Raw genomic sequence first — 72,089 nt, 5'->3', positions numbered from 1 at the left:
GATTTTTGGATTTTGTGGGAAGCCCCCCCTCATGGGCAGATAAGCTGCCGACTCAAACAGAATAGTATTCCCTTTTTTAAAGCAGAATGATGTGTCTTAACAATGTATACCAATGAGCAATGAACACAGTTATTTAATAAGTGGGCTTTATACCATTAAGGCTATTAGCTTTGAAGGTTCTAGGAAGGGCAGATTGTTAATAGGAATAGCATGGGGGATTGTGTAGGAGTAGGGTTTGAATCACAAAGGAAGTGAGGTTGGGATATGGGAGGAGATTAGTAGGAAAATAGGAGGAGGAGGCCTCTTTACCTGCTGGAGGCCGAGGAGCATTGTCCTGCTTGCCCTCCCCTTGAGTGCAATAGGTGAAAGTAGGTGGGATGGGGGAATGGTTATTTTGTCACAGATTGCGGAGGAAAGCTTGTTAGTTGGGGGGGGCTAGGTCCCAGTGTTTAGCACATGGGTTTTAAAGATGGATGGTAATCTCTAGGACATGGGTCCCAGGAGGTTGGTGTATAAGGGCCCTGACAGATGAAGAGGTTTGTTGTCCCGCAGGCTGTGGCTCCTATTTTTGGATAATCACAATGCTGAGTGGAGTTGGAGTGGGGGTTGGTCTGTGGGGAATTTTATTTGTGTATTGAACATTTATATGTCTGTTTTTATTGGCTTTGAAGAAACAATGTCAGCAATAAAAGATTCAAACACTTGTAAAGCTTGTGTGCCCTGGTTAACGCTGCTGAGAATTAAAACAACTGGGTGTTGGTTACAGGAATGCAGGTAATTTAAGAGACTTCAACATAATGCTGTGCATCTCAGTGCAGAAAGTTCCTTCATACTGTAAAAAAAATCATGGAGGCTCCAATGACAAGAAATGGAAATTCATAAAATAGATATACATTTTAAACTGAGACTTTTTTTTTATTATAATGCATGCATTTGATATAATATGAAGTGAAAAGATATTTGCATGAAATCAGCACAATAGGTATCTTTCAAAAGAGATGAATGACTGCAAGATAGTAGAAAAAGGAAAGTAGGAAAGCCAGGGGTTGTAACTACTTAGGAAGCAGACCACGCAGTCTTGGTGGGGGACACAACAATATTACTTACAGAATAGTGTCTTTACACATACACTACTTAACTGAGCTTTTTTAATTGTAATCAATGCAAACGTGACATGTAAGTGTGATTATGTTTTATACAATAGGCATGTTTAGGCATTAATATATGAACAACTCTCTATCTCATCAGGGCTAACTAAAGTCACTGTAATACAGGCTAAGTTTTTCATTTAACACACACCTAAGTACAGTTTGTACTGTTGTAATTGTAAGTTGTTCCAGGTTAATTGATTGATTATGCATTAAGTAGCATTATGCTGAGAAATTCTAAAAACCTTGCCTATTTGCAGATCTCAAGCACTGAACTTAGGCAGTTACTAATGCAGGAGGTTAATGAGGGCCACAGTATGCATAAAATACCATTGTAATCACAGAAAAGAGGACCTCTGCATAACCTTATTAAAAATAAAAATTAAAACTGAGGGTGGTGCACAGAGACCCAGATGCAGCGTGCAAAATGCAAAAATGGTCAGTTATAGTCCTTATACATGTAATTGTAACAGCATGTGTTCATATTTGATAAATGATAAATGATCAATGAATATCATTTATAGAAATCTATGGAGTCCATGAGCATACTTGGGTTCCTATATATTCCTTGTAGGGCCACATCCAGCCAGTTGGGCAGCTCTGTTAATAGTATTAAGGAATGTGCACACAAAAGATGGCTGATAACATTCCGAGGAAAAATTATCATAGAGTTAAATAAGAGTTTCAACATAAGAAATTATCCTGTAAGTTGAGTTACGTACAATTTCTTCTTTGATGTAATTTATGTCCTTGGAACTAGGGGCAGAATTCCGTTTACTCTGACCCTAGCTTTGACTGGCCACATGTATTCCCCAAAGGAATTTGATTGTTTTGGTAAAATTAGAGTTTATCATAGCGCTGCTCTCTATTCATTTCTATGGAATTTTTACAGCCATATTTATTAAATGGTGAGCTGTCACTTTTATCCATTGATATGTAAAATCCTTTAAAAATCCAGTAGAAATGAACACTGTAGAATTTTATGCTGGCAGAATCTGGGTAGCTCCAATTTTACTATTTAATATATATGGCACAAAGCAAAGGAAGATAGAAGGTAACATGGAGATTAGAGGACATAACACAGTAGGGATGGAATTATTGTTGAACCTAAATGTTTGCACTTAATTGCTTTCAAGTCATGTTTACGTTATTCCTTTTTTGACTATAGAATGGTCAGTCGGTTGTCATGAGTTAGGGCAATTCTATTATTTGGGGATATTTATGAATAATGGTACAATATACTTATACATATATACTGTTCTATTAGTGCAGACATAGGGCCATATCTATAAAAAAGTTTCTTACATTAGCTAATTTTATTTGGGGGGTTATTTATGAAAGTTCGAATTTATCTCAATATTTTCTGCTACAAACTACGATCAAATCCGCTCTGGTTTTTTACGCTTATTTATTACATTTTCCAGAAAATTTGCTTTGCGGGAAAAAAAATCTGATTTTCACAAATTTTTCGGACTTTTTCATCCGATTTTCACGATTTTTTCGTAATTTTCACCTGAAAATTCGGGGTATTGCCCGAAACCCAGTTCATATCAAAAAATCATTGGGACTTCTCCCATTGACTTATATGCAACCTCGACAGGTCTGAGAAGCCGGATTTCCAGATTCTGACTTTTCCATCCTCTGGGTTTCATAAATTCTGAAAAATTCATGATTTTTTAAAAGTCAGATTTTAAAAAAAATCACAAAATTTTTTAATTTTTGGATTCGGAGTTTATTAAATAACCCCCTTGGTGTTGGAGTTAGAATTTGCCTATTGCAAAAAAAAAAACCCAAATCTACAGTGTAATCAAAATAGTAAAATTATATCAATATTAATTGCATCAATTGTTACAGCGCAGTTGCACCAAAAGAATCAGGTGCACACCTCACTCTCACCTGAATGGCAGAAATGGCACCAACCAGACTTAAAAAATCTTCAGCACAATATAGTCTCATGTACATCAAAGTGTAAGAGCCACAGTGTCAATTTCGATGCAGTGATGTCAATGCAAAATGTTACATTTTAAGTAGAAAAACATGGCAAAAATTGCACTTTGGACACTACAGTGCAGTATGTAAATGACCCCATACATTGTTCTTAGCAGGAAAAGCCATTTTTTCAAAATCACAGTACAATATCCTTATGTTATGCCTCAAGTAGAAACAGAGTGTGGAGGATAGCAGAATGAACAAGCTAGAAAAGAGAATGCAGAAACTGTTACAAGTTGTTGTTGTGGAGAGAAGAAGTGTGCATAAACAAGTGTGAGATCTACTTTGAGTGGAGTTATTATTGCAAGGAAGGCTGGTGCATAAGATTATGGCACAGGGGGATGCCCCAAGCAGATTTTCCACTGGTATACCAGTGTAGCACTATATTAAATTGAGTGCACCTTACTCTACTATAAGCTTCACTCACAATAAATGTGCTCCGGATGAGACCTTAAAATCTTATGGAGTAAGCCCTCGCAGCAGTGTGGAGGCAGGGTGTAGCTGTATTCAGGGTGCAAATATTTGGACACCAGTGGTTCTAACTTAACCACTGAACAGATTTATTGGACATATACAATCCTCAGTGAAGTGCAGGACCATACATCAACATTGGATAGGCAATACTCACAGCACCTTTGGTCAGTATAAGCACAGTGCTACGCAATATGTTGGCGCTATAAATACATGTTAATAATAATAAGTTCCCTCGTGAACGAGAACAATGTATGCAGCCTTGAGGAGGTACACCCAACTTTCAGCCTTTTCCCTAAGTGGAACCTGAGGGGAAACTCTACCCTAGATCTGTACACTTAGTCCCTACTTCTGGGCAATTAGTACCCGGGATCTTAATCCCACTCACAATCCTCAGAGGAGCCTCAGCTAAATAACCTGTCTATTTGTCACTCCTAGAGTGATCTATGAAGGTGAGTAGTAGGGATGGGCGAATTTGACCTGTTTCGTTTTGCCAAAAATTTGCTGCCGGCGAAATGTCGCAGATGCCCATTAAAGTCTATGGGCGTCAAAATAATTTTGTTGTGCGTCTTTTTTTTTTTTGACGCATGGCGCCATACAAGTCTATGGGCGTAATTTTTTCAGCGAAACGAGGTGAAAAAATTCGCCTATCCTTAGTGAGTAGCCTATCCTTGCTAGAATTGACCTGTCTAGGTTCCATCAAGCTCTGCCTGCCTGCTCAGACTAGAGCCAGGTTGCCTGTGTTTGCCTATGACACAAAAGTATTCAGAACTATTGATCTATACTGAACATTATACTATTATTTCAGGTGTATCTGGCGGACTGTTGACTTGGCAGATAAGTTCAATGTGAATAAATATAAGTTTATGTATTTATTTTTGGGCTACTTACTTACTGTTAATAGAACTAATACAACAATGCTAGTCAGCAGCAGCAAGCGTCAGCAAGATACTGTCCCTTTTTATATGGGGTATAGATTCATGGAAAGCCATGTCTAGAATATGCGGTGCTGTTTTGATCTCCAGTGCACAAAAAGGACACTACTAAAATAGAAAAAATCCAGAGAAGAGTCACTAAATTGATAAAGGACATGAAAGATCTCAGTAATGTACAATGGCTGGCCCAGTTGCAATTATTTGGAGACCAGAGAAGAGGCACTATTATTATTATTATTATTATTATTATATAACATCATTATCTTCTGCAGCAGGAGATACAAATACATGACATAACAGCTGATCCAAACAGACAGGCAATGTAAGAACATACAGACAAAAATCATTTCACAGGAGTAGATGTGCTGTTATAATTGCATATTGCATACATTGCAAATTAGATTAAAAAAGATCTCTTACAGGGAGCTGGGAGTTTACTGAATTCTTGAATAAACTTGTACTGGGAGATACATTACAAAGTTTCAGGAAAGGTGCATACCCTTTAAGTGAGTGTGGAACTCTAACCCTAACCCTAATATTGAAGTGTCTAAAGGTTTTAGTAGTGTCTAATAATAGAAGATCTTTGATTTTTTTATTATACCTAAAATGCTCTTTTGTATATTATAATTAAACCCAGTTATTCTGCAGTGAAGAATATCCATGGGTGCAAACCACTTGGGGAACCCTGAAATTATTGCCAGGCTGTTGTTAATTGCTTGCTCGACTCTCTATGCAATTTGCTATGAACATGAATGGGTGCAAGTACCTTTGTGAATAGCATCAATATGCATTAACTTTACCTCCACTCTAGCACTTTGCACTTGTGCTTGTCTTCGTAAATGAGCCCTCAGATTTTTAAATCAGATTTTTAAATTAGATTTTTTAAATCAGAATGCATTTATGGGTGGCTCACCTTTTCATTAACTTTTAGGACATTCTAGAATGGTCATTTCTTAGCAACTTATCAATTTGTCTTAATTGTGTATTTTTCATATTTCTTGACTTATTTGTCTCCTTCTTTCGATTCTTTCCAGCTTTCAAATGGGGTCATTGACTACATCTAAAAAACAAATGCTCTGTAAGGATACAAATATATAGTTGTTGCTACATTTTATTACTCATCTTTACTTATTCATTTAGGTCCTCTCCTATTCATAATCCAGTCACTTATTCAAATCAGTGCATGGTTGCTAGGGTAATTTGGACCCCTAGCACCAAGTAGTGCAAGCTGGAGAGCTGCTGAACAAAACCCCCCACAAAAAATTTAAAACAAAAAACCATTTGCAAATTGTCTCGCTCTACATTATACTAAAAGTTAACGCAGGGTTAACAACCACTTTAAGCAGCAATAGAGACAGGTTTTTCTACCTCATCATCAAAAACATTTATGCCAAAGTGTGCTCTGATGTGTCTACATCAACACCCCATGTTTTGTCAAAACTGAATCTTCCACAAAAATGTTTATATACTGTAAATACTAAGAAAATTCTAACTGCCATTTTGAAATTCTGAAAAAAACAAAAAAAAAAATGACAAGGGAACTGTGAACAACAAATTGTTGCATTCCGTTTAGTAGAACTTTAAAGTGAGTCAATTACAGGAGTAATTTTCAGTTGTGTTGAATACTAAGGATATAGCTGAATCTAAAATATAGAAAAGGTGTTTACAATTGACCAAATCCTGAAATCAATCATGGGTTAGGAACATATACTGTACTAATAAGGGTCTTAAGAGTTATTATAATAGTTTTTGCTTGCTGCAAGCTTGCTTCAATTACAGATTTGAGGATTGCAGGCCCAAAGTTTAACTTGAGATCTTCACTCTTAAAACCTCTAATCAACAAACCCATATTAGAGACCACAATGACAATGACCACAATGACCACAATATGTTTAAATGTGTTGGGTGTAATTTGTGCTAATCACCATTAGTCTAATCTAATTTTAAGTGTAGTTTTTACTCAGACCACCAGGCCACTGTGGGACACAGAGATGTATAAAAGGAGATGCACCTCCCAAGTGAAGCCACATGATAGGAGAGCGTGGCCGGAATAACATCTCCTGGCGGGGTAAGTGAGGACCCAATGGCTTGGACAAGGAAAAGTTAGAACAGGAAAGTGAGCAAGCACTAGGTGCACGAGGCAGTGAGGGTATTTAGTAAGGGCAGTTGTGGTAGGACAACAAGGCTTCAGGCCAGGATTTGGATAAAAAGGACCTGGAAGAGTGAAGGGGTATCATCCTGAAGGTATCGGACCACTATTGGAGAGTGGAGGGAAACGGGTGCATATACCGGACCACTAGGCAGTTAGGTGGGATCCAAAGTCCTAAAGAAAAGTAAAAGAAGGTGTGTCTACCCAAGGAAAAAGTGGTTCTATGGAATTGATGTGCATTTGTTATGTTAAAGAAAAAGAACGATTATGTGTATAATGTGGAAAGCCTCTGGTGATCGGAGAAATAAAGCTGTGGTTAAATTTGTAATTGTGTCCCATGTGGTGAGTACCAATGTGAGGCCCTGTGTAGTCTGACAGGGGGTTGTGGACCCAGGAGACTATCCATTTAAGTCCTCCTACAAGTGTGCCATGCTTTTACATAAAGCATGCCATGCCTTTTTATTTCATATTCTTTTAAAACTAACTTGCGCAACATTTGACAAATAACAGGGTATTCTTTTAAAAAAAAACTTGAGCAACATTTGACAAATAACAGGGTTTGATAACTTTTCATGTTTTGATTTTCCTGATTTGAGTGGAATATGGAATCCAGTAAATAGTTTTAAAGAGTTTCCACTTTGTGGCAGATGCAGAACTAGCATGAAAGATTTTCCAAACTGGTTCTTGTTTGAACTACTGAAGGAGCACTGACTGAGTGCTTGTTTCGTTATATATTTGCTTTTAAGTTGAGAAAGAATATGTCAACCCCCTTACTCCAAATATATTCATACATTTGAATATATAAATGATACTGTTACCTACCTTGAGTATGTTTCTTCCTGACAGGTTTACGGAGAAAACATCTTCCCGTAGAAATGAAATGTTGATATAAATATCTAAGGGAAAATAGTAATCAGAGCATACATTGAGCAGACTTACTGATCTTGTATACCTGGAAACGGATTTTCAAACAGACTCTGTCAGTTCAGTCTTGGCATTTCATGTCAAACAAAAGCACGCCTAAAGACACATTTCAAAAGCAGACAATGCAGCACTTGCTAACCTGCAGAAAATCGAAAAGGATCAGGGAGACCAAGAACAAACAGAATAGGTAAGCATTAAGAAATGGAACACAGTTCTAAAGAGATGTTTCAGAGAGCCAAATATGTTTAAAGAAGCCAGCATAAATAATTAAACATGAGTAAGTAAAATTGAGTATACTTCTTTTTTGCTTGCATTGTCTTAAGATTTGTAATGTAGAAATGGAATAATTGATTGGATATCAGCATGAAGTGAGACCACGTTGAAATCTTATTGTCAAAAAAAGATGCGGCTTGGCCTAAAATCTGAACTTTTGTTCACGGAAAGTGCACACTTTCCTCTGTATTTGCCTGTTTCAGTCATATGAAAATTTGGGTCAGGTAGCCGTTATCTGAATTGACAGCAACTATCTCACAAAAAGATGTTTTCTTATAATGTGACCTTTTCTATCTGCTGTGTCACATTCACGCCACTCATGTTGCTTATATTGTGTCATATTGTACAGTGATTTGATGCTACATAACACAACATGACATGAGCCATCGAAGACTGCTATCCACATCACTTTCAGTTCTGTTTCTTCCACTGATTTCATTTTGCAGTTTCTTTACTTAGGAAAGTTATATAGTATACATTTTCACTTTTAAGGCAATAACATGAAACCCAAAGCTTATAAAATGCATATTTCATAATGCACAAAACAATACCTTGACATTTGCGGCCACTAAAGACCACTGATTGGCCCTAATTTTGAGACATTTACAGTTCCCTCTTGGATCTTTGCCGAAGGCGAAAGCCTTTAGAGAGAACGTCTTTATAGGTAGGATGTTTGAACATATTGTCAAAGTAGAAATAATAACAAAAAAAAAATAGAGAATGTTTGATGGATTGCTGAGTCCCCCCATCTCAATGACAACAAAGAAGTCTTCAAAATCATTGAAATCGAACTGAAAACTTAATTTCTTTTTCTACTTCACCATTCTAGTATTTCAGAACTTTGTTTTTATATAGATTTTCATCTTAAAGGGATACTGTCATGATTTTTATGGTGTAGTTTTTAATTTACATTGTTTACGTAACAAATAATTCACTCTACCATATAAAACTTTATTCCGGAACCAACAAGTGTATTTTTATTACTTCTAATATTGGTGTATAGGCAGTCATCTCGGGTAATTTTTCTTGATCCTGTGCTTTCATAAAGAGTCAAAACTTCATGGAACTCCTTTGAGGCAGGATATTGTTTCTCCTACTCAGTGTAACTGGAGGAGTCTCAGCGGGACATGGATTTTTACTATTGAGTGCTATTCTCATATCCACCAAGGAGCTGTAAATTTCATGACGTGTGGATTATAAAAGATTATTCCCCCTGGTACCCCAATATTGCCGTTTGAATTTATAAAGTAAGGGAACTCTTTAGTGATTAATGATATCCTTATATTGTGCAATACATGTACATTATTCTCTCTCACTATGGGGCAGCTTTACTTTGCGAAACTACATCAGACTTTATTTCATGATGACTATGTGTATTCATCAAAATGGAAATTACCACTTTTTATGAAAAATGGCCAAGGAAAAAAAAACTAGAGAAATAGGCCATGAGCCCACCCTAAAACAAATGTGGCATGAGCTTCATATGTTAAAAAAAGTATGAGATATTTTAAACAGTTACAGCTTGTAAACATAATAACACCTTATAAAAAATAAAAAAATGCCAGTGGTTTGTCTTTTTTATTACTTTTTGTGGAATACAAGATATGATGTCACTGACATAATGTTCAGGATGAAACTTCAGCTTATTAATATACCAGTCACAACCTGGCAAAATAAACTTTGGCGAAAAGGGTAACAAAGAGAAACATTGATAAATAAGCAGATAGTTCACCTGGCAAAATGGCAGAAAAGTTCTTTAGCTCTGAGGTATTTCATTTGCGACATGTCTTACACGATTTTTTGTAAAATGGACATGTCGCTGAGATTTGTCTTTTTGGTGATTTTTTGCCAAAATATGTATATAAAGGTTGTGTCTGCATTAAATGTAAACATTTAGGGGCTGATTTATCAAGGGTCGAATTTTGAATAAAAAAACTGCAGAAATTCAAATTAAAAAAGAACAACCAAAATTTATTTAAAAAAAAAAAATCAAAGTTTTTTTTTGAGGGGAATAGTCCATATTCATTCGAATTTCAATCATACGAATTGAAGTAATAGCGCATTCGATCGAATTCAAATAGATGTTTTCTCCAAAAAATCCTTCGATTTTTTCAAAGTCCAACAATTGACTCCAAATAGGTTCTAGGAGGTCCCCCATAGGCTAAAACGGCAATTCGGCAGGTATTAGATGGATTTTACACCAAAAAAGTACACTGACTCCATAGCAGCCTCTTGAGCACTGCATAACTTTTGATAATCCCAGTTCCGCTGATGTCGGCTTTAGGTCTTAATGTTTTGCAGGCACTGATTGTAATGGAAATCCCCCTGATATTTTGGACAGGCATATTTCAGTGTAAATACCTAAATTTCTACTCAAAAGGAAACCACCACATATGCCGTGAGCTTTATAATCTATAATCGAGCCTTAAAATCTATAATCATTAATTAAAAAGCACCCCCATATACCATAGTTTATGTCAGTAACAGTACATTTCATACCTAGTCTATAAGAATAATAGATATATACATTATACTTCCATAGAAGCTCTAGGTCAGATCCAGCTCATTTCTATAAAACCCTATCGTGCTTTTTAGCCTGGAAATTATATTCCCCCTTCATTTAATATTCACTTTGTTTTTCTATATCCTTCCTTTGTGGTTCTTAATTGCTTAGTGCCTGTTCTGCCCTTCCTCCCTCTGTTTGTGTGTGTGTGTGTGAATTTAAACGTTGTTCAATAAGGAGACATGGGACTAGATTGACTACTACATTCTAAAAAGAAATTAGAGGAATAATTTTGTGGATTTAATAAAAAGATGTTTTAACTTATTATTTCATTACTACTCTTGTTTCACCCTGCAAATAAAAATGATATTGTTGTGCAGGTTTTACTGGGATTATTTGACATTGTGGATTAGTGCGCACTGGGAATTTTATACTGTGCTTCTAATTAGTAAAAGTCAAAATCCAGAAACTTTAGTGAGTCACTTTTTCTTGACTACAATGAGAAGCCCAGTGAGTATCCCAAATCCTATTGTTATTGTTTGAACTTGCACTAACGTGCCTGATGATTCTCAATAATTGGATCACTGCTACTAAGTAGTGGTAATCAAAATCCCCCCCATGTGCCATAAGCTTAAAATTAAACCACACTGACTAAAAAAAGCATAATTTTTGTGTTACTTTGGACATCATTGACTGCAAATTGTAGAGCTGTTTCCCCAATGAATATCAAAAAATCTATAAAAAATACTAGCATGCTGGAACAAATGGAAAGTCATCATTAATCTGACTTAGCCATAAGCTCTCTTCCTATGCTCGAACTGCATTATAAACAGTAGTCTTACAAATCCCTACATTATTTGTTGGGTTACAGATTAAGGAGACTCACAGAAAAAGATGCTCCCTGGTGCAGTGCAACCCACTGGGCTGAAATAAATAAGTCGAGCTAAATGGGGAACTGAAGATCAGTGCGGTAACTGAAGAAGAGTTCTATATACAGCAGGTTACACTCTGGTGGGCAAGTTCTGTAGACCGGAGTCTAATTTACTTATAAACCTGAATAATGCTGACAATAAAGATGGCTATAGAATACAGTATGTGCATAAAATTAATGGTGCTAAATGCTGATTAGGAGGGTGTAAAGTAATGAGAAACATCAGTGGGCAAATAGGTCATGAGAGAGCAGACCCTCACTGATGCAAATTAATGTGGGGGTGGTCATGATTGCTTCCAGTGTGAATAAGGAAATGTGAAATCGGAATTTTTTTTAATGAGCTTTAACTGTCATAAAAATACCGAACATGTTAAATCTTGTATAAATATAATCACATTTTATTACAATGAAAGGTGGTAGATATTGGATGATCATGTATCTTTAAAGAAAAAGGATAAAAGAATACCCCATTCCTAAAGCTATGTTTATCTGTATTACTGTATTGTTGCTTTAAAATTTTATTTACATGAGAAGCATACTGGGACTTTTAATACATAAAGCATTACTATATATTAGCATGTGTGCTGTAAAAAGCCAGATGTCACTAATGGCAAAACTGATGACTTTCCAGGAAGACGTTTACATTCATAAGGTGCATTTGCTTGTGTCTAATTAGTTTGTCTTTACTGGTTGGTAGCTCGACAGTCAGGAGAAGATTGACTCTGCAGGGTTTACACTGAGAGGCATAATCTGTGTTATTATCATCTTCTCATCTAACCTTGTTAAAACCAGAAAACAAAGCGAAATTTACAATTTTAACTCAGAGGATAAAACATCAAGGCCTTGAGAGGCAACCACCCCTGTTGCTTTTGGAGTCAGAGTGTGTATTATATCACACTTATCTCATGTGATATAAGTGTGGGATCTGTTATCCAGAATGCTCAGGACCTGGGTTTGTCCAGATAAGGGTTCTTTCCATAATTTGCATCTCCATACTTTGTCTACTATAAAATAATTCAAATATTAAATAAACCCAACAGGATTGTTTTGCCTCCCATACGGAGTAATCAAATCTTACTTGGGATCAAGTACAAGGTGAAGTTTTATCATTACAGTGAAAAAGGAAATTATATTTAAACGTGAATTATTTTTGCATCAATGGGAGAAAATCTTCCCATAATTTGGAGCATTCTGGATAACATGTTTCTGGATAATGGATCCTAGTGTTAATTGAGAATTAATTGAGAATTTCAATTTCAATTGGATTCCTTTCCTTGCTATATATATGGATTTCTATATGTCTACATCTATGTATTCCTATATGGTATAGTGTACGTTTTTTGTTTTTCATGCCTCTTGCTTACTTCAAATGTACTCACTTCTAATTATATCATCATACAAATGCTTATAGACAAGGTGAGCCCCTTGAGATAAAGACTTTTGAAAATATTACTACAATACTGTATACTTACTACAATATATGTTATATATTACTAAATATGCATCCAAAGGAAATAACTGTAAGCTGTCCAACTGGAATGCATTTTTCCTTTAGAAATAACAAAAGGGAAGCATTTCTTGGAAGAAGAAGGTTTGGGTTGGCAAGATAGAATCAGATGCTGTGCTAGTGCTTCAAGAAGCAGGGTTTGAGAATAGTTTTGAAAGAGATTGAAGGAAGAATTCAGGGATGGAATTCCAGAAGTATGGAGCAGCAACAGAGAAAGGTTTATGATGGCAGATGGCAGTTGATGTGGGTGGTGGCTCTAAAAAGAAATGGAGAAGACTATTGGAAGATCAGGAGAAACAAGTGAAGAGATGAAGTGGAATGCAGAGGGATAAATAGTTTTTTTTATAACCAATCCGATCTCATAAAGATTATAGCAACTGAGGAGTGGTTTCTCTTTGAGGTGAGAGAAGGAAGATTCTGTAGCAGCAGGCAGTGATGTAACTAAAGAGAAAGCAACCTCCCACAACTGCCCAAATCTGCTCCCACTGTAGAGAGGCCTGCAGGTGACCTATGATGCGAATGTGAAATCCCAGATTATGGGTGATCCATCATCTCTTTGCATTGTGGGTACCACATAAATACAAATGAAGACCAGTAGCACACTGTTATTTAGGCTATACCTGTTGGCATCATATTGGATGTTAATTTAAAAATAAACTATCCTTTCAAATGGATCATATACTATATTGTCTGTGACACACCATTGTCATCATCATCATCATTTATTTATATAGTTTGCAAAAGTTAAGCAGCAATTTACAATAATTTCTCTATTACAATACTTTAACAAATAACAGTTACAGAATGAAGGACAACTTTGGAAGGCCCTACTAAAAAGAGCTACTATTGTGGAGGTGCCCATTTCTTTCTATTCAATAGAATGGCAATAGCTGTTGGCAGGTAAATGCATTTTGATCACTGTGGTGATGTTCATGTCGACTAAATAATGTGAGTGCTATTGATCTTTAGCAAGCAATGCAAAACCTTCCTACTTAACAAACAACAGATATTTAGTGGAAAGTGTACCCCCTACTTTAATTTATATAGAAATTACAAGCTGACAAGGACTTACATGACTATATGAAAGCACAAGGCCATACCAGCACTCCAGCATGCCATACCAGTAGGCAAAATCTACTAAAAGCTTTCTCCCTAACAAGGAGTGGTACAAATGTGTCATAGATAATTATTTCCCTTGTTTAGTGATGATTGCTTATATTAGGCTTTTAAAATAGTGTCAGTCAGTGTCCAATGGAGAGATTTCTAGAAGGTATAGTTATTAAGAGCGGTGTATTGTTTTCAATGTAGCAGTTTAGAGGCATACTGCTAGGAGCTAGAGAGTGATAGAGACTGGTCCCAATAACAGGTGAGATGTACTGTTCCACCAAAGTTTGAAGGGCTCCTAGACGTATGTGTGCAGAAACAACAACATTTGAAACTCCCAATGCATTAGAAATATTTCCAAAGACTAAAGACAAATAGCAGGGGACCTTTTTACCTATAAAGTGGATCACCGTACCAGAGGCCACTCCTTTAGACTAGAAGAAAAGAACTTTCATTTGAAGCAACGTAGGGGGTTCTTCACAGTCAGGACAGTGAGGTTGTGGAATGCACTGCCGGGTGATGTTGTGATGGCTGATTCAGTTAATGCCTTTAAGAATGGCTTGGATGATTTTTTGGACAGACATAATATCAAAGGCTATTGTGATACTAAGCTCTATAGTTAGTATAGGTATGGGTATATAGAATTTAATTAAAAGTAGGGAGGGGTGTGTGTATGGATGCTGGGTTTTCATTTGGAGGGGTTGAACTTGATGGACTTTGTCTTTTTTCAACCCAATTTAACTATGTAACTATGTAAAGAGTAAATGGTAAGTCCCATTATCACATACCTGCAATACTCAAAAATGTAACTGGAAGTGTTATGAATGCAATACAATGTTGCACACAAGGCACACTGAAAAGAATAAACAGCAAAATAAGCACTGGAATTTTTATTTGACTGTAGGCAAAAATATTTAAAGAAAACCTTTAAGTATTTATACAATATACTATTACTATACATACTATAATTATACTATTAATTGGTAAATGGAAAGAGCCTTGTACACCTAACACTGAGCAGTAAGTAGAGGATTCCCATTGTGCATTGCAGCTGTGCTCTTCTTTGTTTTCTTAAAATTGCATACAACAAAGGAGCTAGAACATAGAGTATACATGACACCCAAAATAGGGCAAGTACAACTTGTGTTCCATTTACAAACAGTGATTCTGGGAAAACATAGGATTGTGGTTTAAAAACTTGGTAAATTGAGCCCATTTTTTTGCTTTTAGACCTTGCCCCATTAATAAATGAGGCCTAAGGTATCATGTGAGAGTTTTACTCTGATATTCTGCTAATCCATCAGTTTCCAAAGTGGGAAAGTTATGCTACCATGGATAAGTATAGTGCAATTCTTTTCCTGGCACTATTTAGAACTCATTTGTTTGCATGCAGTGCTGCTGTAAATCAATATAATTTACTTTTTTTTTTTTATTTGATAAACCACATTTACATTGTGATTGTAGTTTCTGCTGGTGTTTCCTGAATGATGTAGCTTAATGCGTCATTTATGATGCCTGGAACTTTAACTGAATGCTATTTCAGTCTAGGAATTGTACAGCATTGACATGTTGTCAGAATGTCATCTCTATGCTTTTACCTTAACTTGTTTTTCTTCCACTGCTTGGCATATGGTGCTTCTATCTGAAGTGTTAGGATAAAATTATACATAAAGCATTAATTAGAAATACAAAAAAATTCAACCTTCCAAAGGAGTGTTATGCAACGTGTGTAATAGATATGTGCATGTAAAACAGAAGAGGTCAACATTTTAATTGTCAGCGTTAGCAATTAATTTGGAGCCTTTTGAATTGAAAAAAAAAGAGCAAAAGCCCCAGGTATAAAACTAAAAGGCTAAGTATTTTTACTGTGAGTGACAGGCAATGTCTTCTAGTTCTGCCTTTTCCCACAGCTCTGTAAATGTCACTGTTCCCTGAGCTTTTAAGGCCACTTTTTCTCCAAGTCCAAATTAATAAAATGAAGTGTGCTCACTCAGTGCATTTAGCTTGGCAGCACGGCAGGTAACCTAGGAAAAAATGCTTTCGAAAATATTATGCTAACAGTGGGTGTCTACAGACAGATTTAAGGAAAGAAAATTACCTTTCTAATCATCTAGTTACAGTACAATATGCCTGTTAAACCAGACTTTATTGTTTGACATTAAATCATACAGTTCATGTTTTAATTTCCTTTTCAAATTTTTTTTTTAAATAAACTGTTTATAAGATACAGATCTCAGTGGCACACAACGGGTTATCAACGGGTTATCAACGGGTTTCACTAGCACCCAGACAATAAGGGGGTTATTTATTAAAATCCAGATTTTTCAGATTTTTAAATAAAGAAAGTCAGACCAAACTAGAATCCATAATTTGACCTTATTTATTATTAAAAAGCTCAATTTAATGGGTTTTGGTAAAAACTCAATAAAATCTAGCAATTTCCTGAATCCCCAAATTGTTTGGAATTTTTCCTGAAAAGGTCAGATTTTCAGGTTAATTCCAGCGCAGACCACAGAAACATCAAAATAGGATAGGGACCTCTGCCATTGACTTATAACCAACCTCGGTAGGTCTGAGATGGCGGATTTGTGGATTCAGGCTTTTTGCTGAATTGAGTTTTAATAAATCTTTAAAAATTCAAGTTTAAAAAAAAAAAAAAAATTCAAGTTTTGTCCCAAAAAGCCTGATAGGAGTTTAGTAAATAGCCCCCTAAAAGTAATAGGTATTTTACACTGTAATTCTTCAGGGAGTTTAAATTGGATAGCCTGGTGTACAAAGTCATTCACATTACAAATGCTCAACTGATTGTTATTGAGCTTAGTCAGTTGATCTCAATATAAATAAGCAGAAGTTTAACTACAAGTTATGGACAAATTATTATTTCTTTATGATCTCCATATATAGTGGACTAAAGGGGGTAATTTACAAACGACCTAGCAAAATGTTTGGGCTCAAAAAAATGGACACAATAGAGAGTACATAATGACACAATTCATTATTACACATTTTTGGACCTCTGTATGCTTGCCAAAGTGTCCATTCTGTCTCTTTTGATGAATATAGCAGCACAAATGCACCTACTGATACTTGGGAACCCTGTTGCTACTGCTACCCTGGATCTGGCCAGTAGCCTCAGTGTAGAGTACTGCAGTGGGTCGGGTGCTCTTGGGTACCTGCAGAATACCTGCAAATCAGTCAGGATTTGGGAGGGGGGTTGGCAATGCCCACAGGTACCCACCTGGGAGGTTGCGAGCAGTTTAAAAACTTAATAAAATAAAAAAAAAACTCCCATGTTTCCTTACCTTTTTGTGATGTCACTTCCAGCCACGAGGCATTCCTGTTCTGAAATACTGACATAACTTCAGGTTTCCTGGTGGGTTACAATATTCTTCCTGCACTTGTAACATTTACCTTTTTTTATACATTTCCCCTTTATTTGAAAAAGTTGTATTGCTTTATGCATTGAGATGTGTATTTCTTGCTCCGGTTGCATGACTTGAACATTACTCTACTTATTTCCTCTCAAAACACTATAGTTCTGTCATGCTTTATCACTGGGAGTCTAGCTATTTCTATAGCAAAGTATGACAAGATTAATCACAAGATCAATAAACCTCTGTCTTAAAGATTCACTGGCTGCAGTAAAGCATGGAAACAAGCAAAGAAAGAAAACTTTCCTGCAATGGCACAGGCAACCAATGCCATTTTTTAAAAAGTGTTAACTAACTAAATAAATAAATTAATACATAAATAAATGTATTTAATAAAAACTGATACTAATTAAATGGATTTCTTTAAAAACATTGTATTGCATACATTTTCTTATAGATAAACTATACCCCAGAATGAATACTGTTTTGGGTTATTGTTTTCCTATAAGAGTGATGATCCCCCCCCCCATATGTACTGTAATACTAGGCACTAAATTTACCCAGTAGCAGTAGCCTATAGGAACCAATAAGATGTTTGCTTTTAAACAGGTGATCAGTAAATTCTGCCTCTCTCTCTCTTCCTTCCAGCAACAACCATTTTTCAAATTTGTATAGTATCATAGTTTGATGAAATCAATGGCCACTCTGCTTACAATCTTTTGGTAGATAGGATGGAATGTTTTAATATGGTCTAGTTTTAATGTACAGCCCAACTAAACAGCACAATCTCTGAATGCAAGTTTCTTCATTTTTTTTTAAAGTTGCTTTAAAATGAATGATATTTTGCTAAAATCTAGGGGACAACTTATTAAACTGTGACTTTATCTTGCCAAAAATTCAAAAAAGTTGTAGGAAAAAAAGCATGACTTTTCTGAGATTTATTATGAAACAAAACTGCAACAATTCAGAATCCAAAAATACTCCAGCTAAATCCAGCTAAATCCTGTTGAAATCTTATAGAAGTCGATGGCAGATGGTCCCTTTTACAACTGGAATATCTTTATTTGATCATTAAATAACTTTTAAGACATTCGTGGTGTTAGAGAAACTGATCAAAAAGTCGGCAATAGTCGGCACTTCAGGAAGGGATTTTATTACAGCAGGCTGCAGGTATGTAACACCTAACGCGTTTCGGGGGGAACTCCCTTAATCATAGGCTTGCCACAAATTAGACACAGTTGTTCTTTTATACATGTGATTCTAGCTGGGCACTCCATCAAATACAAAATGTATTGGATACTTTTAAAAACATTGTTGGCTAAAAAAAGTTACTTTAAAAACATTGTTTCTTCTAGGAAAAAGCTAATCAGACCGGCATTTCTTTCGTTTTGATTTAAAGCTTAATAAGGTAATAAGTCATAAAATTTTAATCCCATTTGTTTCTTTATCCCTTTTAAATTTGAAAATAACTTTAGTTTTTTGATTTTTAAATTTATTGATTTTTAAACCTTCTGTCTTTCAAATATATTATATTATATTTCATACAATGCCAAGGACTTCTAGGTGGAAAAAGTTGAGTGGAATAATTACAGGGGAAAAAGCAGAGGGCGGAACAATCCCTATCAATATAGATAACTAATTTCATGTCTAGAATTTAGACCATTTGGTATCCTCGTCCCAGAATGCTTCTCTAAGGTGGATCACATCACTCCCTCTAATCGGAACCTTAACCTGTTCTATTACCTTGACCCTTAAATCTTTAATGCCATTTGGGGGACACATTGTAAAGTGTTTACCCACTAGATTTGCTTCATTTTTACTTGTGATTGTCCTAATGTGTTATTATTATTATTATTATTATTAACATGTATTTATATAGCGCCAACATATTGCGTAGCACTGTAAAGTAACTGTGATTATACAACTACATCACATGAATTACATACATAGAATATATGGAGTAACAAACATCACAATCAATACAGGTACAAAGAGGTGAGGAAGGCCCTATGCATAGGCATACAGTCTAAAGGGAAGGGAGTAATACACAAGGTGTGGGAGTGGGCAAGATCGAAGTAAGTGGGTGAGAAATGTGGTGTTGTATGTGGTGTTGCGTTTGGTAGTTAAGCAGAGTGAGGGTAGGCTTCTCGAAAGAAGTGCGTTTTCAGAGATTTTTTGAAAGCAGAAAGGTTGGGAGAAAGTCGGACAGATCGTGGGAGAGCGTTCCAGAGGAGGGGTGCAGCCCTTCCAAAGTCTTGAATGCGAGCATGTGAGGAGGTAATGAGAGAAGAGTTGAGTAGCAGGTCAGTAGAGGAGCGTAGTAAGCGAGTGGGTGAGTATATAGAGATGAGTTCAGAGATGTAGGGTGGAGCAGAGTTGTGAAGTGCTTTGAAAGTCAGTGTCATTAATTTGAATTTGATTCTGAAAGGTAACGGAAGCCAGTGCAGGGATTGACAGAATGGCGAGGCAGAGGAGGAGCGGTTGCTGAGGTGTATGAGCCTGGCAGCAGTGTTCATTATGGACTGGAGAGGTGACAGTCTCTGGAGGGGGAGGCCAATTAAAAGAGAGTTACAGTAGTCTAGACGCGATATGATGAGAGAGTGAATAAGAATTTTGTTCTCTCACTCTATCTTCAGGCTTTGGATTGTATGACCCACATATTGTTTGCTACAGTGTCCACACTCCAATAGTGATGGGCGAATTTATTCTTTTTCAGAAACACCTTTCACATCAATTCGGGACAAAACCTCTACCATTTTAGAGCCATTGTTTAGAAGCGGTAAGTATTTTCTTATTATATTGCAGATCTGATTATACTCCTCACTATATTCAGTTGCAAAAAAAACCTTTTTGTTTTTCCTTTTCAGTATTGCCCATTTTCTTTGTCAATTCAAACCTCTTTCCTGTCTGATGTGAGAGCCCTACTTGCCTTCTCATATGAAGTCAGAGCCTTTGAGTAACCCCTACTGTATAATCTAAGTCCTAACCGATTGGACTGTTCCTTGTACGTCTTTTCCAGATTACAATTCCTCCGATATCTCACTAACTGACCATATGGGATACTTTGTATAATGTTTTTCGGATGACAACTGTTGGATCTGAGTATTGTGTTGCCTGCTGTGGGTTTTCTAAAAAAAATCTGTGTCTATCTTTCCCGCGTGGTTGTTCCCTTTCAATCTGAGATCTAACAAATTAATTTCTTCCTTGTGATACTCCAATGAAAATTGGAGATTATGGTGATTATTATTCAAATATCTGTGAAATTCCCTTATTAATTCAGATGTGCCATCCCATATAAACAAAAGGTCATCTATATAGTGACCGTACCATATAATGTGCTCATGATAAGGGTTATCACATCCATAGACGCGGCACTGCTCCCACCAACCCATGTACAGGTTGGCATAGGAAGGGGCGAAGGACGCTCCCATGGCAGTGCCCTGTCTCTGAAGGTAAAACTCTCCATTGAATTGAAAAAAATGATGTGTTAATAAAAACTCCAAAACCAATAAATTGTAATGAATGAAATCATCTGTGTATTTTTGTAACTCCTTCAGTGTGTCTGCTATAGCTTGTACACCCATATTATGTGGTATCATGGAATATAGAGATTTTACATCCATTCACATTCGAGTTTAGCAAGTTTGCAAGTTTTTTCCATCTTAAATAAAAATTCACAAACTGAAATTCTGATAAATAGGCCTCCCATGTTCAAGGCTAGAAGAGCTGGTAAATCTGTATATCTTGGCAGGAGATTTTGAAATAATCTAGTAGACATCCCCCATTTTACGTAGAACCTTAGAGCAATCTAGTCTTTCCTCTCTAGGGAAAGGAGCAGCAACATCTTTATCCAATATTTTGGTTAAAGTGGATTTCTGGATTCTGTTAACACTTTCATGTTTCTCAAAGCACAAACCAAATGAAAATGCTTTTCTGAAGGAAAGTACTATTCTACTCAGGATTTACAGGATTTTTTAGTATTAACTTAATGTTCATTTTTCTGTTTTAGTCTTTCCTGTTTGCAGTGCTTGCTGCTATTGTTTGCAATTTCTTACTTTTGGCTTTAAAAAAAATAGTACATTCTGTTGTTTCTACATGTGGAATGCTCCAAATGCCAACTTATTCAGCTTTATTGGATTAATTTTACCTCGAATAATTGCTCTTAAGAGGTAATTACTTGGATCAGAATTTAAGTTAAAAAAAATCACAGAGGCTAATTGAAATGTTTTTAAATGTTTGCCCATCGTTAGCGTGGCTTTAAAAAAAATTTTCACAAAGCTTTTCGTGCCCTAGCCTAGGTTTTTTTCCCCCTTGGTGAAAGCACATAGAAGGTTCCTGAAGCTTGTCAATATGATTGCATATTTATGAAATAAAATATGTAAAATAAATCTGTATTAAATTATTTTGATGTGTTTCTGATGCATTTTAGATATGAGGTTACCAAGTAGAAAGTGTATGGTCTATTTCATCTATATGCAATTATTTCCTCTCGTTAAAAGTACTTTTGTTCTTGTCATAGTGTCTTACACACTAGAAGACCATGAACTATGGAGATAAATATAATCAAGGCTCTAGAATAAGTATGAAGATCAAAAAATGACATTTTAATATTACAAATTAGGACATTAGATTGTTACACAGGGGCAGTTTTTTACACCACTATTAACGGGGACAGTTCTCCATTGAAGAAAAGATCTACACTGGAAACACAGAATAAAATTTGGACTTTTATGACTCGCAGTTCTGCCCACTAAGTTTTAGGTGGCTAAAAATGTATGCATCAATTGACACCACCATATATATATTTAGGTAACAGAGAACATGACAATCATAATTAAAATAAGTAAAATGCATACCATTAGTTTTCAAAACTCTAATTTTCCATTTCCATTTTCCATTATCTGCAAAGCTGTTATCCAGAAAGTTCAGAATTATGGGAAGGTCATCTTCCATAGACTCCATTTTAATCAAGTAATTAATGATTTCCTTTTTCTCTATAATAATAAAAGTATACTTTGTACTTGATCTCTACTATGAATCATTATTTGAGGTAAAACAATTCTATGGGGTTTAATTGGCCAGTAAAGTTGCTGGTTCTAAACCAGGGAGTCCCTGACAAATTTTATGGGAATGCATTTTTTGAATTAGCTGTTATTCTAAAAATCATAACTGCAAAACTGCATCTGTGTTTACCAACATTGAGCTTCTACAGTATATGTGCAGGCTGCTGCAGCAAATCACAAAAGTAATGAAAATGTTGCAACCACCACAAGTTGCTTGATGGCTGGTTTCATTGTTTTTACCTATGTTATAGATTGTAACTGTTCAAGGCTATTGCCATTTAAATGAGTGCACCATAACTGATTGTGTAGAGCTTGACTTTATGGGAGCTTACAGCAATGCAAATAAAAGCAGTTTGGAACATACTATACTTTGAAATAGCTTGTCTTGCTTCTAGAAAAGTACTGTAAATTTAAATATTACCCAAGGCATCAAATTAGATCAAATGAGTTCCCTGTATTTTAAAATATTACAGTTAACTCAACATAACTCAAAGCCAAGTTAGACTTATAAATGAATTATAACACTTTTAGTGACTTGCCTAAGGTAAAATAAGGAGTAGATTATGATTCTTCCAGTACACATGCTACTGCCTCAATAAATAGTATTGTTTAGTAGTGATGTGTGAAACTCATTGAAGTCAATGGGCATCAAAAAGAAAAATTTTTATATATATTTTTTTCCTCCAAATTTAAAGTCAATGGGCATTTTTTTTAGGGATGCACCGAATCCACTATTTTTCGCGAAAGATTCGGCCGAATACCAAACTGAATCATAATTTGCATATGCAAATTAGGGGTGGGAAGGGAAAACATTATATACTTCCTTGTTTTGTGACAAAAAGTTACGAGATTGCCCTCCCTTTGGATTTGGTTCAGCCGGCTAGAAGGATTCGGCCAAATCCAAATCCTGCTGAAAAAGGGGCGACTCCTAGCTGAATACCGAACCGAATCATGGATTTGGTGCATCCCTAGTTTTTTTCTTGCTGATTTTTTTTGTTGCATCGATTTTTAAGTTGCAAAATTTTGTCACAGTTTTTTAAAAAAAATTCGCCCCTCACTAGTGTTTAGTCATTTTATTTGTTATTCTATTGCTTCATTACAGGGACTAGCTAGCAAAAGCTAGTACGTTGCAGGTAAAACTTTGTAAAATGTATAATGAAGCAATAGAATTCTTAAAGTGGACCTGTCACCCAGACACAAAAATCTGTATAATGAAAGTCCTTTTCAAACTAAACATGAAATCCAATTTCTATTTTTTATTAAAGCATTCATAACTGTTATAAGCTCATTTAAAAATCTCAGCTGTCAATCAAATATTGTCTGCCACTCCTCTATGCCAGTGGCATAGAGGCGGGGCAGACAATTACTTTCACTTCCCATTCAGCACTTCCTAGATGTCACTGCTCTCCCCACATTCCCCCATTCTCTTTACCATTTAATTGTATAACCAGGGCATCGGGATGGACATCGGGTCCCCTATTCTGGTGCACAAACAAGATTTTGAGATGATACAAGGCTTGTCTTATTAACAGTGTCCACAAAATGGCTCCTGCCTGCTTGTTATAATTTTGAAATCCCAGACTGAAGGAAGCAAGATTCAAATAATTTATATAGTGTAATTAAAGTTCATTTTGCTTGATGTGATGTGATAAAATAGGATTTTGAATATTTTTTTTGGGTGACGGGTCCCCTTTAATGAATCAGATGAAAATTGAGCGTAGGACTGGCCAGATATGGGATGACTTTGACGTAGTTGGCCAGCTTAAATATATTGCAATATATGGACAAACAATCCCTGTTTTGTTTAAAGGGTAAGGCATTTTTCAGTAGCAGTATGCACAAAATGTCTCTGTCTTAAATAGATTGATAATGGGTTGAGTGCAGAGGACTCTTGTATTTGTCTATATGGATTTTGTGGTCACAGCCTCATTGTACCCCCGCCTAATGGTTTTAAAAATTAGTGGTGAGCACAACTTTTCCTTGTTTGTTATATATATATATGTGGGGTAGATTGTAATGCTCCAATAAAAGCTTTTTGTCACAATACCCGTGAGTTCTCTTAACTACTCTATATGCTCTTTTCTGAAGAAGCACCCTGGATATGACTAGTTAATGGTGAGTGCCAGTCCAACAAAATGACTATATATATATATATATATATATATATATTGGAGCATAACTTCATAAAATGCCTTTTTTTTGTTCACAAAATTCACAAAAGAGAAGGAGTATATTAATATTAAGCCTGGGAGTAAGAATGCATACAGTATATTTCAAAATTTTCTGAAGACAATATCTTGCAAAAGTTACCCGACTACAAAAAGAAATAGGGATGTAGCATTTAATATGTACATATTATTTAATATCCACGAGTTCCATGTGTATGTTTTATCTTGACTGTGTTTATGCCAGAATATAATATGGTCAAATGTTGGCTCAGTAATACATTATGTATTAAGTACTGAGAGGCTATATTTAATTCATGGTTCACTGGAGAGCGAGCACCTATGGTAATCACATTTTTAAATATATGTAAGGGGACAGCAGAACCAGTAATATATAGCCAATTAGAGTACCAGAACATTAAAATTAAACGAATGAGTTGGCAATCTTCCATCTGGCACTCCTACGTAATGCCTATATGTTGAGATTCCCCTTAGCATAGATAATTATGTTTACGTTTAAGCTCTCTAAGTTTTTAACAGGTCCTGTGCAGTTTTTCCTAACCATAGAAGAGGTTGACAAATCGAACAATTCTTTAAAAGAAATAAATATACATTTTAATAGTATCAGGGAAAAAACAGCCATTTTTAAAACAACTATATTATTGATTTTATTGCCTTCTTGCCTATGCCCTTTAAGGTTCTTTTAAATCAAGATATTGTGTAGTGGACTCTTCCTATCAGATGTAGGCAAAATGCACATCTTTGTATAATTTTGTTTGTTGATTTACCTAGAAGTCTCATTTCATGTAGCCCGGTACCTTTGACCACGTCTATGAAGAAAGCAGGGAAAAAGAATGTTCAGACAGAAAAATATTTATTTTAGGCTTACAAAAGCCAACATTTTTAAAAATCTTACTGACTTACCATCAGGATATGTATTGTACCCAATTAAAACTGAAAATGTAAGCGCTAGAGCACATTCTTGCCCTTTATTGCTCATTCATCAATCACTTGTGTCCAAGTCTTCGGTGCACTTTGCACCCTGCACCAGAGGAGAACAGGGCGTCTTTGAACTATGTGCCTCCAGTGCTCCTTAACTTGCGAGTTTGAATAACGCATACAAGGGGGCAGTTAAGGGATTGGAGTGGGGAAGCCTTAGTGATCCTTCCTGCACACCCCTTATAAATTTAGTGCTGCTAAATGGGGGCATCACTGAATTTATGTGGAAAGCACAGGTTCTTAAGTTTCATTGTGGAGGACAAAGACCTGCAACCAGAGGTGCTAGCCATGGTGCAGGAAGAAAAAAAAACATTTTAGCTTACACCAGTTATTTTGTTCTTTGCACAATGGATAGGGCATAGGCAGATGTAGAAGTATGAGGAGCTTCCATTCACTTTGTCCCATAACCACGTGTTTGGTGAACCACCTTTACTACTGCCTGCAAAGTTGATCAATATACCATTTGAGGAGCTAAAAATTATTTTAGTACAGATTAATTTTTTTTTTAAGTTCCATTATATGACCAAAGTATGTTTTGCTGGATGGACACTTCTTAGTACTGTATAATATACTGACACCAACCAACTGAATTTACAAACAAAACATTTAAAAAATTCTAATTTCATTTTGAATCGAAAACCAATGCCAAACACCCCAAAACTCCCAAAATTTATAAAGATGTTAAAAACATCTTTAAATATTTAAAGGGACAGCACTAACAACATGCCTGGAAAATGACAACTGGTTAGGTGACTGGTTTGAAAAGTGTACATTTCAACCACTTTCTCCATAAATGTATTCACAGGACCAACAACCTGCAACTGTCCCTGATTGTTCAATATTTAAAAATCATATATAATAAATCATATATTAATTACTTAGGGTAAGGTATTGTAATATATCAGTGTTTGCAGATGACACAGAACTATGCAACCCTATTAATTCCATCCAGGATGAGGCATTCTTGCAGCAGGATCTGGACAAACTGGCAATCTGGACAGTTAAACGGCAGATGAAATTCTTTTCTAGAAAATTCAAGTTTTTTTTCTCTTATAATTAGAATAGTATTTTCACTTTAAAAACATGAGTTTTGATAAATAACCCCGTAAATGTCCAGTTTGTCCTGCCGGCTGGAACATATTGGGTTGTCAAACTTTTTTCTAAAAATATCACAATTAACTAACAAAATTGAAAGAATGTATTTATTAGAATTGAAAAATGTAGCCAGTTATTGGCTAAGAGCTAACTCTATTATCTATTTATTTTTATTAATTTGTTTTAAAGCAATTTGTGTTTTGGCTATAGATTCTCTTTTTAACTGATATAAATGAAAACCTCCCAGACTGAAAATAACAAAAGCTTAAATGTTGTTCCACCAAAAGCTGGTATCAGTCTGGATTAGTGGAACGCAGGGCTAGGAACCAATTTCGGAAGGCAGTTTTCATTTGAAGGCATCAAATTAAACATGTTACAGGCTTTGCATTGTGAAACCACTGTTGTTTATTCATTGTGGCCCTTTGGGATTCCTTTTTCAAAGGAAGACGAGTGATTTACTGAGCTTCCTTTCCATCCCGGCATGTGTTTATTGATTTTCTATAAAAAGTGGACATCAAGAATCTTATTTAGAGTTACTTTAGGATTCAAGAAACTGATAACAAACACTTTGTTCTACTTTCAGTTTGTAGTTCAGTGTCTGTGTTTAATTAGTAATTGGTTTCAAATTATTCATTATGAGTATTAGTCACTTTAAGCCTTGAATTAAATGCACATGCTTAGCAACCCATTATGACACTTATACATTTATACTGCATTATAGCTCAGCAAAGTAACGGAAATGGCATTTCAACTGTAGACTTTTTGCAATGAGCATTCCTTTCATAATAATGAAAACATATTGCTTGTCTACAGCTATAATGAGGCAATAAAGATTTATTTTTCAAACTGCTATTCTGCAAAATAAGATTGTAATTTTTACGTGTCATGTTAAAAACAGACATGATAAAATAATTATGGGAACATTTTCAAGCCATCTGATGAATTTCAGCATGGGTCTCTCTTGGGATGCATTCCCAGAAGATCTACTATGGTTGTAAGTTATCAAAGGATTTCTCTGATTTGAGAAAACCACATGTATTGATTTCTTTTTTTTTTATAATCTGAACTTTACACTGACTTAACTACTGAGCAACAACTGTAGCCATGGTGGGCAGGGGGCTACTTTAAAGTACATCTCAATATAGAATTTGAATTTACAGAACACTCCTTGCTGATGCAATCACTCCATTCCTTAGAAAACACACTGTTTCGAGAAAACACAGCCTCTTTCATCTTTTTTTTTTTAATATAAATAAGGAACAGATAAAAACTAAAAGAGGAAATAGTACATCATTTCTTAAAACTATACCATACATCTGCTATTTCTGTTTATTTTTATATTTTTGTTCTTCTGTGGGAAGGCAGCCAAAACTTTCATGTGATTCTAACACCCTCAATCTGACCCTATAATGATGGCCTTGTAGCTTTAAGAATTTGGTGATTTCTAAATTTCACCGAGAGAAGGGGTATACAAATTCTTGAAAATTCATTCCTTTTTCTTTGTAGTAATAAAGCATTATTTTTTATTTGCTCCAAACTAAGATATAATGAATCCGTATTGGAAGCAAAAGCAGCCTATTGGGTTTATTTAATGTTTACATGATTTTCTAGTTAATATCTATCTATCTATCTATCTATCTATCTATCTATCTATCTATCTACCTATGGAGATCAAAACAACCATTTTACCATTTATTATAAGGGGATCTTTTGGAAAAATCAGTAGCTTAACTTTTCACAAGTTCCATGTCCCATAATTTGCAATTAATTTGATATTTGTCAAAAAATAGTACATGTGCATTCATTTTTTTTTCCCATCAATACACCATTTATGAAAAAATATGTATAAATAAATAAAAGATTAGATAATATATGGGCCTCCTCATACAAACCAGAGAACTGTACATGTAGGAGGATTCTAAATGAGTCATCATGTTATCCAGTCACCAGGTGCCCAGTTGAATAAACAGTACTGAGCATTAAGTTATTTTAAGGAAAATAATATCTGATTCTTCCAAAGCAGCAATTCAGTCATACATTATATGTGAACTGTAGAGTATCTTCATAACAGAGCATTTTAAAACCACAATTGTCAGAGGGCCTTTAAAAAAAATGAGTGCACTTTTTTTAGCACTTAAAAATAACTTTTTAATTTATTATTAATGACATTTGTTTAGGCATTGGTGCAGGTCTCTACTGCCATATACAAGTCAACATCCCCAAGCACACAACCTATATTATATATATTTCAACATAAAATATTCAAATGTTCAGTTATAAACACAATTCTAGCGTAGATAAAAGTCATTGCACTATAATGAGATGAGATAACTATAACCAAAAAAACTGGGTTATAAAATGTAACAGTGTAGTTAGCCATTTTTAGATATTTTATCCAAATACGATATCATGGGTTAACTTTCACCTACCTCCAACAGCCATGTGGATTTCCTTTCACCCACTGCTGCTAAAACCAAATCGGATTTTCTCCTAAGTGGAATGTACATTTCCAGGTATATTAGCTTTTGGAGACTAACCCAGAATTTTGAATTCAGATTTTGGCCAGACTGATTCAGCAAAGTAGATCACTTGTTGCCAAATGCAACTGTACATAAGTCAGTGCTTTTTTGCTTATAAGGAAATTTGACAAAGCCCAGGAGTAGGGTGTAAGAAAAGAGCCGCCCCCCTTGGGATAAAGTTTAACTTTTTAAAGAAGTGTTAAGGATTTTGAATAGATCACACGCATTACTGTTACAATTACACATTACAAATTATACAAACATCTCAAGTTTAATTTGTGGATAAATATTGTACATTCATTGGCATAGTAACATTGTTACAGCATTAAAAAGTTTTTACTATTGAGGAAAAGCTAAAGTTTTGATATCATATTTTTATATCTAAAAAGCCTTAAAGAGCATTACATTGTTAGAGTTTGGAAAAATTTGTGTGTTTTCAGATCACCTCTTGAAAAATCACACAAAAATGATTGCCTTTTTACATGGCAACATCACAGGAAACATGTTGTAGAGGCAGGAAAAAAAAGACCAAATTTCAAATGTTAGTATTTAGGCCCCTCAGTGTTTTATCGACATTATCAAAACTGGTTTATAGAACTGCATGTCCCTCTTATAAAGTAAAAAGCCTGATGGAGCTTACGTTTGTGGGAATGTCTTGTATAATCTTTTTTTCAGTCTTGAACAATACACTGAGCATTGCTAATAGCTTGTTAGATCCTATTCTGGACACTGTTAACATGATTTCAAATATTCAGCTTGAATGAAGGAACTTAGCGCAAGTTAAAAAAGATGAGGAACTAGCAAGGTCCATGAAAAAGCATCTGCTCCATCCTCACTAATGATGGGCGAATCTGTGCCGTTTTGATTCGCTGAAATATTAATGAATTTGCGGTAAAATTTTTAAGCGCGCAACAATTTTGACGCGCATCAATTTCTTTTTGACTTTTTGCCAGTGAACTGTTGACACACTTTCACAAATTAATTCACTTACGGCAAACCGCGGAAATTCGCCACCAATTTGTGTCTGCCGAATTTATTCTCCCATCACTAGTCCTCACTGCTGCTTTATATTAGTTTTCACATTTGTAACGAAGATTAAGAAAATCCTCTGTTGCCCAGTCTGATGAAAAAGTCTGAATATAACTTTAGCTGGGGATTTTGATTGTTAAACCACCACATCTTATATAATTAAGAAAATAAAACTTTGTCCTTCTTTTATTCATATTTCTTTCTTTCAGTTTCCCCACAGATGATTTTTAGTACAATGACTGAATTGTAAACTGTTTTCTTTCCCAGCATTTAATAAGGTATCAGACTAAGGATTTAGGTTATTAGTGATTGCCTTTTGTGTTCACCTTCTCAAATATTGATTGAGCCTGTGATACCATCCTTGTCTTATTAAAACATTTCTAAAGTCTCTCTGTGCAGAATGGAATAACATTAAGAAAACATATTCTATCATACAGGGTCCCCTATGGAGATTTCCTATAGGGATAATGAAGAGGGTTTGGGAAACTGTACAATTAGGGGCATATTTATTATGTGGTGTAAAAAATGGCAGAATAATTCATCAGGCATCGATGTGTAAAAAAACGGCATAAAAATAGTGTAATTTTTTTACACACTTTTTGTTCAAGCAATTTCCACCGGAACTTTACTTACTTATGACAAATGCTGAAATGGAGTGATATTTGCCAGTCATATGGCTGGCTCATCAGGTCCATATGTTCTATTTATATACAATTTATATAACTTAATCTTGTTACTGGTACAGTAGACAATCTCCTATTACTGTTTACTTTCCTCCTATTCAGACCCCTCACATATTTCATTTAATGGAATGCTGTCTATACTAATTTCTTCAAAGATAGGACTCTACCGAAACTTAAGGGCTACTCATTCAATACACAGGGGTATTTGAAACATTATTTATAACTTGCTACTTTTCAGAGTCTCTCCTTTCTCTCTCTCTATATAAGACACATATGGGGGAATGTAATAAAATTCAGTAATGTAAAAAATATTCGCAATGCGAAATGTTATGTCTCTTTGCGAACAAATTTTCCAAATTTTGCGCGAATTCAATATATTTTGCGAACCCGGAAACTGTTTAGCGACCACTTCTGACAGTGGAAGAAGATTTGTGAATTGTATAGTTTGCTCCAGTGGGCAGTGAATGTAATAAAACTTCTTACTGAAAAAGTTTTTATGTTTGCTCCATAAGATTACGACACCTTGAAGCACTTCTTAAAAGTGGGCAATGCGCAATGAAAATTCGCAATGTAATAACAGTTTAAAGAAGAGTATTACTTTTTAATTCATATTTGTGCAAATTGTTTTGCTCTATGCAACTTTTATTACATTCCCCCAATAGAATTTAGCTGCCTAAAACTCAGGGTGATCCATGGGGTTTCTTATCATCTCATCTTGTTTCCCTCTGCCCATAATTTTTACTTAGTAGACCACTGGTACTCAAATCATCATACCCTAAATCAGAGTTAAATAAAAAGATATTACCCTGTGGTGCACAGTATTCCAAATGAGCATTTTGTTAATCTTTTCTGATTGTAAAATTGATCCAAAAAAGAGCAAAAGATACAACTTTTGCTTTGTTTCACTTTCAATTGCTCCAAATTGTTTTGCACTACTGTTATTTACTATATCTTCCTGAGACACTACGAGCTTGATTGATTTAGTGCCACACATGGTGATCCATGGTGATGTGTTTTCCCCCAACAATTTCCATTGGCCTCTCTAAGAGGCATATAAAAGTGCAAACATGAGCTTTTAAGGAAATTCTCATTGTATCTTTGGTGGGTGAAATATTGTAATGTTCCTCATATGTTTCTATTCAGGTGATAATATTCCACCCACAGTTTGCACTTGATTAACAGATTGCCTTAAATTAAAGGTTCCAAAACAATGAATAATTCAACTACGTGAACTAGACTGGAGGTAGAATAATTTGATTTGACATCAATGTCTTGTTAACGTCACATTGGAACGTTAACGTAGCATGTGAAAGAATTCTTGTTGGTGCATATCTGAACCTGTTTGAAAAAGAAAATTTTTTCCATCTTCCATTTTTCCTGTTGATTGACAGCTTATCAAACTTTCAGATAAACAAGTTGGGGGGGGAGGTAGAAAGTGGACCTGCCACTACACAAAATAAATATTTTTGCCACGTGGCAGGAGTTGTGAAGTAAATATGTCCCGCTGCTCTGATCTTACATCCTGTCACATTAATGTTTCAGAGCACTCAATATAAATATTAAAACTAATAGCTTCACTCTTCAGCTATTACTCCATCATTCCCTGAAATCATCATAAAACATTCAAAGCCTTTTTAGAACATTTACACACTTGAATCTGATGGCAGAGAAAGGAGACAGTGTGCGGCTCACAAGCTTAAATAATAGTGGAAAGCTGTTTATGGAGTATGCTTTATTTATTCATCATTTGAAGTAAGTTTGCATTTTGATTGAGGGGAAAAAAATCAAAGTATAGTCGTCAAGGGAGAAGTCCAAAGTATTGCTTTTCTAAACCAAAGACTCGCTAGTTAAATCAAAAACAAGTCCATGAGAATCTCTGTCCAAGGTCAATCAATCGGAGGACTCTGGGTACGTAAACAGCTAATGGATTGTAAAGACACATACTGATGTTATAAATTTTTAAAGAGCAACTCTTCTGCACTGGCCCCTATAAATCAATGATGACTTATTAGATGGATCAATTATGCAAACTTGAAAAACATTTAATGACAGGTAATGAACAGGCCTCTGGAGCACATCACTCAACTATTCTGTAGATACAAATAACTCAAGATAAAACACATGCAAAAAGACATTTCACAGATGTAATTAACAACTTCATTTTTCAGTGGGAGAGAAAAAAAATGTGCTAACTGTGTGTTTGAAATCAGCATTGATAAGTCTGGAAATTGTTACCCTGTTTATTGTGTTCAAATCTCATTTCCAAACTGTGTTTATGGGATTTTGCTACTTGTATATCACATAATACAATAGAAATGAATCTACTTTCGCAGCTAAGCTGTCTTTGAATCCATGTACTTGCATGTTAGCTAAATTCAGTAAAAGCTTCTAAACAACTTAATACAATTTATAACGAAATATGCCAATTTATTTAGCTTTAACTGGAATTTAGAACAACGTACAAGGCAAATATTACAATATAAACCAAAGCATACAAAAGCCTTATTGCAGGGGTACATTAACTCATATGCCTTTCTAAGTACTGTAACTCTCTCTAGTTTAATAATGAAATAACTAATGACAAGAATACACAACATATTTTGTATATCAACAGTAATACAAGAGCAATTGATATGTCTATATCTAATGTAGACACTTCCTTCACAGGTCTTTTTTATAGTAACATTATTTGATTAAAGAGAGTAACCATACCCTATTCATTACATATCATAGGTTTGCTTCTGTGGAAGGAGAACTATTCAGTCTGAGGCAGGTCTGGACTGAGAATTAAAATAGGCCTGGCATTTCAGGTACACAGAGGCCCAATCAGCCCACAAAGAGGCCCAAACAGACCCCACCAGCCCACTAAATATTGACTTTCTATGACACTTTATAGGCTCAGCTGTTTATTTACAATTCATTTTAACTAATGGATCACACACCTGCTTCATACATTACATTCAGTTTATCTGGTTTCACTATATGAAATGTTTCTAGTATGGTATCAGGCTTTAGGTTTTCTCAGCACTGTCACCTGAATAAATTACAAATACTTTAAAGGAAAACTATACCCCCCAAATAATATAGGTCTCTATAAAAAGATATTGCATAAAACAGCTCATATGTAAAATCCTGCTTCATGTAAACAAACCATTTTCATAATACTATACTTTTCTAGTAGTATGTGCCATTGGGTAATCATAAATAGAAAATTGCCATTTTAAAAAATAAGGGCCGCCCCCTGGGATCGTAGGATTCACTGTACTCACAAACAAACCATACGTTAGGTCACATGAGCCAATTAACAGACAGAGTTGTGTCTTTTGCTTCCTCACTTCTTCCTGTTACAGTTAGAATTGAAGTATTTCTGGTCAGGTGATCTCTGAGACAGCAGAGATAGAGTCAAGGAGTGGTTAACCTTTAGGGTGTTAGTTGCTCAGCGAGAAATCTCCTCTTCTTCAGGTGACTAATCTCCCAGAAATGCCTTCCCACCGGCGATTCACATTCTACCCAGCGCAAAGGCATTTCAGGTAGATTAGTCGCCCAAAGAAGAGGAGATTTGTCGCTGGGCGACAGACTGACCCCATCTTAAAAACAAATGCTCTGTAAAACTACACATTTATTGTTATTGCTACTTTTTATTACTCACCTTTTTATTCAGACCCTCTCCTATTCATATTCCAGTCTCTTATTAAAAGCAATGTATGGTTGCTAGAGCTCAGTAAGTGACAGCAGCACAGAGCATGTGCAGTGAATCAGCAGAAAAGAAGAGCTACTGGGGCATCTTTGGAGACACAGATCTTTACTGCTAAAGGGTTGTGGTTCCTTGGGCTAGCACAGAAGCCCAAAACATAATGTACATAATTTCATGCCTACTTCTTTAGTTAAGCTTAAATTCTCCTTTAAAGGTAAAACAACCCTTTTAAGAAGAATAGGAACTAGTGAGTGTGTTTCTTGCCCAAATGCATTGGAGTCAATTCATGTTTTTTCCCACTTTTTTATGCTCCAAATGCTTTGGAATCAATGCATAAAACAAAATGCATCGCAATATTCTAGAACATATTCCCAAAAATATGCAGAGATTATGGGGTTGATTTATCAAAAGTCCAGTTTTATTTTTTTTCATGATTCGAGAAAAAAATAGCAGTGAAACAAAGTGAGTACAAATAGACTCAAGAATATTATTTGGAACCCCAAATAGTTGCCATTTGTTAAAGAATACAACCATGAAAAGTTGCCAGAAAAAAAGTAAAAGCTGGCGAGGTTCAAAAGAAGTTAATGGGAATTGTCTCTAACAGCTTTAATTATATATTTATTTTCCCAGTTCATTAAAACATTTGAGTTTTTTGCCTCAATGAAAGTTAATGGAACTGAACTCCAATAAATCGACTGCATTTTCTTTGAACAATCCCAATACACCTGCCTGGGCCACAATACATAATTTACGATGGGCTAAGTATAGAACAACCTACTGAGGTGTACGAATCACAAGGAACCCACAAAAGTTAATCTCCTTCCCCAAAATGTTATATCCCCTCCAAACTCTAACAATCACATACTAATGCTGGATACAATTTTCAGGACATTAGAAAATATAACCTGGCTGCACTAATGAGGATTCTGATGGACTGGCTACAGGATTCTTCTCTTTCCCCAGCTACAAATTTCAGATATTCTTAAGTGTTGCAATATGCAAACAAATGTCTCCCAATGCTGACATATAGAGAAATGCACAAACATATTTCTTCTAGACCTTATTTCTCTCCAAAGTGCCAGTTTTTGGTCATGCCCCCATATCAAAAATTTCTGGGTAGCACTTACCCGATATGTAATAGAAAATGTACTTAATGTAATGTACTCTTATCCCCCAAATGGGAAATTTCACATGGATTGGTTGGAGGACTCACTTCAAAAAGAAAGACACACAAAGGGATTTTTTGAGGTATGGGAGAGCTTTATCATTATTAGACCAGGATAAACGACAATCCATTTTGAAATGCTTTCAATATACCACATATTTCACAACTAGGGCATTGTCAAATGACCATCAAGTATGGCTTTAGCAAGGGCCTCCTCTACACCACCAACAAATATAATAATATACCCTTGTGTTAAATATTTCTATAGTATGATTGTGTTCACCTTTTTCCTTTTTAACTGAATGCATAAAAGTGCATACTGTACCTACAATCTGAATATCTGTATTGCTTCCTTTGCTGTATACATCTACAGGTATGGGACCTGTTATCCAAACTTTGGATCTTCATACATCAGTCTACTAGAAAATCATGTAAACATTAAATAAACCCAATAGGCTGGTTTTGCTTCTAATTAATTAATTAATTAATTAATTAATTAATTAATTAATTATATATTTGGATCAAATACAAGGTATTGTTTAAATATTACAGAGAAAATTTTGGATTATTTGGATAAATTTGGAGTCTATGGGAGATGAGCTTTCTGTAATTCGGAGCTTTCTGGATAATGGGTTTCCGGATAATGGATCCTATACCTGTACTTGATTCACTATATATGTAACCTCATTGCCAACTGTTACTTGGGTTGTAATGTTTCAAGCATAAATAAAAAAAAATTAATGGAACAATGTGATTCTTGCTGGTGTGCGACTTTTTTATGAGAAAAAAAATGCATGAGAATATTCTGTTGCCTCTTAAATAAGCTAGCATTTGAGTCGCACAAAAATGAGTAAATAGGCCTCGATGACATTGTGTACTTGGGGGGCTTCAGGGTTCGAGAAAGCAGTTGTAGGAACTGCACATGGTTTCCTAAACTCTCTTTCATTTTTTAATGACTTACTTAAACTGCTCTACATTTTCATTGGACAAATATAAAACAAAACTATAAACCAAAAGTTAACTATGTTAAATTAAGTTTATTAACAGCAATAATTGATAGTATCATGCATGTGTTACCAAGTTATGCAGTTCATCACATACAGGGAAATTTCATGACCTCACCAAGACCAGAAGTAGAATAAATGTGGGGAAAGACCAAAGGTGGCCATGCTCAAAGATCCCAGGGTATGTGAGTATAGTTTATCTGTAACAACCTACTGATATTTCATGCACAGTATCTGTTACACAACCAACCCTTTGTCTTTTTGCAATGGAAATGATCCATGCACCTAGAATATACTGAATATGCCTAGATGTTCTAAAGTGCACTATTCTTTAAGCATGAGATTAATTTTGCCTGAGTTTCTTACTAACCTGTGTTTTGCGGAAAAGCAGGGGGGTTTTTTGCCATGATACACAACTAGGTAATGGCAATAATTGGCTTCAAATCACTTGAGCCAGGGCAATCAAGTGACTAAACTTGATACAGATGTTGTTTTTTGCCTTCAGGTTGCCTTTTGCCTTTATCTGCTCACTGTTCTGATTCTCACAAATATGATTAATACAAGATTTGCATTTATTTAATTGCACTGGATGTATATTTCTAAACAATTTGCAAACACAACACATGGAAGGGATTTTAAAAGCTCAATATGATGGTACAAATGAGCTGGCAACAAGATTTAATATCACAACAAAACATCTCGCAATAATCTAATAAGCATGTGGAATATGAACATATTTTGCATTTTTGGATTTGTCAGCTGCATTTCTAAAGTGAAAACAGCAACAAAAGTAACAGTTTCTGCAGGGCAACACTACATTATATTGTCATTCCTTTAAAATGCTTTTATTTTTTGGTGTTACTGTTCCTTGAAGGGCAGGAGAAGAGAAAAAGGGAAGTAATAACAATAAAATGATAATACAAGGATTCTTGAAAAAACTATACATATATGGTCTCCTGGAGTCAAAATCAACTTGACTGCACTTCATAATGATGATAATAATGGTAATAATAATAATAATAATGCCACTTGAGGCATGATTAATGAAACATTAAGGTCAACAAAACCAGCTGCTAAAATATATATTGGGAATTATATTTGCATGTGTCTCCTGTGGCCATATTCTCCATCCAGGCAGTGGTAACTAACAATCAAACCATGCATAATAACCCTCCCCTCCATATAAGTATTATTGAGAATATATTCTGTACTGAGCAACATTGACCAAAACATTTTTTTTTCATTTTGTTCACCTGAAATGTTTTTTCAAGAACAAAATCTGTTTGTAGACAAAATGTCCCCAATTTAAGATTTTATTATTACATTTTTTACAGTCAGAGTTCTAAATCATCTATTCATCTCAAACAGTTTTCTTTGTGGGCTGATGTCATTTTGTTTTTTTTTGTTTCAATCAAAATAATAACCAAAACTATTTTCTGAGAATCACTTCCTGTTTCATAAATTAATCAATACGTTATTTTTTAATTTATTCATCTGCAAAAAAATCAGAAATTGATAATAAAATAAAATCATTTAAACATTAAACAAACCCAATAGAATTGTTTTGCAGATTAATTATATCTTAGTTCGGACCTAGTACAAGGTATTATTATTAACAAAGAGAAAAGGGATATAAAGAATTGACATTTTTGATTCAAATGGAGTCTATGGGAGATGGCATTCCCATAATTCAGAGCTTCCTGGATAATGGGTTTCCAGATACAAATACCAAGAGGGCACCATAATATGAAACAACATGCCTGATAGATGTTAGTTTACTTATCATTTACAGGATTTATTTTTCATAGTAACTGTAGCGCTATAGTAAATTGAGTGCACCTTACTCTACTATAAGCTCCACTCCCAATAAATGTGCTCTGGCTGAGACCTTAAAATCTTAGGGAGTAAGCCCTCGCAACAGTGTGAAGGCAGGGTGTAGTGCAACTGTAACTTGGTTCAGGGTGCAAATATTTGGGTGCCAGTGGTTCTTATAACTTAACCATTGAACAGATTTATTGGACACATACAATCCTCAGTGGAGTGTACACAAAGGATAGCATGCATTATACATTGGATAGGCATTACTCACAACACCTTTGGTGTGCATGCAGCCTTGAGGAGGTACACCCAGCTTTCAGCCTTTTCCCTAAGTGGAACCTGAGGGGAAACTCTACCCTAGGTCTGTACACTTAGTCCCTACTTCTGGGCAATTAGTACCCGTGATCCTAATCCCACTCACAATCCTTGGAGGAGTCTCAAGCTACTCAGCTAAATATCCTGACTGTCTGTCACTCCTAGAGTGACCTATGTAGGTGAGTAACCTATCCTTGCTAGACTTGACCTATCTAGGTTCCACTCGATCTCTGCCTGCCTGCTCAGGCTAGAGCCAGATGGACACTGAAAGCATGGCTTCAAAGGGTTTTATACTTTAGCACAGTGCCATCTACTGGTCATTGTGAGAAACAACAAGGATCATAGCTTAAAGCAGGAATAGGAAACAGTTACCCCTCCTAACTGTATTTTAGGACCCAGTTAGGTGTCTATAACACTAGGGAACTGCCTGCTAAATACAGTAATACTGGGGAACTAATGTACCAGTCCCCTACATAACATTTTAAGTTAATTTGAAAAAAGACACACATACAGCAAGTTCAGCTTAATGTGTCTGTATAAAACCTGCCTAATTGCTTGTTGATACAAAGGGGAAGGCAAAAAAAAAACCTTTTGAAGTCTCTCACATTTGCCTTCCTGACTCCAGGACAGCAATCGGACCAGTCTATTTTGAATAACCCTGTATTTCCTCACCTGCTAAAAATCCATCAAACACCTTCTTGAAGCTATCTAATGTATCTGCAAGTACGCTAATGCAGGGAGAGAATTCCACAACTTCACCATTTTTCAAATCTTTAGATGGAACCTCCTTTCTTTAGTTTGGAATGGATGTCCGGGTATCTGCTGGTAGGAGCTACTGACAGATAAAGAATTGGAAAGATTATTGTATGCTACCCTAATACATTTATATATAGTTATCATATCTCCCCTTAAGCGATTCTTCACCAGTGTAAATGACTCAAACTTGGAGGGCTTTCTTCATAAAGTAGACTTTCCATACCCTTTACAAGCTTAGTTTCTTCAGCTCTCTCTAATCCCAAAATAACCTGTTTGAGCACTGAAGACCAACATGGCACGGTATATTTTAGATGGGGTTTTACCAGTGCTATGTAAGAAGAATAACCCCCTCCTACACGTAACCTATGTCCGTTTAATACAACGCAACCCCTGTTTGCTCTTGCAGTTGCTGACTACAGCCAAGTTGTTACCTACAAGGACTCCATGGTACTTCTTTATTATGGATTTGCCTAGTGCAGTAAAGGTATAAGTGAATTGCCTTTTTAAAGGTACATGACCTTACATTTTTTGACATTGAATCTCATCTGCCACTTAGCCGCCCAGATTGCCAGTTTGTCAAGATCCTGCTGCAAGGATGCCACATCCTGAATGGAATTAATTGAGCTGCATAGTTTTGTTGTCTGCTAATACTGATATATTACTTACAATGTCCTAACCTAAATCAGTAATGTAAAATAAAAATTTACCCAATATAAAACTCTGTAGGACCTCACTAAGAACTTTATTCTAAGTAAAGTATGCTCCTTTAGGGCAGAGACGGGAGAGTTTCGGGAGATTTAGTCGCCTCTTATTCGGACGACTAATCTCCCCGAAAAGCCTTTCTGCCGGCTAGAATCTAAATTGCCGGTGGGAAGGCACTCGGAGCGCTTTGTTTTCTGAAGTCACCCGAACTCTTGCTCATTTACACTGTACAAATTCTTCCTCAAAAAGTCACCCTTATAATCCTAGTTAATTACCAGCTGCCCTGGTGTTTCCTGCTTATCTGTGTCATTGCATTTGGCTTTTGTTTTTTCCCTGACCACATCACAGAGTTTTAATGAACTCTTTCCTATTTTTCTTACTGCTGGGAATAAATGAAAAGCCAAGCATAACCTGGAAAAATTACTAAAGAGTTAATGCTATTTGCTCCAGAACAGTCAAAAGACCCTCTGGTAAAAGTCCCGGGACACCAGCAGACCAGTTCTGGAGGCTGCAAGGTATTTGGCAGCAGCAAATAGTTCCTATTAAAATCAGACAGTCCAATTTAGATTTGCCTGAGAAGAATGTTGTGAGAACCATGCTGCCATACAGGGACTGCTTTCCTTGGTTGAACAGGACTGGGAGCCCATAATATTACAGTGTAATGCATTATATAGGATGTACAAGCTGCTTGCAGTTTTGTACTTTCTGTGCAATGTTGCAACTTTTCAGCAGGTCAGCTCATATCTCAATTTTGTCTTTGCGCCATCCCTCCTCGCTGTCTCCAGATTAGATTCTAGATGTCATAGTAGAGCACTGCTTTACAATATGTAGATGGTAAGCATGAGATTACAGGTCGAGCAAACATACATCCTAATTAGCTAATTAGCAGGAGAGTGAAAGTTTAATTTAGTATAACCAACAATAATACTTAACAAAGCCATACTAAGAACATAAATAGCAGGACACCATGCACGTTTTACTGTAATTTGTACTTAAAATATCACAGCTGTGAAATCTTACTTTAAAGATAGATATGAAATCAGCTATTTCCAATCTATTTCAACATTAATTTGTTGTTTACTTTGAAATCCCAATAACAGTTCCAACTCTCTTAAATTAACCACCACAATTTTAACAACACCTCTTCAAATGGAAAGCAACACATGTCTACTTCTTGGATTTTTCTTGTGATCCAGCATACTGAAAGAATTACACCCTCCAAATTTATACTTGTACCTGCTTTGTCACACAGATCATAGGGCAGCTGGGATACCTTAAGATGGATACAACAATAGGGTCTTCAGGGTCTGTAGCCAAATGTGTCACAAATGACTTTTGCACAATATCACTTTTTCCACCATAGGGGTCTGTGTCCATGTGGCCTCTGCCCCAGTACAGCTATACAAATGTCTTATAAGAAACACAGCTGTTTTGGTTCTAAGGTTCTGAAAAACAGAAACTCTCAAGAGCTGACATTAAAGTGATACCTTCTTTAGAAATTACCTGTACTGTGTTTTATTGCCATACATTTTAAACATTGAAAAAAACTTCTAGGTGCAAACTGAGTACCTGAAAAGTTCAGGGTTAAATGGTGGGTACCAGGGGAATGCTTCTCTGAAAATGGCACTATAAATTATGCATTGCAAAGATTATCTGCCCAGAGGTGCTATGCCATCTGTTAAGCAAACCCTGCCACAATTAGGCTATATTGCTAAAGGTATTTTCTATTTCAGCATAAAGTTTTAGAAATAGAAAACAAATGGAAATTCACTCAAAAGACAGTTCTACGCCACAACTGAACAATATCAGTCTATAGGATTCAATCTCAAATGTCTCTTTATTATTCTATAACGTTTTATAAGTTTTGCTAGTTGGGTAATTAGATAAATGAAATATATGTACACAATATACACAATCTACAGGGAAGATTTGACTGCAGAAGTGAATCCCCTATAATTTGCTTTGAAACTTGACAGCTGAGTTATGAGATAGGAGAAAGGAATTGCAAAGTCCACAGCAGTACTATTTGGAACAACAATTGTGGACATTTTTTTGTTGTTTCCAAGTAGCTAAATAGATTTCAACTGAATTATGCGGTTGAGTGCAGATCTCCCTATAATATTGTATGTCCATATTAAGCTTCTCTGGTAGCTATTCAGACATTTTTATAATAAGTATTTGGGTCAAAGGACTTTGATTTAATTAATTAATTCAGAGAATTCCAAAATTTGGGGCTCAGGTTTCTGAGATATGCAATAGGCTCAATTTGCATTCTAGAAGAAGACTGTCCCCTTTCAAGTTGGAGGAAGTTTCTTCTCACTCTACCAGAATATCAGCTGTATGTTCATTAAACAACACCTTTACAACTGCAGTACAGACTTGGCAGTATAAACTGCCACTTTTTCCACCAGAATGCAATATCTTTCTCCAAAATGTCAGCATCATTGGAAATTAGAGATATTTAAAGAGTAAAAAAATGTAACAGCAATAAACCCCTAATACGTATCTAATGGAAAATGTAGCTTTCGGACAAAGTGATGAGTAAAGGGAATAAAGTAGCACATCTTTGCCAGTAATGATTTATAATAAAGTACCTGTCTATCAAAAAAAATAGGAAATATATGAATGTCTTACTTTTGTCACACTTATTTGTGATACCATTTCCCATTACATCACTTATTAGCAGATAAAAATCTTGCCTTGGACACAAGCATAGGCAAACCCATTGGCACACCTCAAATTGGCAGGTTCCCTAAGAAGGGAGTAAAAATGGATGGAAGCTCATTATCCAGAATATATATATATAACATTGTGTATATATCAAAACAAAGTGATGACACAGAAATTTGTACAATCATATGAAGCAAAAATAATGAGATTTTTTAGCCTCATATCGTTATTTTTGCTTGATATTGCACTAGCACAAAGGTATCATAGTATGCTGGTAGTTTGTAATCAGTAATGTAGAACTAATACTCTGGGAGGCTAGAATGTTACATAGTTACATAGTTAAATCGGGTGGAAAAAAGACAAAGTCCATCAAGTTCAACCCCTCCAAATTGAAACCCAGCATCCATACACACACCCCTCCATACTTTCACATAAACTATATATATATAGCCATATCTATACTAACTATAGAGCTTAGTATCAGAATAGCCTTTGATATTATGTCTGTCCAAAAAATCATCCAAGCCATTCTTAAAGGCATTAACTGAATCAGCCATCACAACATCACCCGGCAGTGCATTCCACAACCTCACTGTCCTGACTGTGAAGAACCACCTACGTTGCTTCAAATGAAAGTTCTTTTCTTCTAGTCTGAAGGGGTGGCCTCTGGTACGGTGATCCTCTTTATGGGTAAAAAAAGGTCCCCTGCTATTTTTCTATAATGTACTCTAATGTACTTGAAAAGTGTAATAGTGTCCCCCCCCCTTTTTTCCAGAGAAAACAACCCCAACCTTGACAGTCTACCCTCATAATTTAAGATTTCCATCCCACTAAACAGTTTAGTTGCACATCTCTGCACTTTCTCCAGCTCATTTGTATGTATAATGTATGCATAACTTTATTTGTAAAGCACTGTTAAGGAGCCGCAGCGCTGTACAGTGCATAAAAGTACAGTATATATAAAAGTGTTGTATGGTAAGAGACATAGTGGGAAGGAGGTCCCTGCCCCGTTGAGCTTACAGTCTAAGTGGATGGGAGGCTAACATACAGGTGCAAATTGGAGATGAAAAAGAGCACAAGGTAAGGTATAGTCAGTAGGGACAGTACTAGGCTAATGTTCTAGTGGTCCAAAAGGTAGGCTCTTAGTTTTTTCTTGAAGAAATTAAGAGAGGATTCCTTACGGAGGAATTCAGGTATGGAATTCCATAGGTAAGGAGCAGCAAGATAGAAGGGTTTGAGACGAGAGGTGGCAGTGGATATATATATCCCTCTTAAGGACTGGAGTCCAAAACTGCACTGCATACTCCAGATGTGGCCTTACCAGGGACCTATAAAGAGGCATAATTATGTTTTCATCCCTTGAGTTAATGCCCTTTTTTATGCAAGACAGAACTTTATTTGCTTTAGTAGCCACAGAATGACACTGCCCAGAATTCTCGAAGTGTTAATTTTACACTTTATTACCTACCTTTCTATTCTGACCCTTACTTATTCATCTTCTAGCCTCTCATTCAAACCAATGCCTGGTTGCTAGGGTCAGCAAATACTTGCACCAATGCATTATACTTTATTAAATGAAACTATTTTCATATAATTGCTGGTGCAGTCTCTGTGAGTGCTCAGAGCTGGATATATTTCACTTCTTATAATGGTTTCCCCCCGCCCCATAATAACTGAGGTACAGAGAATTCTCTTTTCACAAGGAGGAACAGAAGAAAGAATGTAGGAAAATGCAGGGTTGCTACTATTACCTTTCCTATAAATAAAAAAGTAACTGTCAATACAATCATACTGAAGTGCAGTCATCAGATTTTAATTTTTAGTTATACCAAACCATGACTTATGGCAATAAAAAAAGTTAATTGCATCAAATGAATTCTTTCACCTTGCCCTTGTGTATTCCATACATGTGTGCAGATGACAAACAGGCAGTGCAGGTAGTTAAAGTACCTCTGTAAAAATGTATTGGACTCTGCAGAATGTCTGCATGATGTGAGACGTGGGATGATTTCCAGGTAAGGCTTCACGATGCAGTCAGCACAGATAAGGCAGATGACCCAGACTAGGGCCAAACTGTTTACCAGCAGATGTGTTTTTGAAAATCTTTCTTAACTGGTCATGGCAGCGTAAAATACCCTGCTGTTAAACGCATCTGCACGCCACTGCTCTCCCATTCCACCTACATAAATCCTGACCTATAAAGAAATTACGGAGTAGCTGGTGATTTTGTTTTTTCCATAGTGCTGAAGCTCTCTTTCTCATTTTTAGGCTTCAAGGCAATAGCAGCCCTTTGCTCCTTATTTCTCATCACTTTAAAGTCTTGTTCTGGTCACTATGAACCCTTCAGCACTCCTCTGTGTGCAATCACTCGAGTCAAGATCTGTGAATTGTGATTTGCAAATGACATGTACATTTCTGGGCTGATGGCTGTTAAGGCAGTTTGGGAACCTAAGGCGATAAACTACAGGGATGCAGTGAGTCACTTCTGTTGCCAGAACATTATCATGCAAATGAACAACATATTTTCTGTTGTTTTGAATACTGTCAAAATCACTTGATTTATTTCTAACATGAAAAGCAGAGAATCTAGTTTGGGTTTGTTTTCTCACATAATTGTCACACTCCTCTGTTTTGATTGGATAGACACATTCCATGCAGGATACCTGAAATCATTCAACAAGCAAGTGACTTCAGCCAACACATTTTGAATGGCATAAATCACGTTACAAATATAATACACAATACTGCTATTCTACTGTTTATTAACCAGATATATACACCTGTTTTTTTTTTGTACCAGGCTTAATACTAATTTCCAAACAAATTGAGTGGAATTAAAATATAGTTATCATTTTCAACATTAAAATAACAATTTCTAGAGCAATTTATTAAGGAGATGCACACCCTGATAATGAGGATTTTCAGCATACGTTTTTATGCATGATGAACACCTAGCATTCAACAATGTAAACATAAGTAGCCTCAGTTGATTGCAGTTCAACAATTTCAAGAGGGTCTCGAGTTACCAATGCCTGCAATGATAGTTGTACATATAGTTACTCTCAAGAAGTTCTTTTACCACTATTCCCATCATCCTTTTACTAAGCTGGAATTCAGCAATATCTGGAAGCCCTCCAAGTATGAGGCATTGTTGTACATGGTAATTAGTTTTATTGTGCACAGGTATACTAAAAACTTATAATGCCCAATATGTTTTTTTTTTTTAAAGGGCAAGTCAAACCAAAATAATCTTCCCCTAGCACAAGATATCCCACAGTGTATGTTACTCCTTGCCACTTTCCCTGCGTCTGAGCTCAACCACTCCTGTTCCTGTCTGGTGGCTTGTTTACCGCAAGGGTACAGACCCCAACTACTCTGCTTGTTGGAGCCAGAAAGCTGTTCACTAGCTGAACTGCCACTAACTTACACTCCTAGAGAGACTATTACAAAAACTTCTACCACTAGCTAAAACTGTCCCTAACCAAGGCCTGTATTGACTCAGACCCAGACCTATAGAAGTCCAGGAAGAGAGCCACACTCTCCCTTTTATACAAAAACTATACTGCCACCTACTGGGCAAACAATGAACCAGATCAAATTACTTTTAACCCCAGGAAAGGGAAATAGCTGTCTGTGTGAATCAAAGGACCACTTAGGTGCCAGGGTCTCTACATTTATAAAAACAATTGCTTATGAAATCAGCATTTGCTTACCTCCTGGTTGTTACTTTTTAAACAATGTTGCAAAAGTCTTAGTTATCCAGAAAAGTCAGGTCTGTTAATCAGCTGCCTTGTCCTACATTTTTTCAAAAAGTCTGAGCCATCAGGGCAAAAATTGTAAGGGACAAACACTGCTTTCAATAGCAATACAAATACAAACAAGTTAAAAACTGTAGAAAATGTGTAATGAATGTATATTGCAAAGTTGCAAAAACATTTTCTGATTTGACATTCCATTTTAAGTCCGCCAAATTACACTGAAATTTTTTTTTTCTAATTTATGGTCCCTGCACTTTACCCACACTCAGCTGCAGTGGTGTAACTAGATGTTACTGGACCCCACAGCAAATTAATTTTAGGGCCCCCAACATATCCGAGGTTGATCTGTTTTACCAATATTTATTGAAATTGCTCTTTCTTTGGGCCTCATGGAGCTTTATAGCTCCTAGGTCCTCGTGCAGCTGCAGGGTCTGCTTCCGCTGTAGTTACACCTCTGGCTGTGCATAAACCACTTCTATTAAAGGTAATTAGAGCAAAAAGCACTTCTTGCACTTCTTGGGACCACTCAGTCCCTTCTGCTTTCTGTTCCGGACTGAATGCTGCTTCACCTATTGATGCAAGGGAACCCTGTAGCTACTGCCACTTCCTGACCAGGTAGTATTTTCAGGGTCCCCTTCCCAGTAGGTGCAGCACAATTGTGCCAACTACTTCGCCCCCCCCTTGCAACCACAATCCAGCTGTAATTCTGGGGAAAAGTGCAGCATTGTGGCAAAAAAAAAAAACAGAAATCATAGAGATTTTGTACTGCATGACTGCTTTGTAGTCTCTGCTTGTAGAAACAGGAATCAATAGGCTTTCTAAACCAATTAGTAACACTATATAGATATGTGATATAGTTGTTTTGCCATTATTAAGCATATACAGTTGTAAGGGAGAATTACCTGCCTCCACGCCGACGCTGCCCTGCTGTTCAAGATGGCGGCACCCAGTCCTTCCACGAGGTTCTTCCCAGGCGTGGCACTGTGACGCCAGCGTGTTTTCGCCGGCGTCAGAATGGACGCCAGCGTCGGAATGCCTGCGCAATTACGCCAGCGCAGTGACATCATCATGTCCATCTTTTGGCGCCAAAGGAGGCCTATTTAAGGAGCCTAAAGGTCTGCAAACATTGCCCAATTATAGGTTCTACTTCGTGTGTTCCTGGGTGTGTTAGTGTATATTGATTCCTGTTCTTGATCTTGACCCATTGCCTGTTTATCGTTATTGAACTCTTGCCGCCTGAACTGACCTATTTGCCTGGACTTTGACCATTCTTTTGCCTAATCCTATTGTACCGCGAACTGTGCTGAACTTCAGCTTCCTCTTTGGTCCGCTACTCCAGTTTGAGCCTTCGGGCCCTTACAACAGTATAATATTGGTAAGGCCTGATTTTGAGTATTTTTTTAAAGAGTATACTGTACTGAGAAACGTTTGCAAGGCATTTCTTAGAACAAAGCAGATATAGTGAGTTATATCCAGGCTCCATCTATCTGTGTGAATATGTTCCCCTGTGGTGGACTGGTCAGAGTCAGTAACAATATCTGAAGTTTTAGTACGGTTGGGTTTTTCTTCAATAGAAACCTCAGACGGAGCGGGGGGCAACTCTTGTGATACATCCTTGTAGGGTGGGGGTGGATTGGTCGTATTGACCATACAGTGAAAAGGGGGTTCTCTATGGTACAAATATTTGATATTCCCATCTGATTGAATGACTCTTTGTTCTGACCACCCCTCTTTCTGCAAACCCTTTGCAACCCTGAACCACGCCTGTGCACTGGGTAGAAGACCCTTGTCCTGGAGAACACCCTTTTGTTCTTTCACTACGTTATACCAGGAGTCCGGCTGTAGCCGGGGTCCCTTAAAGTTAAAGCCACATAATTTAGCCAATTTAATGTAATCATTGACCGGTTGTTTCCCCTCCCGACGTTTGACTATTTCAAACGCCGAGATCCCCTTTTGGTCCCCTTCCCCTAATTTTGATTGTTCACTGCCCATTATTTAGGCAGCAGGCTTTCACAGAATGTGTTAGCACTTGCTAGTAGTCGCTTGGCTTTACAGGCTCGTATACGTATCAGGTCTAATATCTCAGATTCTAAGTAATCGGTAGCTGGATGATAATCGCAGACTGAGGGACTGCGACCGTGGTCAAAAAGATTTCCTTATTTCGAATAGACCTTGTCCCCAATTGTCGTCTAAGTCAACAGGGAAATGAACATTAAGTCGATATACGTGGCTTTCAGAAAAATCAAGAGGACTACTTGGGCCAGGTGTAGGACCGATGGACTGTCTGCCTAATCTTTCAAATGGGAAACCCCGAGTTGCAACGGCAGTTAAGCGATAACCCCTTTCCCCTATGGCAAATACAAGACCACACACACACTCTGGACAGGACATGAGGTCTCTTTCAGCAATAGTTAGGATTTATTATGATGAACAGTAGGCGGTGGATCTAAAGAAATTACAAAAGGTCCATCAGCCTTTGAACTGCTTCAGCTTCGGACTGGTCCAAACCGCTTTCTGAGTGACTGTCACACACCTCTGGGTATGGACCAGTGTAAGCGAAGTGTACTCTTATCTCGAGTAAACTATCTCCAAGGTTACTGGGATTCACAGGAAAATGGACATTGAGGCGATACAGTAAAAGGTCTGAAAACCCGGGGAAGATTGGTCCTAAACCTAGGTCACTAGCAGGGTAACCCACTGGCTGTATTTTTGCTAGTCTCCACCCCAAGGGGGTGATTGCAAACAATAACCCGCACACACAATTAGGGCATGACATTTAGACGCCAATGGCACACAATGATGACAACAAGGGGGACAAACAACCTCGATACTGGTGGGTTTTCTGGTTAGCACAACTAGGGACAACAGGGACAATCCGTCACGGAGTGGACACGTCTGTCCCTCCAAACAATTTGCACCCTCCCAAGGATTGAGAGGTCGGGGCCGACACTTAGTCCTTCCTCCCCGAAGTATATACAACTAATACTCCTTCTCAACACTCTGTCGCGATCCCACTCAGGGACACTGGGGGCCGACTTGCACCCTTCCCAACAAAAGGTTGGAGCCTATGTATAGTAGTTGTCACCCGTTTTAACACTCTGTCGCGATCCCACTCAGGGACACTGGGGGCCGACTTGCACCCTTCCCAACAAAATGTTAAAAACTATGCAATAAGGGTAGTTGTCACCTGTTGCCCGAAGTGTCAACCTATCTTTACTCTCTCTATTTCCATCCACCAGTAAGGAGTTAATAGACAATAAACATCAACCATAGATAAACAGGCGACAAGATACTCTTGTACAGGTTAGGTAAATGACATCAGGCAAGATGTTACCTGTCTTTGCTGGCTGCCAAAAGTCGATATGGGCAACAGACGCCAACAGTTGGTATAGGTATGACACATAGGTGATCAGTCTCCGTCCTTCCCTCTGCTGGGCGACTGCTGTCCGCGGTATCGGCTAGTGGTCAGCCAGAACCTGATGCCCCATGTTGGGCGCCAATTGTTATGGACAGAAGTATGTCCGGAGAGTATTTTGTCCCTTCCAAATTGTGATGAGTAAGTTCAGCTAGCTGATAAGAAGAAATGACACTGACACGACTGTTCAGTATGCAAAATGCTTCTCTCTGTGTTTATTGTAAGATATCAAAAGGTTATATAGGCAAAGAGGGGGTTATGTTGCCCTTGCGGTTAAGCTATGTGGTTTCACATGGAAAGATACAAACTTCATAGATATAAAAATAGATATCAAACTTCGTAGATATAGATCTTGAAATTGGAGGAAATACAACGAAATATAAAGTACAAAGTTCTTATGCGGTTTTAATTTAGCAGTCATCTTCCAGGAACAGCTGCATAGAGGCATGACCACAAGCTGGCGTGACCTTTTAGACCGAGTCTCTTTTCTGTGAAGTGCAGGTGTCTTCCCAGAATAGGTGCAGAGTAGCATGACCAACACGAGTCTGTTTCCTGTGAAGAGGTTTATCTTTGGTTTCATCCTAGCTGGTATTGATATATGTTTTGCAAATAGCTGAGTAAGGAAATATAGCAGACACACAGTATAACAGTAAAATAGACTTTTTAAATGAGAGCACACAGAATAGACTGACCAGTCCACCACAATCCCCCCTAAAAACGTCTATTTTGCTGTCCCTACCTAGATAGAAGTTAGTAAGTATGATGCTTCAGCGTGGTCTGGAGAGACCTGCACAAAATCAGTGACCAACCCTGCCAACATGACTAACAGCACTGTCCTTAACCTGAGCGAAGGAGGGGGGTGGAAGTGGGTGGTGGTACAGGAGTGGGTGCTGGGGCCAGGGGAATGTATTGGGAGAGTACTGTTGTTGGAATATAAGGGAGAGCGAGGGGATCATCGAGGACACGAGCAGATTCATTATCATCATCCTCGGGTGTATCATTGGAATAGGCATGGGCATCAGAGCCCACATAGAAGGTGGGAGAGGATAAGACAAATGTAGGAGTATATTGAGAGGCAAGACAAAGTTTGCGAATACAGGGAATGAAACAGCAAAATATCATGGTACAGAAAGCAGAAACTATGAGGAGAACGATACCTATTTCAGCAAGCACTTTCTTCCAACCAGTCATCCAGGTGAAGAACTGGTCCCAGGGGTCGGTGATGCCTCAGTTCCTTTTTAGTTCGGCAGACAGTTCCTCTAATTTTTTAATAGCGATGGAAACCGAGCCATCGGGGCCAGTGTTATCAGGGATATAGGTGCAACAGGTGGAAGATTTGTCAAGGATCTTGCACACCCCACCCTCACCCGGAATTACACCGCAGCCTGCGCCATCTGCGCCAAGTGTAACCCTGGACGCATGGAGAAACCACCGGTCTTACATTTGGCTAAGCCTCTATATCCTTTTCAACGCATACAAATAGACCATATACAGATGCCCAGATGCGGCAGATTTGAATATGTATTAGTCATCGTTGATATGTTCTCAGGGTGGCCAGAAGCTTTCCCGGTGGCCAATATGACTGCCAAAACCACCGCAAAAAAAACTACTTTCTGAAATTGTTTGCCGATACGGAGTACCCGAGGTGATCGAAAGCGATCAGGGTCCCGCTTTCACGGCATCTGTTACTAAAGACATTTGGACAGCATTGGGAGTGACCCTTCACTTCCATACTCCTTACCATCCCCAGAGTAGTGGTAAAGTCGAGCGTATGAATGGTACTCTAAAAACAAAAATGTTAAAAATGTCTCAGGACTCGGGTATGCTGTGGCCTGACAGTCTGCCTATTGCCCTGTTCAGTGTTAGGTACACTCCAAGGGGGGATACCAACCTTTCCCCTTTTGAAATCTTGTTTGGGTGTGCCCCTAGACTAGGTTGTTATTTCCCACAGACCCTACAGTTACAGTTTGATGTTCTAAATGAATATGTATGTCAATTGTCAAATGAATTATCTCAAGTGCATGGTCAGGTGTTCTCCTCTATTCCAGATCCTACTTCTGTGGAAGGTTCGCATTCATTAGTTCCAGGTGATTGGGTTCTTGTCAAGAAATTTCTGCGTAAATCCTCACTCGAGCCCCGATTTGACGGTCCGTTCCAAGTCCTGCTGACTACAGCCACCTCTGTAAAATTGGACGGAAAAAACACCTGGATCCACGCATCCCACTGCAAAAAGTCTGTTCCTCCTTCCACTCCAGCTCCAGACTGAGTCTACTCCTCCACACTCCATCTCACCTGTACCACCATGAATTTTTTATATATCCTTTTCTTGGTCTGTGGGGGGGGTGGGCATTTGTTCAGGTCTCCTGGCCAAGTGGCCATAACTAAAGATGCTTTGGGTGTTAGTACCTTTTGGTTCAACTCCTCCAGCACAAACATTGCAATTTTCACTTTCTCCCCTTTTAATCTCGGCGATCAGTTCGGGAACTTTTACATGCCCAGCCTGACCCCCCACCTTATAAGAACCGCTTATGGTTATATCTGTGTTACCGACACCCACTTTGGAGACGATTGCAAATATTGGGGTTCTGTTGGTTGGAATTCTGGGGATACCGATTGGGGATACTACCCAGATACTGCTCAGCATAAAATTGCCAATGGTCGCTCCCTCCTCATACGAATGACATTACGCCCTGGTCCGAGTAGTATACAATTTACTCTTACTCTTTTAGACCCAAATCCGGTAGATTCCGGTTCCTATGTATTTGGCCTATACTGGTATAACTATCCGACCTTCCTTATAAGATTTAAGTTACAAGACATGTCTACCGACATGGGACCAGATACATCAATTGCTAACCCCATATCACCTGTGTCTTCTCCCAAACTGCAGGGTATGCTTGCCATTTCCAACCCTACCTTTACCGACTCCCTAGCTGTCGAAACTGGTTTCAGTGACTCTAACGTTTGGTTGGAGTGGATCCATTTTACGGCTGCCCAACATAATAAAACTAACTGTTTTGTTTGTGGGGCAGCCAGACCCCATCTCGGTTCTGTCCCGTTACATATCCCTACAGATGAACTGAATTGTTTCACTAGCCTCTTCTCTAACCGCTCCACTAATCATTCAGATTGTGAATTCTGGAAACTTCATTATCCCATTATTCCTTCAGCTTCCCCACCACCACCAGGTATCACTATATATCCTGGCAATTATACCTGTTTTACTGCTCCTTACTCTGCATCTGCCCTCCCCCTAGGTAATTTCTCAGCTGGCTACTGTTCCGATTATATTAATGGTACCTCCCCTGACTTGCAAAACCAGACCCAGGCATTAAGTGATATTTTTTGGATCTGCGGGGATATGAAAATCCGTAACCTCCTGCCCACCAATTGGTATGGTGAATGTGCTTTAAGCAAAGCCATCCTTCCCCTTCACATAATCCCATGATCCCGCTACTCCAGTTTGAGCCTTCGGGCCCTTACAACAGTATAATATTGGTAAGGCCTGATTTTGAGTATTTTTTTAAAGAGTATACTGTACTGAGAAACATTTGCAAGGCATTTCTTAGAACAAAGCAGATATAGTGAGTTATATCCAGGCTCCATCTATCTGTGTGAATATGTTCCCCCACCTTTGTCCAATATATAAACCCCAACCCCGATATAGTGAGTTATATCCAGGCTCCATCTATCTGTGTGAATATGTTCCCCCACCTTTGTCCAATATATAAACCCCAATTAAGATACCTATATTGTTTATTGTTTACCATCCTAACTCCGACTTTGCACTTATAGATTGAATATATATTAAAATAAACAAACTGCATTATCACAGTTGTGTAACTTTTTGTCTTTTGACTTTTTTTATTGTGTATGAACTTTATTTTGGATGAATTTAAATATTTTAAGCAAGATATGAAATTAAGAATATTTGAATGGATTTATTATTTTTTGAGAGATAGTAGGCTGACTTACAAATAAAGGAAAGCGTATATGGATTATTTAATGGGGTCCTCTCAAATAGTTTTATGATGATACTGTTTGTCCAGGTCATCCTCTTGATCATACAATGCTACCAAATATATTGCTGCTATAAATAAGGCATGGTAATAGTAATTGTAATCAAATCTAAACATCCTTTAATTTCTTGAAAGTTACTTGGTATGACTATATGCCGTAAATGGACTAATTAAATTACCTTCTGCCAGATCTGACTGCATCCACTATGATAAAAAAATTTATTTTTTGACACACTGCATTTTTCCCTAGAACCATCATAAAAGTGTTCAGAAGTAAGGGTAGATTTATAATGATGCAAATTTTATAAACTTACTTTTCAAAAAAAAAAAAAAAACTTCAAGATTGCCATTGGCATGCTTCATAACTGGGAACTTTTCTGAAACCTGAAATCATTCGTAAAATGCAACAGAAATAATTTATATTGGTTCAGTTAAGACCAGCTTTCTCACAAGATAAAATAGGTCTCTCCCTTGGGATGGCTTGCATTTAGAAAAAACCTGACTGCTAGCACAAAGCCAAGTCAATCTGTTTGATTTTAATAGTGAGATCTACAGTAACACATTTATTGGTTCACTTTGCTTTGGTCTTTAACTCCTTCCTCAGCACCACACCATTCCACTATGCAGTTGCAGGTGTTCTCACATAAATTCAGGCTAGTCATTGGGACAGTTCTTCTCTAATCTAATCCTGAAAACTTGATATGTGTCAGCATATAATCATTTTAACAAATGTAAATTTCATGCAATGCCATGGTTATTAACCAAATCTAAGGGGCACATTTATTAAGGTCGAATTTTTCTGGTCAGGCTTTTTGTCTCAAAAAATCAGATAATTCGCAGAAAAAACTGCAGCTTTTTCAGGACTTAATGAGCTACTTAAACACAGATCCGAATCTGAAAATACTACAGCAAAAACCAGTCAAAGTCCAGTAGAAGTCAATGGCAGATGTTCCTTTTACAATTGGAAGATGTTTCTTGCCTGTACAAGAAAACATTAAGGGGAAATTAACATCTGAGTTACATTTTATTGTGTTGTAGATGACACTGCTCTAAGTAACTTTCCAATGAGATTTAATTTTCAATTTTATTAAAAATGTTATTAAAAATTTTAATTAATTATTAGCTGCCATATTGTGCTTCTTTCCAGCCTGCAAAATGATTGTCAGGGATTGTCAGGGACAACAGATCACAAGCATAATGTAAAGGGAAAATATAACCTATTTAGCTGCAAGTTCAACTATAAAATCAAACAGTTAAAATATGAGAGGAAGCATACCTTTTCTGATCAGTCTGTAGTTCACTTCTTGTAATCATGAGACATAGATTTGCCTTGCTTCACACAAATGCAGTCTATTTAATCTCCTGTAGTGTGGGAAATTATGTTCAAGCTCCCTGTGTGATGATGTCCATGGTAAGTTATGCATGTAGTGACAAGTATATGCCATAAGGTCTCAGAATTAGATCTGCAATGTGTTGCTGCTGACTGTTGATCAAAAAAGGCTTGGAGAAAAACATTATTTTAGGCGTGAAAAACTGTCTCCTTTATCAAATAATTTTCTTGCAGCTTCCCTTAGCTACAGAAGCTTATTTAAACTCAAAAGGTTAAGTTTCTAGCATTCATTATTACTGAAAATGTGCTTCACATAATCATGATGTTTTCTTTCTAAAGTCAAATCTATTTCTTATCTTTTTATATAGTAGTTGCTTGTTTTTAATTTGAAAGCTGTTAAATGTAAACTATTAGTTGTGGTACTGGCACATCACATTTGTCTAAGCAGATTCGATAAAATATGCTCTGCTGCATCAATATGTTTCAGAATTGCTATTTAGGAAGACAAGAAAACTACATATAGTTAGTGTCTTGTTGGAAAACAAGATTTATGCACAAAGAGAGCTGAAAGACCTTCTGGCCATTTACCATGTATAAATATAAAAGATTGTTATTAAAATCTTCAGCATTGCTCCCAGGAAGTCACTTAACTAAAAACCTCCAAGAGAGGATTGGTTACTTCCAAACTGAATATAACCCAAGGAGATGTTAGAAATAAGTCAAGCTTCACTTAATTCCCTTACAGTGGTCCACAACAGTAAGTGCCTAAGTGGCATAAGGGAATAGATGCAAAGTATGATGAAATACACTTAATATATTTTTTTTCAGATGCATGTTATAAAAGGAAGAAACACATTTTCTCCTGTTTATGCAATATAATATGGTGTAATAGTGAAATGTGTTTATGGTAATTATATAGAAAATGTACCAATTACTCTAAATTATGTTTTTTTACCATATAAAGCCAAAGGGCTGCAAGCTTAAGTCTAATTTCCTTTGCAATTTTCATTAGGAGAACATTATTCTGAAGAGTGCTCAAGTTGTACTGAGAACAAATTTTCAAAAACTGAGAACAAGACTTCTGATATGGGCTAACAGAAGTTGCTGAGTGTTTTTGGGTCACAAGATGGACTGCATACCTCCCACATTGTGTATGGACTGAGAATTGCAGGGAACATAATCCATAACTGTTTAAAGAGGCAGATGGCAATTTTACTATGTAAGTTTGAGGGAATATGTGAATTCTAAGGGAAGTTGTATGATGGCAGCCTGTGTCATATATAAATAGTCACATAAAGTAAGAGTTTATTCTGATGCTCAAACACACCCAATAAATGGACAAAGTAATCAGAGAGCGTATCTTACAATATTGTCCTTATTGCAAAAAGGTACAGCTAGGTAAAAATGAAAATAACGGAATACTCATTTTCTAGGCTGAGGGGGGAAAAATTGAGCGTCAATAAACCCCAAAACTGCATCAAAACAGAAAAATGTAACAGAATATTCCCTTTCATGTTGTTTCTCTGAGCAAAGATTGGAACGCCAGCAATAATTACATTGTTTAATTCATTTTCAGGCTAAAAAAGCTGTCAGAGACAATTCCAATTGAATCCTATTGAACCTTGCCAACTTTTACTTGCTAAGTTTTTTTCTGGTGACTTTTTGTTGTTTTATTCTTTAGAAAAGCTCAACTATTCGAAGTTCTAAAGAATACTAGACTGATTGATGTCCTCTCTGTGCAATCCAGAAGCTTGTGTGACTGGATGTATGTCTCATTATGCAATACAGGATACTGGCTAATGAGGAGCAAGTTTTTCAATCATCAGTTCTTGTAGCCTGTTTATGGAAAAGCTGTTAAATTTCTGTGATCTTAACTTTGGAAAAGAATGCAGAACAACGTTTACATATATTTGTATTTATCATATCATCGTATTTGCCCTTCTCTGGACCCTCTCTAATTCAATATGAAATGTTGAAATGTCCCGTTTCAATGTTGGAGACCAAAACTGTACGGCATATTTCAGATGGGGGCTTACTAGTGCTCTTTACAGTGGAAGAATGACCCCCTCCTCCCATGAATCTATGCCTTTTTTAATACAGCTCAAGACCTTATTTGCCCTTGATACTGCTGACTGGCATTGCTTGCTACAGCCAAGTTTATCATCTACAAGGACTCCAAGGCTGTTTTCCATTATGAATTTGCCTAGGGCAGTCCCATTAAGGGTATAAGTGGCTTGCATATTTTTACATCCTAGGTGCATGACTTTACATTTATCAACATTGAATCTGCCACTTAGCTGCCCAGATTGCCAGTTTGTCAAGATCATGTTGCAAGGATGCCACATCCTGGATAGAATTAATTTGGCTGTATAGTTTTGTGTCATCTGCAAACACTGATATATTACCTACAATACCCTCTCCTAAGTCATTCATGAATGAAGTATAAAAGTGGACCCAATACCGAGCCCTGACTGAACCTACTAAGAACCTTACTGCAAGTAGAGAATGTACCATTAACAATCACCCTCTGTACCTGATCCTGTAGCCAGTTTTCTCTCCATGTGCAGATGTCCTCATTAATCCCAACAGCCCTAAGTTTAGAAAGCAGTCTTTTATGGGGCACTGTATCAAATGCTTTGGCAAAATCCAAATAGATCGCATCTACTGCCCCCTCCCCTCTGGCCAGCATCTTAATTACCTCATCATAAAAAGCAATCAAATTTGTCTGACATGACCGTTCCTTCTTAAAGCCATGCTAATTTTTGAATGTGAGTCTTCAAATAATTTGCCCACGACAGATGTCACGCTTACTGGCCTACAATTGCCAGGCTAATATCGTAATCACTTTTTGAATATAGGAATTACATCAGCTTTTCTCCAATCCATGGTTACCATACCAGATGAAACCGAGTAAAATAAGGAATAGACCTTATACCTTATACATGAAAAGCTAAAAACAGTAGCAATAGGAATCTGACCAAGTATATATACAGTATATATAGAAGGTGCCCAGAAGATAGAGGCACCAGGAATTGAGTTAAAACACTGATAGTAGCATGTTCTTTGTACAATGCATGATGCCAAAACAGTAGACCTCATTGTTGTAACATCCTTCTCAAACAGTTTCCAATGCAAAGACTTTTATGTCAAGTATGGAACAACCTAGGATATCTGATTGGATATTTAAAGAACTTTAAACATTCTTTATGCTACAGAGAATAGGATCAACTTCTTTAGAATGAATGTTCAGAGAACCGGAAAAAATTAACATTCTTTTATGCTGGCGAAGATAGAATCCCTCTCCAGGGCAGTTCTGAATTTAAAACAAGTGTCATTGAACTTGCCATATTAAAAATGAATGCTTTTTTTTTTCTTTCAGGAATGTCAGGAAAGTTGGTTGGATCACCATTATCTTTAAATTGTTGTAAGAAAGATTGGCAAGGGCCTTTGCTTCTTTCTTGAACCAGCACATTATCTAACTTTATTCTGAAATGTATTTAGCAGTCTGATGTTAAGGGCAAAAAAAGGCCCTGGGCAAAATCTGAACTACTATCCTGTCAATATTTATTGTTCCTAAAAACTGGAGGCATGGGCCTGGGATGTCTTTGTTTTTTAGAACCCTCACACTTGAAGATCAACCACAGAGATACTGTATATATTATCATAGCTAGGTAAAAAATCTCCATAAAAACTATTGTTATCTTTGTAATCTGGATACTGTTAAAATATAAAATCTATATAGGGCCCTATAAATGCTGTTTTTCCTACGGTACAGTTACACTGTGTGCTGAGAAGACGAATATATGTATATATATGAAGAGAGCTTTATATCACTAAATGGAGACATAGTAATAGATGTTATATGATGTTCTTACAGATGTAGAGTTGAAAATATTATACATGTTGCTTTCCATTAAGTCGCTGAGCCCCATTCTTCCACCCAGTTGTTGGGAAACGCAAACGCAAATCTGTCAAGACCATGTCGACATTATGTTTAGTAACCTTTTATCAGACTACTATTCCTTTACTTATTCAATAGAAAGAACTTTTTTTAAATATGCAAAGCTTCTTTTATTCCTTAATCATCTAAGAGAGTGAATGTTATGGTGGTGTTTTTGCTCTTCCGGTGTTCCTTAGTCAGCAAAATGACATATGTTTAAATTGTATATGATGTGAAAGTGCTTTGGAGCTGTATGTTAACAATGAACTTGAGAAGGTTAGATATTTCTTTTAATCCTGTTTTACAGATTACTCCTTTAAGTTAAGATTTCCATTATATTTCCTCATTATAATGTGAAGACTGTGACCTTTCATGTTTTAATATTAATGGCACTTAGACTTAAATGATCATCTGAATGTGAAGTTACTACAATGTTATGTGCATATAAGCTCTGTTTGAGATAACCAGTAGAGACAGATAACTTCATTTAGTATTTAAGTGGAGAATACAAGTGCTGTTCTTCAAGATCCTTGTAACTAGAGGCATCATGTAAAATACCTGAAGGGACATTTGTGTAGTTACAAAAATCCTTCTCTGGAAACAGAGAAAGAATTCTTTATTCGTTTTCAATTGTGCATCATTACATATAGTCATTATGAAAGTAAAATTCAATCTGTTTCTATGGTGGATTCTTTACAACATTTTTTCATTTCCACTCTAGCGAACTGATGGTGGAAAAGCTTTTTCATGGTTTATTTAGCAGAAAGTCATTTTGATTAACAAGATGAGTAATACTTAAACAGCTATTTGCTATTAATGCATCTGTTTTAACAATGGGTGCAGCTATTGGACAGACATGCCAAAATCATTAGAATGGGGGGGGGGAACACAATTTTAAGATGGTGTACAAATCAAATATTTTGTTAATACCTGTAAAAACATGCTTTCAAAGATATATGTTCAGTTGCCAAAAGATCTTAAAGGGGACCTGTCATCCAGACATAAAAAGCTGTATAATAAAAGTCCTTTTCAAATTAAACATCAAATCCAAATTCTTTTTTTTATTAAAGCATTCATAGTTATTGTAAACTCATTTAAAAATCTCTTCTGTCAATTAAATATTGTTTGCCCCTCCTCTATGCCTTAGGCATAGAGGCGGGGCAGGCAATTAATTTCACTTTCCAGTCAGCACTTGCTAGATGTAACTGCCCTCCCCCAATTTCTCCCACTCTCTTCACAATTTAATTGTATAACCTGTACATGGGGATGGACATCAGGTCCCCAATTGCACATAGGGAAATAAAATCTTTAAACACACCATGTTTGGGTTTATATTATTTTTTATCCTTTACTTCATTCTTATTTTTTTGGCTGCATAATAAGAATACAAAACCAGTCAGTTAATTCCCAAAGTGTCAGTTTTAAAACTTTACAACCTCTAGAATAATTTTTTTAAAAAAAAAGACAATTGCTTCTTCAAAACCAACAAAAAATTTAAATTGGGGCATTTGTGGGAACATATTGCATATTTTTCCATATTACTCTCAATAACATGAGGAGGCTAATGCTTCATGGAAATTAACGTATGAAAAATTGGATCAGAACAATGTGCATTCTACTCATTTATTCATAAATGATTTACTTAGAAACAAATCCCTGAGCACAAACTGATAATGTGATATAAGTACTGCAATGCACTTGGCAGAAAGCATCAGCAAACCATTTTTGAAACCTGAACCCAATCAGACAGTTCAACAAGGAGAAATTAATGATAGAGTTAGAAAAGAGAAGGGAAATGGGATAAAAACAAAGGAGGATGTGATAGCAGATGGAGACAGCCTCTATGGTGCAGAGAAGCTTTTACAAATCACAGAATTCCTTTTATCTGAACCCCATTCAAACTTTTCCCCCACAAATTAGACATTTGTGTCAATCCTAAATTGTGAAAGAAGAATGTTAGCCATATTTTAATTATTTAATATCCATATGGGGGAATGTAATTAAAAGCACACATCTTAAATAAGCCTAATGTCATTTAACAGGTAGTAATTAGTAGAAGTAATGCTACCCCTAATTGGTTGCTATAGGTTATGACACCTATAGCAAACGTTGGACTTTGATTATACAACTCTGTTGGCGTCCAAACCTTTGTACATTTGTGAAACAGAAAGGGCCTGTTTCACTGTTACCCCTAAATTTAAACCCAGATTTAAAGTTTTAAGATATTTGTTTTTAAGTCTCTAGTTTCTCAAAAAATATTTCGCTTTAGATTTAACCCGGCTGTTAAGTTTATCTAACAAGCTGTTCAGTCTTTATGTTTCTCAGGCCATGACTTTACCAGGAATGGGGACGGGAACCAAGTACATCTTAGATCTGTTGTGGAGAAACAGATGAAAAAGAAACTGTCAAAAAAGGTATTGAAACATGAATCCCTGACACTTACCTTGATGACTTCAGTAGTAGCTAGGCTTCATGCCTCCTTGAACCTGATCTTCTTAACTGCCAATATTTTTTATTGCATAAACTTCACCCCTGCTTCTTTTACTGATTGAACTCAAATGCATAACCAGGAAGAAGCAGACCATGCAAGTGATGAGGAGCCCAGGGTTTATAGTTATCGGGGACCCAGAGGATGCTGACTGTAGTGTCAAAATTTGTTCATGAAGAACATCTTATCCCTTATGTCTTAGATTGTACTGATATGTATATCCTCACCGAAAAAGAAGCAAGAAAAAGCAATATATTTGAATTCCTTGTGATATGAATTAAACAAAGTTATTGAAAAATACATATTAGATACAATACTATACGTGTATGTACTAATATACGAATCCCCAGTCCCCAGATTAATTATGAGAACAATTGCTGTTGCTGATTGTTGTCAGTGTCAGTATCATAGGTTGGGAGCAAGAGGCAGTCACAAAAAGTTTCTTTGTCTGCTGTGCTTTCCCCTCATTACATTTTTACAAATAGATATCATTAGGTTTTTGGAGTAAATGTAACCTAGTGTTTGGCACAATAAATCACTGTAATATGCCATGTTTTCCCCACAATACATTTTTTGCAGCTTATTAGCTATTTGTAAATGGCACACTATCATGGTGTCATTATTGTAACACAGACCATGGCATATAATTGTATTGTTAGGGTACCTGTTACCCTACGCCGCCGATTTCCACTTGTGTCTTTTGTTGGATTGTGTGCTGCATCTTTTAAACTGCTTTCAGGTTGCGTGGCGCTTTCTGCATCCTTATTTGGAGCACTGTGTGATGTCATTGCACATTGCAGTGAAATTCAAATATTTAAAGGGGCCATAGTTATTTTCACACTTCCCAACATAGGTCTATTCCAATAGTTCCTGGGTGCGGTCTCTATTGTTTCTGATCTGTTCTTAACCATGCCTGACCCTGATCAAGTCTTGTTTGCTGCCTGTTGATATTGTACAGCACTGCCTGCTTAGTATTGACTCGACCTGTCCTTTGACCACACTCCTATTCTCCATTCCTGTCACACGTACAGTTCCCTTGCTCGCTCAGAATTCTCTACCTTAGTCACATGTCCTGACGGCATCCAAGTAGTGGAACGCTCCTTCCGAAACAAAAGGCAGTTGTTATAGGCAGAACAGTGAGCCGGGACCTTGGGATTTGTTCTGGGTTTGGGATACTTAACGTCACATGTATCCCATCAACTGTGCACCATTTTGTGGCTGCACAAAATAGCATTTGTGTCCAATGTACTTTATGCAAGCCCTGTACTTTATGCCTGAGCAATGAAGCTGTAAAATACAGTGTTCCCTTTTACCACTCCAATAGGTGCAAGCTGGCTTAGATTCAATACATATGATTGTATGCACTCAGTTGTCTTTAAATCTAACCAGAAAATATTACTATTATAATAATTATTATTATATTTTTGAATGCATAAAACCATTTTCAGTATATTTAACTTTTGCCATACATTAGATACAAGTTAACTCTACTCCACAAAATATTTTCTGTAAAGAAATAAGGCATAAGTCTTTATCATACCGGCAATTCATCTCTTATAGCTCCTCAGTATTTACATTTTATTCCCCTTAGCCCCTCAACAAAAAGAGCCAGGCAGTATGCCAGATCCCAGTATTAGTAGGTGGTTACAAAACTGTAATTAGTAACTTGGTAGTTTAAAGCCATACTTTTCTCTTTGTATCATGCTTGTAAAAGAGAATATTCTTCTAGAACCATATCAGATCAAATACAATTAGTTAGTGTTAAAATTAAACTTGAATAATGGTAATAAACTTGATGACTTGTCCATTCCTTACTTAGGAATGTACATACACAGTTAAAAGGATGCAGCCATCTCATAGTCTTACTGGTTGAGCATCAGTGTTCCTGCCATGTTTCATCTTCTGAAATAAGAAGCTTAAATAGTTTATAAGAAAATTCTTTGGTGGTAAAATTTGAAAGGAATTGCTTGTTGCTGTAATTTTCTGTTGTGTCTGATTGTGCCAATAATACGTATAGATTTAGACAGCACTAGCTGAATACATTTTAAAAGAAGTTCATAACAAATGGGATTCTCTTGAAATATACAATTAACTACTAGCAATAAAAAAGGAATTGGTAACTGCAATAACTTTTTATAAAACTCTTGAAAAACAGTCATCTGGGCCTGGAGCTTTGTTTGTATGTACAGTATGTATATTTTTATTTGTATAATGCTCATTATTGGCAAAGCACTGTACAGCAGGACAATACATTTGTAGAAGAAAGTACAATTAAGTTCAAAAATACAATACACATAAATATAAAGTATAGTTACAATACAGATTAAATGCTTAATGTCAAGGAGACAACTCGAATTTTTCAAAATTTATTAAACCCAGATGGAGTTAAAAGTCAGAATAAGAAAGTATTCCAACTCAGACCTGCCGAGTTCATGTAGAAGTCAATGGCAGATGTCCCGTTGACATTTTGAAGATACTGTATCTTGATCTGCGCTGGGTTTTGTTTAATAATCATAAGATGTTATCGTTTTGGGCATCAAATCTGAAAAAGTTGCAGGTTTCGGGTATCAAATCCAAAAAAGTTGCAGTTTTTGGTGACAAATTGATTTGGATTGTTTTACAATTTTATCAAGTCTTTTCTCGCACAAGAAATATATTGGTAGATATGGGGAAAAAGTCAGTGCAGATTTGGTCAGAGTGGTTTACAGAAAATAGTGAGAAAAGTTTGGATATTGATTAATAACCCCCCCCCAACAGTCTAAATGGAAGGGTAACAGACGCAAATTGGGGAATATTAAGTTCTATAGGTTACAGTGGGTGACACTGCCATATAAGTGCCAGTTCCCAGTTCAGCTATTATGCAAGTGCTCCAAGAGGAAGTCTTTGAGTTTAGTTCTTGAAGACATTGAGATACAGATACAGAATTAATTCTACTATTTCCTCCACAGTATTTGGTGTATAAATTAACTGAAACCTATTTTAAATCTCCATTATTTCTCTCAGTGTGAAATCAGAGTTCTATATCCTTCACAGAGGCACTCACATCCACTCAGAGGTTATAGTACAGATACTAGGAAGGCTGGAATGGTGCATGTGCACTAAAACTGACCTGGTCCTGGCTCTCAGTGATTATACTTTTAGTTCTCTTTTAAGTTTTTTTCCATTATGTCCTACAGTGGAATTTTGATTTTTTTTTAGTTGTCTCAAAGCACTACGTCAGATTTGTTCATTGTTATTAAGTATATATATATATATATATATATATATATATATATAGATGTTGATATCCATCTACAGTCAATGTATACATATTGTTTTGAAGAGCTGGATGTTATTGCTAAGCAAGCTTATGCTTGCAGTCAAGAAATATCTTGTAAAATGTTTTTTTCTTTAATTGTAATAGCTTGTAACGTTATTATTATTATTATTAACATGTATTTATAGAGCACCTACATATTTTGCAGCGCTGTAAAATAAATGTGTATATACTAAATCACATGAATTGCATACATAGAACATATGGAGTTACATACATCACAACCAATAAAAGAGATCTTTTGAAAGCAGAAAAGTTGGGAGAAAGTCGGACAGACCGTTGGAGAGAATTCCAGAGGAGGGGTGCAGCCCTTGCAAAGTTTTGAACGTGAGTATGTGAGAAGGTAATGAGAGAAGAGTAGAGTAGCAGGTCAGTAGAGGAGCATAGTAAGCGGTTGGGTGAGTATATAGAGATGAGTTCAGAGATATAGTGCTTTGAATGTCAGGGTCATTAATTTGAATTTTATTCTGAAAGGTAGCGGAAACCAGTGCAGGGATTGGCAGAGTGGCATGGCAGAGGAGGAGCGGTTGCTGAGGTGCATAAGCCTGACGGCTGGAAAGGTGACCATCTCTGTTGGGGAAGGCCAATTAAAAGAGAGCTACAGCAGTCTAGCCATGATATGACAAGAGAGTGAATAAGAATTTTGGCAGCATCTTGGGTGATAAATGATCGTATTTTGGATATGTTCCTTGGTGGAAGTGACATGATTTAATAAGTGACTGGATATGAGGAGTGAAGGAAAGGGCAGAATCTAGGATAACCCCAAGGCACCGAGCCTGGGGAGACGGGGTGATAGTGGAATTGTTAACTATGATGGACACTTCTGGGATGTTACCTGTGTTAGTTGGGGGAAAGAGAACCATTTCCATTTTAGAGAGGTTTAATTTAAGTTAGCGTTGCGACATCCAAGTAGAGATAGCGGACAGGCAGGTGAAGACCTGAGTTAGGAGTTCAGGGTTGAGATCAGGAGAGGAGAGATCGATCTGTGTAATATCCGCATAGAGGTAGTAGTGGAAACCATATGAGTTTATGGTTTGCAGAGGGAGGAAGTATAGAGGGAGAATAATTAGGGGCCCAAGACAGAGCCTTGAGGAACCCCAACAAAAAGAGGTAGGGGAGAAGATGTTACTTCATTGTCGGAGACACTGAAGGAACGATTAGTGAGGTAAGAAGAGAACCAGGACAGGGCCATGTCACAAAGGGCAAGCGAATGGAGGGACTGGAGAGAGGGTGATCTACAGTGTCAAATGCAGCTGAGAGCTCAAGCAGTATTAGTAGTAAGAAATGATTGTTGGCTTTAGTTTTTAAAAGATCATTAGTTTGTAGGGTTAGGGCAGTTTCAGTGAAGTGTTGTTGCTTAAAACCAGATTGTTCGTTGTCCAGCATAGACCCATGTTATTGCAGAAGGACCTTTCATATGATTTATAAACTCTAGTTTGTTCAGCGGAATAAGAAGGACAAATATTATACATGAAAAATTTTGTTGGGAATGACTTGGCTTTATTCAGTCAAATAGGGTCACAGAGAAATATTATTGTAATATTTTCATTCTCATGGTAGTTATTAGTCAATATCTATTACTAGTTATTACTAATTAATATATCTTATTTAATTATTTTATGTAATTTACTCTGAAATGTCATGTCAATTTATTATATGAACTGTTTATGGCTGGTTTATTATAAAATTCAATAAAAAAGAATTTGAAAAGAAAGTAATATTGTCATTCTATTTTTTTTGGGCAAATTTATATACAAAGAACACATTCATGATATTCACAAAAGTATGTTAATCTGTCAACACAATATTGTGGTTGCTTCCTTTTGCATGTTCTGACTACACGTGCAACTGACTTGTACCTAATGAATTGAATGCTACTGCAACATTCTCCTGCATTGATGCTATGAAAATACAGATGCAACTTGATTTCCAGTGTGCAAAGGGCTGTGGGAAAGGGCTTCAGTGTGCTTAAAAAACAGGATGATTTATATGTGTTTTGACTTCTTGCACTTGTGTTCTTGTTCTTAAAAGAACCCTAATGACCTTTGTTATTTTAAAGGAAATGCTCTTCAATCTGACACACTTCACAATTCTTAAAGACGCAATATAGGGTAAATTAACCTAATATAAAATAGTTTTGTGTTATTATAGGTACAGATATGGGGCCCATTTTCCAGAATGCTCGCAACCTGGGGTTTTCCGGATAATAGATGTTTCCATAACTTGGATCTACATACCTTAATTCTACTAGAAAAGTATATACTGTAAACATATAAACCCAATAAGATGTTTTTGCTTTAAATGAGGATTAAATACATATCTTAATTTGGATCAAAAGGTACTGTTTAACTATAGAGAAAAAGGAAATAATTTTTTAAAATTTGGATTATTTTTATAAAATGGAGTCTATGGGAGCCTTTCAGTAATTCTGAGCTTTCTGAATAACAAGTTTTCAGATAACTGTTCCCATACCTGCACTTTTACAATTTAAGTCATTTTTTTTTTTAGCTTTCAAGATATTATGTTCCGTTCGACCTGGAAAATGGTGCCTCAAAGGGTATATAGTCTATCCTGATGTCCTGCCCACTGGAAGCTCTAATGCAGTACTGTCCAACTTCTGTGGTACCGAGGGCCAGAATTTTTCTGGCCTACTGTACATGGTAGAGGGCCGATAATGGAAGCCAGTGATGACCACTCCCCGTTTTTAGACCACACCCACTTACACCACAAGACCATGCCTACATTAATGGTGGTAGCACACCAAAAGATCAAATGATTGGTGCTCACTGCAGGGATATCCTTTATCACTCATATGTGAAAAAGTTGTCATACTAAAGGATTGTTCAGTGTAAAAATAAAAACTGGGCAAAGAGATAGGATGTACAAAATAAAACATGTTTCTAATATAGTTTGTTAGCCAAAAATGTAATGTATAAAGGCTGGAGTGACTGTATGTCTAACATAATAGCCAGAACACAACTTCCTGCTTTGCAGCTCTCTTGGTTTCCACTGATTGGTTACCAGGCAGTAACCATTAGTGACTTGAGGGGGGCACATGGGTCATAACTGTTGCTTTTGAATCTTAAGCTGAATGCTAAGGATCAATTTCAAACTCACTAAACAGTTATGTCCCATGTGGCCCCCTTATAATCTAACTAAGTCTGGCCCCTTATAGACTAACTCAGCGTTAGAGAGCTGAAAAGCAGGAAGTAGTGTTCTGTTCTGTTATACATCCAGTCACTCCAGCCTTTATACATTATTTTTCCATTGAACTGTTCTTTTAAGACCTACCCTTAAATCCATATGCCTCCTCCCCTGTGGATAACACAGCACCCCCAGGACATGATTAAACACCTTAGGGCCCCCTAACAATAATTTTCAAATGCAAACAAACCCCCAAACCAAATACCAGACTTATATTCCACAGGTAGAGCAGGGCACACACAGGCAGAGTATGGCACACAAAGGGAGCATAGGGAAGGCTGAGTATGGCACACCTAAGGAGAATAGGGCAGGCATAGGTGCCTGATGAAGGGGTTTGCCCCCAAAAGCTTGTGTGTGAAATTCCGCTGAAATAAAATGTTTTAAAGGCAAAGCCTGAGGAAGGTGTGCTTCATATCCAGTTATTCAAGATGCTCTAATGTATGTCACCTGGTCTTTCTTCATTGAAGCACATTGCACAGTGGAGCATTGGAACTCATAATAGCTATCCTGCACTTGCACTTGCCTCATGCTTCTAAAATTTGCATTAACAGGCGATAGTCTCACACCTTAATGTTTCCCATCCACAGGGTCCCTTTCCCCAACTTCCACTGATTTCCTTATCTCAATGTTTTTCTTTTTACTGAGGTCTTCTGCATCAAGCAATGCCAACCGCTCTTTTCCAGAGATAAGAAATGAAAGACAGAAGCCGGGTACGCCCTGCCATTTTATACACCAGATAGTACCTATAATTCCCCCTGGGTAATCCCCTTCCTTGCATAGGGTATGTCAGTATTATGAAATAATTTATAGTAAGACACTCACCTTTAATCCTTCTACACTTTTAGTACTGGGCCAAATGTTAAGTGCACCCAAGGCATGCCCTCTGTCCTCAATTGCCTTTTGTTGTGCCCTAGGCACATTCCACTTCTACCTACCCCCTTTTCAGCCCTGTTATTTTTAGAATTTTAGCTTTAAACTATGCTAGACAGTCACATATGCAATATTTCTTAGGTATTTTGATATTTTTACAATCATTTTGTTAAAATATATTGAGGGAAGTGCTTTCAAAGTGAGGAGGGGTTAGAGAGCAAGTGAGTGCAAGTTTTAATACTTGAGGTCAGGTGATAGGAAGTTATGGTGTGAACTCTCTTCATTTATAAGGTTTGTGTTAAGAAAATGCAAAAATTTATTCGATTTTGTTTGAGACTGAAAATTATTGTACAGGGGGTATTGCAGTGACAAATAATGGCACATTAAACAGTAAAGTGGGTTTTCCTAAATAAAAAATTAGATTTCATATACAACTAAGGGATCTGTTATGTGGAAACCCATTATCCAGAAACCTCTGAATTACGGAAAAGCTGGCTTCCATAGACATTTTATAAAAATAATCCCAATCTTTTTCTCTGTAGTTATAAAACAGTACCTTGTATTCAAACCAAACTAAGATATAATTAGTCCTTAAAGAGATACTGACATCAGAATATAACTTTTTTTAATATCTATCATAACATTGTCTATAGTTTTTCCATAAAAGTATTTGCCTGATGCTTTTACATTTCTTTTTTTACCCCAATGTTCCTCTATGAGGGGGCTGCCATATTTGTGCAGCAGTAGTCCGTTAATATTATACACTCTAACTGACAGGTTAAAAAGGGACAGTCAGGTTGGCAAAACAGTCAGGTTTAGGAACTTCCAGTAACAAATACTTACAAAAACTAGATCTATCAGTGAAAAACGATCAACATGACCTATAGGTAAATTTTAATGTAGATTAATATTTTGAAAATATTTTTTTTAGTGTCAGTATCACAATGAAAGCAAAACCAGGCAATTGGGTTTCTTAATGTTTACATGATTTTCTAGTAGACTTCAGGTAAGAAGATCCAAATTATGAAAAACTGAAATTTTAAAGCTTAGCGGAAAGATCCGTTATCCGGAAAAACACCAGGTTCTGCGCATTCTGGATAACAGGTCACATACCCTTAATTTAAAGGGGCTTCTTTTTTTTATTCCTCCACCACCATACTTATAGCTGACTATTGTTCTGATCCCAGGCATCCTTATAGTATTTCTAGAATCCTTGTAATAAAGCCAGGATTGCTTTTTTTCCCCAGAGAGTAAATAGTAGCTGACACACAAATACCAGGAATTACATGAAGTGAAGTAAATATTTTTGTCTCCAAAGTACTCGCCTTTATAAGGAGGAGGATATTATATAACATTTCCCAGTGTTTTCAAGTGCAAGCTATTTTCAAGCATACAGATATCATTTTGTAGAACAGATCACTATTTTCATGAGACTACAATGATCATATTTTTCAGGAGAGGTTTCCTGTATCCATTAATAGTATTTCTTACTCTAGGGGGCATGTTTATTAAAGGTTGGATTTTTCCGGTTTTGCCTTTTGTCACAAAAAATCCAAAGATTTGTGGAAAAAAGGGATTTATTATGCGACAAAATTGCTAATCCGAAAATACTCAAAAAAAAAAACTGTCAAAGTCATGTACAAGTCAATGGCAGATGTCCCTTTTACAATTGGAAGATGTTTTTGCCTTCATGATCTTAGATTTTGGACATTTTGACACTGGTTTTTGTGTGACAATCCAAAAAAGTTTTACTATTTGAATTGTTGCACAATATTGTCATGACTTTTTTTGTTCAGATTTTTTTGTAAATTAAGGCATGGTTGAGAGTTTGGTCGAATTTCTTTAAAATAAAAAATCAGAAAAAGGGGTCTTAATAAATTCCCCCCTAGGTAAAGGTCATATTTTGATATCTGTATATATATATTTGCCACATTGGAGGTTCCATTTAAATGGCATAAATACAAACTAAAACCATAAATATAGTTATTTTTTTTTATTATGAACGGGTTCCTTCAGGGGGCAGATCCTTGATGATGGGAATGTCAACTTCATCAGTAATTAATGTATTATGCATTATTTACATGCAGTGTATTTTTTTAATGATGATACAATGAATTACTGTTTATGGCAAAATTAAATCTTTTAGCAAATAATTCCACTGTACAGAGCATAATATTACAAAGACAATGGACTATTCCTTTTGGTACCTCTGCTATTCTTCACATTCTAATGTTGCTTTGAAAACATTCTACACTTTTTCCTGTATATTCCTATGGGGAAGTGCAGACATCTGCTAAACAAGGCCTCGTCCCCTTATTTACATAATTATCTGCATAATCATACATATTAGAACTAAATTGATAGTAAAGGTAGAAAAATACTTTTATATTAGCCTTTTATAAGACATTTAAATTCAAAATCCAGGACAAAGAAGGTTGGATCAGTCAGGATATATATGGAAAAATGCATACCATTTGGAGGTCAAACTTTGGTCTACTACACGTGCGTCTTTTTTTTTTCTCCGCCGCATATAAGCAAGCACTTTTACATTTGTGCACTGCAGGACTGCAATTCTACAAAGGGCAAATACAAATGTAAAAAGCAAGTCTCAACCTTTCTGATGACAAAATGATGATGGCATAATGGGGACTGGTGTACAAAATAGTACAAAAATACAAGTCGGAGAAGTAGAAAACAGCTGCTTCCTGGGAAGCAGAGGCAAATTATATGGTTAGTGCCCATATGCTTAGTAATAACTCAACAATGT

Source organism: Xenopus laevis, chromosome 4S (genome assembly GCF_017654675.1).
Source record: "Xenopus laevis strain J_2021 chromosome 4S, Xenopus_laevis_v10.1, whole genome shotgun sequence".
NCBI lineage: Eukaryota > Metazoa > Chordata > Amphibia > Anura > Pipidae > Xenopus > Xenopus laevis.
This window is presented reverse-complemented; position numbering follows the sequence as displayed.